At 34.4% G+C, this 72,089-nt stretch overlaps 1 protein-coding gene, 1 long non-coding RNA gene and 1 pseudogene across 2 annotated transcripts; all 3 read right to left on the bottom strand.

Annotated features, from left to right (window-relative positions):
• Positions 1-47,364: 47,364 nt before the first annotated feature.
• Positions 47,365-49,845, bottom strand: LOC134270671 (uncharacterized). The gene is made up of 4 exons (XR_009992863.1): positions 49,590-49,845; positions 48,975-49,111; positions 48,757-48,834; positions 47,365-48,151 (listed from the first exon to the last, which is right to left on the bottom strand). It is a non-coding gene; the product is annotated as an uncharacterized LOC134270671 (long non-coding RNA).
• Positions 49,846-51,404: 1,559 nt separating this feature from the next.
• On the bottom strand, positions 51,405-56,171 carry LOC134270659 (uncharacterized; annotated as a pseudogene).
• Positions 56,172-56,292: 121 nt separating this feature from the next.
• On the bottom strand, positions 56,293-69,587 carry LOC134270658 (uncharacterized). Its single transcript, XM_062752893.1, is given in 17 exon segments — positions 56,293-58,661; positions 59,928-60,005; positions 60,320-60,361; positions 62,386-62,448; positions 62,702-62,764; positions 62,929-62,984; positions 63,501-63,570; positions 63,838-63,894; positions 64,495-64,572; positions 64,674-64,970; positions 65,302-65,527; positions 65,658-65,977; positions 66,078-66,149; positions 66,242-66,580; positions 68,116-68,247; positions 68,555-68,622; positions 69,320-69,587. Coding segments are annotated over 17 exon segments (2,496 nt in total). The 5' UTR covers positions 69,525-69,587; the 3' UTR covers positions 56,293-58,331.
• Positions 69,588-72,089: the final 2,502 nt, after the last annotated feature.

Here is a 72,089-nt window from a genome sequence, read left to right as displayed (position 1 = left end):
GTTATAATAGTCAATGAAAAACTGGCATTTTATAATTCAACTTTTGTTAATTAATGATAAGCAACTTTTTCTTTAAAAATTAGTAACTGATGTCATTGATGTCTCTTAAAAAGATTCCAATATCGCTCTTTCAATAGACAATGAAGAAAACAGGGTACATATACAAACAAAAATGTACCCAGTACTTAATCAAATTTTAGATTGGTTCTACTCAAATTCAAAAAGAACATCTAGTTTTGAATCAAAATTTTGTGTAGTGATCGTTGACTTAAGTTGATTGAAATGTATATATTCCAAAACATTATTTAATATTTTCAATAAAAAGGAAAAATATAACAAGATAGAGAAGGCCCCTTGTACCACGTTGCAGGTTAATTGATTTTGAGTCCCCAGACATATGCGTAATAACTTTGACAATCATATGCATGGGAAAATCAATGTAAAACTAAAACTTATCATCAATATGTGACATGCAAAAAATCCAGCTACAGGTGTATTTCATAATTTGAACATGTATCTTCCACTGCTACCCCAGATTTTTAAATGACTGAACCCAAGTTTTTACTGTTTCTACCACCCTTGAACATTTGAGTCACCCTTCGTTAGGAACAATGGGGGATGAATTTCACAAACTGCAGACCACTGCAAAGGATTGGATCTTTCCCAGTTTGGGTTCTGTTTCAGTGTTTGATATTGACAGTTTCACTAGATACATGTACATTCATACTGTCTTCACGCTAGGAAGCCTAAATAAAATTTTGATGTAGGTGTTTGTTCTTTTTATATCAATGAATAATGTCACAAATTATTGAATCAAGAATGTATATATAATGCACTTGAAGTAATAGTACTGAAATTGACTGTATTTAGTACTACATCTTTACTAAAATTTTCGATACAAGTAAATTTTTGGATCAGGACATCTTTAAACAAAACATTTGGTTGCCCTCTCCTGACTCGGGGTAAAAATGTAGGGTCAGAAGATAGATGGGAAAATTTTTTAAAAAAGAAATTCATTCAACATATTTGTTCATAGATAAGTTTCTTAATGAATGAAAACAAAAGTGCAACCAAAATTTTCAAACATCAATACTAATACATTGTAATTGACAATGTAACAAATTTTTTTTTATCATTTCAGAGATTTTGCATAAAAAAAATGCCTCCCTGCAAAGTTAAATGTGTTGTGTCACCTTGCATAACTGATTTTAAAAAAAAAAACATAATACAAAATCAAATTAATCTTGATATATTGCATTTTGAAAATAAAGAGCTGGTCATCCACTAATGAAGTGGAAATAAATTACAATTAACAGAATAAGAGAAGAGAGATCTTTAATTTTGTGCCTTAAAACATTAGATAACACACAGGCTTGATAAAGAAAATAAAACTTTTGTGTATTTGAAACTCATTAATTTAAACTGGATGCAATGTCCAGTATTATTCCCAAGAGACAAATGAAATTACATTATCTTCTGTGCAATGTAAAAACTGCTTTTAACACTTGATGATGTTTCTTTTTTTAAAGTTTTCATGAGCAGTTTTAAGCTGTAGTATTTTTGAACAGATATTCTAGATTCTATATCTCAAACCTTATACATGAGCCCAAAATGAACAAGTCAAAATAAAAAATAAAACCTGTAAAATGCAAAAAAATTAACAAAAAGAGTTGAAAATTTCAGGTGCACACCTTCATCTGGTGAATAATAAGTTAAAATTTTCAGATTAATTTGCAATAGTTTCTGAGAAACGGTCTGGACAAAACCACAAAATAAAAATGAAAAAACACTTATAAAATTCAAAATAATAATCGAATCAAGATGAAAATATCAATTGCACAACTTCATATGGTAAATAATATGTGTACAAATTTTCAGACAAATCCTTCCAATAGTTTCTGAGTAATGGTCCAAAAGTAAAATTTTTCAAAGTCCATGGGATTCCATAACTCTAAACTTCGTTTGCGGGGGGTATAAAAATGGTGCAATTGTAACCAAATCAGAACTTTATCTAGATCATACTTGCCAACCTCAGACATAAAAAAATCTGGTCATGACCAGATTTGGAAAGCGAAAAATCTGGTCATAACGCGTAATGGCATTCATGACATATTTACCACCATTAAATTACATATATAAGTATTTGTGTATTAAGAAATCTTTTATTTAAAAAAGGCTAACTTACAATGACAAAAAATTAATATATGTTCAATTGTTGATTAAATTTACATGTTCAAAAAGTGCATTATTCAGTAGGGCCTGAATTAAGTGTGCATTTTTTTTTAAAAAGAAAGTCAAATTTGTGCTAAAGTTGAAAGTATTCCAGTTTTGGGTTTGAAGTTAATTTTTCCTCCTCTTAATTTAGTTAACAAGTGCAATATGTTTTAAATGTAAAGTTAGGCCTATAATATCTTCGCTCCCTTTTTTCATAGTATGAAAGTTATTTTCCAAGATTAATTGATATGTACATAATTAAATATTGTTTCTCTTTTTCTTGCCTATCTTGGTTCATTTTGTTCCTGTTGGCCCTGATACAATCTACTTCTTTTGGACGCCATTTTAAATTGACTTTAAACTTTGATTTGTCGAGACAACTCCAAGTTAATTGTTTACACCTGCACTTAATAATGTACTGGTATACGGCCAACTGAGCATAGCCATTGGCATTGTTTACATAGATCCAAGCTTTGGGTTGTAACTGTAAGTTAAAAGTTCATATGATTCAAGGTGTTACATGGAGTATTAAAAATCTGGACTTGAAAGTTGACCTTTTGCATTGATAAAAAGAGAAAAAAAATGATGAAATAAATATTCATTACCTGAACCAGTAGTCCCAAATGAAATATTTCCATGCATTATATGAAATCAGAAGTGATTTGTGGTGTCTTGCAATGATAGCAAAAGCCTTTTACACTATGTATTATATAATACACGAAGGAAATAGAAGAAATAGAATACCAAATAAGTATAAAATCATGACAGTTTCTCTGAATGCCAGGATACCTATTGTTTTTTTTTTAATCTAAAATAGATTTGTTGAACAATTTGCAAATGCATTGCTGATATTCATATTTGCCCACCTCCCATTACAATACACCTAAAAAGATGGGACAAATGCTGCCAAAACTCTAACACTTAACCTGAAACCTATACTATCACTTAACTAGACCCCCCCTCCCATTTAACCATTAATAATGGGAAGATACATAGAGCAAATGAATCAAATAAACTCAAAATCTAAACCCCACAAGCTAACTACAATGAAAAGGACAAAGATACACCACTCCCCCTTAGGCCCCCCCCCATTCCCTATACACCTATGTGAATGTGAATATGAACATTTAACCTAAAACCTATACTATCATCTATTAGAACCCCAAAACCTCTTAACCAATATAAAGGGAGAGAAATGGGACACACAGTTACCTAGAGCATGACGACCCCCCCCCCCCAATCTAAATCTTAAAATATCCAATTTAACCAAATACTTTAACCTTTATGGACCCCACTCCTGTTTAACCACTAATAATGGGGAAATACAAGGAAATACTTCAAATAAACAAGACTCTAAAACCCCAAAAGACCCCCAAACCCAGTCAATGAAATGACTTTAACACAAATAGGGGATAAACATTTCTAGGAAGCTGACTTTGAGATCGTTAAAGCACACACCGACTTGAAAGCACAGCCTCCTAGAAAATACAGGGCCTAAACTGTACCTAACAACTGCAATCCCTGGGGACAGAAACAATGGCAGAAAGGACAGAGATTTTCTAAACCCTAAGACCCCACCCCTGCAAAATACACCTAAAAAGAAGGGACATGAGAGATAAGGAGAAATGCTGCCAAAAACTCTTACACTTAACCTGAAACCTATACTATCACTTAACTAGACCCCCTCCCATTTAACCATAGATAATGGGCAGATACAACCACATAATGGAATAAACTCAAAATCTAAACCCCATAAGAAAGGACAAAGATACTACACTCCCCTTAGGCCCACCTCCCATTACAATACACCTAAAAATAAGGGACATGAGAGATAAGGAGAAATGCTGCCAAAAACTTTAACACTTAACCTGAAACCTATACTATCACTTAACTAGACCCCCTCCCATTTAACCATAGATAATGGGCAAATACAACCACATAATGGAATAAACTCAAAATCTAAACCCCATAAGAAAGGACAAAGATACTACACTCCCCTTAGGCCCACCTCCCATTACAATACACCTAAAAAGAAGGGACAAATGCTGCCAAAACTCTAACAATTAACCTGAAACCTATACTATCACTTAACTAGACCCCCTCCCATTTAACCATAGATAATGGGAAGATACATAAAACAAATGAATCAAATAAATTCAAAATCTAAACCCCATAAGAAAGGACAAAGATACTACACTCCCCTTAGGCCCACCTCCCATTTCAATAGACCTAAAAAGATGGGACAAATACTGCAAAAACTTTAACACTTAACCTGAAACCTATACTATCACTTAACTAGACCCCCTCCCATTTAACCATAGATAATGGGCAGATACAACCACATAATGGAATAAACTCAAAATCTAAACCCCATAAGAAAGGACAAAGATACTACACTCCCCTTACGCCCACCTCCCATTACAATACACCTAAGAAGATGGGACAAATGCTGCAAAAACTTTAACACTTAACCTGAAACCTATACTATCACTTAACTAGACCCCCTCCCATTTAACCATAGATAATGGGAAGATACATAGAACAAATGAATCAAATAAACTCAAAATCTAAACCCCATAAGAAAGGACAAAGATACTACACTCCCCTTAGGCCCACCTCCCATTACAATACACCTAAAAAGAAGGGACAAATGCTGCCAAAAACTCTAACACTTAACCTGAAACCTATACTATCACTTAACTAGACCCCCTCCCATTTAACCATAGATAATGGGCAGATACAACAACCAAATAATGAAATAAACTCAAAATCTAAACCCCACAAGAAAGGACAAAGATACTACACTCCCCTTAGGCCCACCTCCCATTACAATACACCTAAAAAGATGGGACAAATGCTGCCAAAACTCTAACACTTAACCTGAAACCTATACTATCACTTAACTAGACCCCCTCCCATTTAACCCTAGATAATGGGAAGATGCATAGAGCAAATGAATCATATAAACTCCAAACCAAACCCCACAAGCTAACTACAATGGCAGAAAGGACAGAGATACACCTACCCCTCCCCCCCCCCATTCCCTATACACCTATGTTAATGTGAATATGAACATTTAACCTAAAACCTATACTATCATCTATTAGAACCCCACAACCTCTTAACCAATATAAAGGGAGAGAAAGGGGACATACAGTTACCTAAAGCATGACGACCCTCCCCAATCTAAATCTTAAAATATCCAATTTAACCAAAAACTTTAACCTTTATGGACCCCACTCCTGTTTAACCACTAATAATGGGGAAATACAAGGAAATACTTCAAATAAACAAGACTCTAAAACCCCGACTAAACCCCATAGAAGGACAAAGATACTCCCCTTAGGCCCACCTCCCATTACAATACACTTAAAAAGAAGGGACAAATGCTGCCAAAAACTCTAGCACTTAACCTGAAAACTATACTATCACTTACTAGATCCCATTAAAAGACCCCCAAACCCAGTCAATGAAATGACTTTAACACAAATAGGGGATAAACATTTCTAGGAAGCTGACTTTGAGATCGTTACTATCACTTAACTACTTTACACCAAATCAAATAAACTCAAAATCTAAACCCCCAAACCAGTCAATGAAACACAAATAGGGGATAAACATTTCTAGGAAGCTGACTTTGAGACACACCGACTTAAACAGCCTCCTAGAAAATACAGGGCCTAAACTGTACCTAACAACTGCAAATAATCCCTGGGGATAAAAAAATCTAAACCCCATAAGAAAGGACAAAGATACTACACTCCCCTTAGGCCCACCTCCCATTACAATACACCTAAAAAGAAGGGACATGAGAGATAAGGAGAAATGCTGCCAAAAACTCTAACACTTAACCTGAAACCTATACTATCACTTAACTAGACCCCCTCCCATTTAACCATAGATAATGGGCAGATACATAGAACAAATGAATCAAATAAACTCAAAATCTAAACCCCACAAGAAAGGACAAAGATACTACACTCCCCTTAGGCCCACCTCCCATTACAATACACCTAAAAAGAAGGGACAAATGCTGCCAAAAACTCTAACACTTAACCTGAAACCTATACTATCACTTAACTAGACCCCCTCCCATTTAACCATAGATAATGGGCAGATACATCAACCAAATAATGAAATAAACTCAAAATCTAAACCCCACAAGACAAAGATACTACACTCCCCTTACGCCCACCTCCCATTACAATACACCTAAAAATAAGGGACAAATGCTGCTAAACTCTAACAATTAACCTGAAACCTACACTATCACTTAACTAGACCCCCTCCCAGAAATGCTGCCAAAAACTCTAACACTTAACCTGAAACCTATACTATCACTTAACTAGACCCCCTCCCATTTAACCATAGATAATGGGCAGATACAACAACCAAATAATGAAATAAACTCAAAATCTAAACCCCACAAGAAAGGACAAAGATACTACACTCCCCTTAGGCCCACCTCCCATTACAATACACCTAAAAAGAAGGGACAAATGCTGCCAAAAACTCTAACACTTAACCTGAAACCTATACTATCACTTAACTAGACCCCCTCCCATTTAACCATAGATAATGGGAAGATACATAGAGCAAATGAATCAAATAAACTCAAAATCTAAACCCCACAAGAAAGGACAATGGCAGAAAGGACAGAGATACTACCTCCCCTTACCCACAAGGGACAAATGCTGCCAAAACTCCATTACAATACACCCCATTCCCAAACACCTATGTTAATGTGAATATGAACATTTAACCTAAAACCTATATTATCATCTATTAGAACCCCACAACCTCTTAACCAATATAAAGGGGGAGAAAGGGGACATACAGTTACCTAAAGCATGACAACCCTCCCAAATCTAAATCTTAAAATATCCAATTTAACCAAAAACTTTAACCTTTATGGACCCCACTCCTGTTTAACCACTAATAATGGGGAAATACAAGGAAAAACTTCAAATAATCTAGACTCTAAAACCCCAAAAGACCCCACAGGACCAGTCAATGAAATGACTTTAACACAAATAGGGGATAAACATTTCTAGGAAGCTGACTTTGAGATCGTTAAAGCACACACCGACTTGAAAGCACAGCCTCCTAGAAAATACAGGACAAAGATACTACACTCCCCTTAGGCCCACCTCCCATTACAATACACCTTAAAAGAAGGGACATGAGAGATAAGGAGAAATGCTGCCAAAAACTCTAACAATTAACCTGAAACCTATACTATCACTTAACTAGACCCCCTCCCATTTAACCCTAGATAATGGGAAGATACATAGAGCAAATGAATCAAATAAACTCAAAATCTAAACCCCACAAGAAAGGACAAAGATACTACACTCCCCTTAGGCCCACCTCCCATTACAATACACCTAAAAAGAAGGGACAAATGCTGCCAAAAACTCTAACACTTAACCTGAAACCTATACTATCACTTAACTAGACCCCCTCCCATTTAACCATAGATAATGGGAAGATACATAGAACAAATGAATCAAATAAACTCAAAATCTAAACCCCACAAGAAAGGACAAAGATACTACACTCCCCTTAGGCCCACCTCCCATTACAATACACCTAAAAAGAAGGGACAAATGCTGCCAAAACTCTAACACTTAACCTGAAACCTATACTATCACTTAACTAGACCCCTCCCATTTAACCATAGATAATGGGAAGATACATAGAACAAATGAATCAAATAAACTCAAAATCTAAACCCCATAAGAAAGGACAAAGATACTACACTCCCCTTACGCCCACCTCCCATTACAATACACCTAAAAATAAGGGACAAATGCTGCCAAAACTCTAACACTTAACCTGAAACCTATACTATCACTTAACTAGACCCCCTCCCATTTAACCATTAATAATGGGAAGATACATAGAGCAAATGAATCAAATAAACTCAAAATCTAAACCCCCATAAGAAAGGACAAAGATACTACACTCCCCTTAGGCCCACCTCCCATTACAATACACCTAAAAATAAGGGACAAATGCTGCCAAAACTCTAACACTTAACCTGAAACCTATACTATCACTTAACTAGACCCCCTCCCATTTAACCATAGATAATGGGCAAATACAACCACATAATGGAATAAACTCAAAATCTAAACCCCATAAGAAAGGACAAAGATACTACACTCCCCCCCTTAAGCCCCCTTCCCAGTACAATACACCTAAAAAGAAGGGAAAATGCTGCCAAACATCCTAAAACCTTAAACAACCCATTAACCAATATAAAAAAAACTCAAAAGGGGACAAAGTTACCTAAAGAAAGGACAAAGATACTACCTCCCCTTAATCTAAATACTTAAAAAGATCCACTTACTTTAAACCTTTATGGACCCCACTCCTGTTTAACCATAATAATGGGGAAATACAAGGAAAACACAAAAGGGGATACCAACTTTGAATCGTACAAAAATACCCATGAAAAACAAAATGGCCCCAGAAAGGACTAAGATACTACACTCCCCTTAGGCCCAGAGAGATTAGGAGAAATGCTGCAGAAAACTGTGACAATTAACCTGAAACCTATACTATCACTTAACTAGACCTCCTCCCATTTAACCATAGATAATGGGCAAATACAACCACATAATGGAATAAACTCAAAATCTAAACCCCATAAGAAAGGACAAAGATACTACACTCCCCTTAGGCCCACCTCCCATTACAATACACCTAAAAAGAAGGGACATGAGAGATAAGGAGAAATGCTGCCGAAAACTCTAACACTTAACCTGAAACCTATACTATCACTTAAGTAGACCCCCTCCCATTTAACCCTAGATAATGGGCAGATACAACAACCAAATAATGAAATAAACTCAAAATCTAAACCCCACAAGAAAGATACTACACTCCCCTTAGGCCCACCTCCCATTACAATACACCTAAAAAGAAGGGACAAATGCTGCCAACTAACACTTAACCAGAAACCTATACTATCACCTAACGAGACCCCCACCCATTTAACCATAGATAATGGGAAGAAACATAGAGGAAAGGAATCAAAGAAACTCAAAATCTAAACCCAAGAAGAAAGGACAAAGATACTACACTCCCCTTAGGCCCACCTCCCATTACAATACACCTAAAAAGAAGGGACAAATGCTGCCAAAAACTCTAACTTTTAACCTGAAACCTATACTTTCACTTAACTAGACCCCCTCCCATTTAACCATAGATAATGGGAAGATACATAGAGCAAATGAATCAAATAAACTCAAAATCTAAACCCCACAAGAAAGGACAAAGATACTACACTCCCCTTAGGCCCACCTCCCATTACAATACACCTAAAAAGAAGGGACAAATGCTGCCAAAATTCTAACACTTAACCTGAAACCTATACTATCACTTAACGTATACTATCACTTAAGTAGACCCCCTCCCATTTAACCCTAACACTTAACCTGAAACCTATACTATCACTTAACTAGACCCCCTCCCATTTAACCATAGATAATGGGCAGATACAACAACCAAATAATGAAATAAACTCAAAATCTAAACCCCACAAGAAAGGACAAAGATACTACACTCCCCTTAGGCCCACCTCCCATTACAATACACCTAAAAAGAAGGGACAAATGCTGCCAAAAACTCTAACACTTAACCTGAAACCTATACTATCACTTAACTAGACCCCCTCCCATTTAACCATTAATAATGGGAAGATACATAGAGCAAATGAATCAAATAAACTCCAAAACAAACCCCACAAGCTAACTTCAATGGCAGAAAGGACTGAGATACACCTACTCCTCCCCCTTAGACCCCCCATTCCCAATACACCTATGTTAATGTGAATATGAACATTTAACCTAAAACCTATACTATCATCTATCGGAACCCCACAACCTCTTAACCAATATAAAGGGGGAGAAAGGGGACATACAGTTACCTAAAGCATGACAACCCTCCCAAATCTAAATCTTAAAATATCCAATTTAACCAAAAACTTTAACCTTTATGGACCCCACTCCTGTTTAACCACTAATAATGGGGAAATACAAGGAAAAACTTCAAATAATCTAGACTCTAAAACCCCAAAAGACCCCCAGGACCAGTCAATGAAATGACTTTAACACAAATAGGGGATAAACATCTCTAGAAAGCTGACTTTGTGATCGTTTTGCACACACCGACTTAAAGAACAGCCTCCTAGAAAATGCAGGGCCTAAACTGTACCTAACAACTGCAATCCCTGGGGACAGAAACAATGGTAGAAAGGACAGAGATATTCTAAACCCTTAGACCCCTACCCCTGCAAAATACACCTAAAAAGAAGGGACATGAGAGATAAGGAGAAATGCTGCCAAAACTCTAACACTTAACCTGAAACCTATACTATCACTTAACTAGACCCCCTCCCATTTAACCATAGATAATGGGCAGATACAACCAAATAATCATGGAATAAACTCAAAATCTAAACCCCACAAGAAAGGACAAAGATACTACACTCCCCTTAGGCCCACCTCCCATTACAATACACCTAAAAAGAAGGGACAAATGCTGCCAAAAACTCTAACACTTAACCTGAAACCTATACTATCAGCTAACTAGACCCCCTCCCATTTAACCATAGATAATGGGAAGATACATAGAGCAAATAAATCAAATAAACTCAAAATCTAAACCCCACAAGAAAGGACAAAGATACTACACCCCCCTTAGGCCCACCTCCCATTACAATACACCTAAAAAGAAGGGACAAATGCTGCCAAAAACTCTAACACTTAACCTGAAACCTATACTATCACTTAACTAGACCCCCTCCCATTTAACCATAGATAATGGGCAGATACATAGAGCAAATGAATCATGAAATAAACTCAAAATCTAAACCCCACAAGAAAGGACAAAGATACTACACTCCCCTTAGGCCCACCTCCCATTACAATACACCTAAAAAGAAGGGACAAATGCTGCCAAAAACTCTAACACTTAACCTGAAACCTATACTATCACTTAACTAGACCCCCTCCCATTTAACCATAGATAATGGGAAGATACATAGAGCAAATGAATCAAATAAACTCAAAATCTAAACCCCACAAGAAAGGACAAAGATACTACACTCCCCTTAGGCCCACCTCCCATTACAATACACCTAAAAAGAAGGGACAAATGCTGCAAAAACTCTAACACTTAACCTGAAACCTATACTATCACTTAACTAGACCCCCTCCCATTTAACCATAGATAATGGGAAGATACATAGAGCAAATGAATCAAATAAACTCAAAATCTAAACCCCATAAGAAAGGACAAAGATACTACACTCCCCTTAGGCCCACCTCCCATTACAATACACCTATGTTAATGTGAATATGAACAAACCTAAAACCTATACTATCATCTATTAGAACCCCAAACCTCTTAACCAATATAAAGGGAAAAAGGGGACATAACAGTTACCTAAAGCATGAAACCTCCCAATCTAAATCTTAAAATATCCAATTTAACCAAAAACTTTAACCTTTATGGACCCCACTCCTGTTTAACCACTAATAATGGGGAAATACAAGGAAATACTTCAAATAAACAAGACTCTAAAACCCCAAAAGACCCCCACAACCAGTCAATGAAATGACTTTAACACAAATAGGGGATAAACATTTCTAGGAAGCTGACTTTGAGATCGTTAAAGCACACACCGACTTGAAAGCACAGCCTCCTAGAAAATACAGGGCCTAAACTGTACCTAACAACTGAAATCCCTGGGGACAGAAACAATGGCAGAAAGGACAGAAATTTTCTACACTCCCCTTAGGCCCACCTCCCATTACAATACACCTAAAAAGAAGGGACATGAGAGATAAGGAGAAATGCTGCCAAAAACTCTAACACTTAACCTGAAACCTATACTATCACTTAACTAGACCCCCTCCCATTTAACCATAGATAATGGGAAGATACAACCAAATAATGGAATAAACTCAAAATCTAAACCCCATAAGAAAGGACAAAGATACTACACTCCCCTTAGGCCCACCTCCCATTACAATACACCTAAAAAGAAGGGACAAATGCTGCCAAAAACTCTAACACTTAACCTGAAACCTATACTATCACTTAACTAGACCCCCTCCCATTTAACCATAGATAATGGGAAGATACATAGAACAAATGAATCAAATAAATTCAAAATCTAAACCCCATAAGAAAGGACAAAGATACTACACTCCCCTTAGGCCCACCTCCCATTTCAATAAACCTGAAAAGATGTGACAAATACTGCAAAAACTTTAACACTTAACCTGAAACCTATACTATCACTTAACTAGACCCCCTCCCATTTAACCATAGATAATGGGAAGATACATAAAACAAATGAATCAAATAAATTCAAAATCTAAACCCCATAAGAAAGGACAAAGATACTACACTCCCCTTAGGCCCACCTCCCATTACAATACACCTAAAAAGAAGGGACAAATGCTGCCAAAAACTCTAACACTTAACCTGAAACCTATACTATCACTTAACTAGACCCCCTCCCATTTAACCATAGATAATGGGAAGATACATAGAACAAATGAATCAAATAAATTCAAAATCTAAACCCCATAAGAAAGGACAAAGATACTACACTCCCCTTAGGCCCACCTCCCATTACAATACACCTATTGCTGCAAAAACTAACACTTAAAAACCTATACTATCACTTAAAGACCCCCTCCCTTTAACCAAGATAATGGGAAACAAGAACAAATGAATCAAACTACTAAACACCTAAAGAAAGGACAAAGATACACCCCCCTTAAACCTCCCATTACAATACACCTTAAAAAGAAGGGACAATTTAACCAAATAATTAACCTAAACCTGACTTAACTAGACCCCCTCCCATTTAACCACTAATAATGGGGAAATACAAATAAAAATCTAATTACACCTAAAAAGAAGGACAAATGCTGCAAAAACTCTAAAATGACCCTTAGGCCCACCTCCCATTACAATACACCTAAGAAGATGGGACAAATGCTGCAAAAACTCTAACACTTAACCTGAAACCTATACTATCACTTAACTAGACCCCCTCCCATTTAACCATTAATAATGGGAAGATACATAGAGCAAATGAATTGGACAAAGATACTACACTCCCCTTAGGCCCACCTAAAAAGATGGGACAAATGCTGCCAAAAACTCTAACACTTAACCTGAAACCTATACTATCACTTAACTAGACCCCCTCCCATTTAACCATAGATAATGGGAAGATACAAAACCCCAAATAATGAATCAAATAAATCAAAATCTAAACCCCATTAAGAAAGGACAACCATAGATAATGGGAAAATGAAAGGACAAAGATACTACACTCCCCTTAGGCCCACCTCCCATTACAATACACCTAAAAAGAAGGGACAAATGCTGCCAATTAACACTTAACCTAAACCTATACTATCACTTAACTAGACCCCCTCCCATTTAACCATAGATAATGGGCAGATACAACAACCAAATAATGAAATAAACACAAAATCCAAACCCCACAAGAAAGGACAAAGATACTACACCCCCCTTAGGCCCACCTCCCATTACAATACACCTAAAAAGAAGGGACAAATGCTGCCAAAAACTCTAACATTTAACCTGAAACCTATACTATCACTTAACTAGACCCCCTCCCATTTAACCATAGATAATGGGAAGATACATAGAACAAATGAATCAAATAAACTCAAAATCTAAACCCCACAAGAAAGGACTAAGATACTACACTCCCCCCCTAGGCCCACCTCCCATTACAATACACCTATGTTAATGTGAATATGAACATTTAACCTAAAAACCTATACTATCATCTAACTAACCCCACAACCTCTTAACCAATATAAAGGGAGAAAAGGGGACATACAAAATTACCTAAAGCATGACAAAGATACTCCCCCCTTAACCTCTAAATAATTAAAATATCAATTTAACCAAAAACTTTAACCTTTATGGACACTCCTATTTAACCACTAATAATGGGGAAATACAAGGAAAAACTACAAATAAACTAAGACCACTAAAAATACCCTAAAAAGAACAAATGCTGCCAAAAATGACTTTAACACAAATAACCTGAAACCTATACTATCACTTAACTTTGAGACCCCCTCCCACAACCATTAATAATGGGAAGAACAAATGCAAAAACTCTAACACTTAACCTGAAACCTAATAACTCAAAATCTAAACCCCAACCCCAAGAAAGGACAAAGATACTACACTCCCCTTAGGCCCACCTCCCATTACAATACACCTAAAAAGAAGGGACAAATGCTGCCAAAAACTCTAACACTTAACCTGAAACCTATACTATCACTTAACTAGACCCCCTCCCATTTAACCATAGATAATGGGAAGATACATAGAACAAATGAATCAAATAAACTCAAAATCTAAACCCCACAAGAAAGGACAAAGATACTACACTCCCCTTAGGCCCACCTCCATTACAATACACCTAAAAAGAAGGCACAAATTACCATAAATCTAACACTTAACCTGAAACCTATACTATCACTTAACTAGACCCCCTCCCATTTAACCATAGATAATGGGAAGATACATAGAACAAATGAATCAAATAAATTCAAAATCTAAACCCCATAAGAAAGGACAAAGATACTACACTCCCCTTAGGCCCACCTCCCATTACAATACACCTAAAAAGAAGGGAAAAATGCTGCCAAAAACTCTAACACTTAACCTGAAACCTATACTATCACTTAACTAGACCCCCTCCCATTTAACCATAGATAATGGGCAGATACAACAACCAAATAATGAAATAAACTCAAAATCTAAACCCCACAAGAAAGGACAAAGATACTACACTCCCCTTAGGCCCACCTCCCATTACAATACACCTAAAAAGATGGGACAAATGCTGCAAAAACTCTAACACTTAACCTGAAACCTATACTATCACTTAACTAGACCCCCTCCCATTTAACCATAATGGGAAGATACAACCTGAATCAAATAAACTCAAAATCACTAAACCCCATAAAGGACAAAGATACATAGGCCCATTTAACACCTAATAATGGGAAGATACAAAGAGCAAATGAATCAAATGAACTCCAAACCAAGCCCCACAAGCTAACTACAATGGCAGAAAGGAAAGAGTTACACCTACCACTCCCCATTAGACCTCCCATCCCCAATACGCCTACGTTGATGGGAATATGAACATTTAACCTAAAACCTACACTATCAGCTATTAGAACCCCAGACCATTTTAACCCATGTAAAGGGAGAGAAATAACAAAATTACCTAAAGCATGACAACCCCCCCTAGACCCAAATCTAAATCTTAAAATATCCAATTTAACCAAATACTTTAACCTTTATGGACCCCACTCCTGTTTAACCACTAATAATGGGGAAATACAAGGAAATACTTCAAATAAACAAGACTCTAAAACCCACAAGACCCCGGAACCAGTCAATGAAATGACTTTATTACAAATAGGGGATAAACATTTCTAGGAAGCTGACTTTGAGATCGTAAAGGCACACACCGACTTAAAAGCACAGCCTCCTAGAAAATACAGGGCCTAAACTGTACCTAACAACTGCAAACCCCACAAGAAAGGACAAAGATACTACACTCCCCTTAGGCCCACCTCCCATTACAATACACCTAAAAAGATGGGACAAATGCTGCCAAAGCTCTAACACTTAACCAGAAACCTATACTATCACTTAAACAGACCCCCTCCCATTTAACCAGAGATAATGGGCAGATACATAGAACAAATGAATCAAATAAATTCAAAATCTAAACCCCATAAGAAAGGACAAAGATACTACACTCCCCTTAGGCCCACCTCCCATTACAATACACCTAAAAATAAGGGACAAATGCTGCAAAAACTTTAACACTTAACCTGAAACCTATACTATCACTTAACTAGACCCCCTCCCATTTAACCATAGATAATGGGAAGATACATATAACAAATGAATCAAATAAACTCAAAATCTAAACCCCATAAGAAAGGACAAAGATACTACACTCCCCTTAGGCCCACCTCCCATTTCAATAAACCTTAAAAGTTGGGACAAATGCTACCATAAATCTAACACTTAACCTGAAACCTATACTATCACTTAACTAGACCCCCTCCCATTTAACCATAGATAATGGGAAGATACATAGAACAAATGAATCAAATAAATTCAAAATCTAAACCCCACAAGAAAGGACAAAGATACTACACTCCCCTTAGGCCCACCTCCCATTACAATACACCTAAAAAGATGGGACAAATACTGCCAACCCTCTAACACTTAACCAGAAACCTATACTATCACCTAACGAGACCCCCACCCATTTAACCATAGATAATGGGAAGAAACATAGAGGAAAGGAATCAAATAAACTCAAAATCTAAACCCCACAAGAAAGGACAAAGATACTACACCCCCCTTAGGCCCACCTCCCATTACAATACACCTAAAAAGAAGGGACAAATGCTGCCAAAAACTCTAACACTTAACCTGAAACCTATACTATCACTTAACTAGACCCCCTCCCATTTAACCATAGATAATGGGAAGATACATATAACAAATGAATCAAATAAACTCAAAATCTAAACCCCATAAGAAAGGACAAAGATACTACACTCCCCTTAGGCCCACCTCCCATTACAATACACCTAAAAAGAAGGGACAAATGCTGCCAAAAACTCTAACACTTAACCTGAAACCTATACTATCACTTAACTAGACCCCCTCCCATTTAACCATAGATAATGGGCAGATACATCAACCAAATAATGAAATAAACTCAAAATCTAAACCCCACAAGAAAGAACAAAGATACTACACCCCCCTTAGGCCCACCTCCCATTACAATACACCTAAAAAGATGGGACAAATGCTGCCAAAAACACTTTAACCTGAAACCTATACTTTCACTTAACTAGACCCCCTCCCATTTAACCATAGATAATGGGAAGATACATAGAGCAAATGAATCAAATGAACTCCAAACCAAACCCCACAAGCTAACTACAATGGCAGAAAGGACAGAGATACACCTACCCCTCCCCCTTAGACCCCCCATTCCCAATACACCTATGTTAATGTGAATATGAACATTTAACCTAAAACCTATATTATCATCTATTAGAACCCCACAACCTCTTAACCAATATAAAGGGGGAGAAAGGGGACATACAGTTACCTAAAGCATGACAACCCTCCCAAATCTAAATCTTAAAATATCCAATTTAACCAAAAACTTTAACCTTTATGGACCCCACTCCTGTTTAACCACTAATAATGGGGAAATACAAGGAAAAACTTCAAATAATCTAGACTCTAAAACGGCAAAAGACCCCCACAACCAGTCAATGAAATGACTTTAACACAAATAGGGGATAAACATTTCTAGGAAGCTGACTTTGAGATCGTAAAGGCACACACCGACTTAAAAGCACAGCCTCCTAGAAAATACAGGGCCTAAACTGTACCTAACAACTGCAATCCCTGGGGACAGAAACAATGGCAGAAAGGACACTAATTCCCCTTAACCCTTAGACCCACCCCCATTACAATACACCTAAGAAGATAAGGAGAAATGCTGCCAAAAACTCTAACACTTAACCTGAAACCTATACTATCACTTAACTAGACCCCCTCCCATTTAACCTTTAATAATGGGAAGATACATACAGCAAATGAATCGGACAAAGATACTACACTCCCCTTAGGCCCACCTCCCATTACAATACACCTAAAAATAAGGGACAAATGCTGCCAAAACTCTAACAATTAACCTGAAACCTATACTATCACTTAACTAGACCCCCTCCCATTTAACCATAGATAATGGGAAGATACATAGAACAAATGAATCAAATAAACTCAAAATCTAAACCCCATAAGAAAGGACAAAGATACTACACTCCCCTTAGGCCCACCTCCCATTACAATACACCTTAAAAGAAGGGACATGAGCTGCCAAAAACTCTAACAATTAACCTGAAACCTATACTATCACTTAAGTAGACCCCCTCCCATTTAACCCTAGATAATGGGAAGATACAAATAAACTCAAAATCTAAACCCCATAAGAAAGGACAAAGATACTACACTCCCCTTAGGCCCACCACTAACCTTTAACCAGAATAACCATAGATAAACAACTGAGCAAATGGGGACAAAGATACATTACAATACCCTAAAAAATGGGACAAATGCTGCCAAATGAAACCTATACTATCAAATAAACTAAACAAAATCTAAACCCCACAAGAAAGGACAAAGATACTACACTCCCCTTAGGCCCACCTCCCATTACAATACACCTAAAAAGAAGGGACATGAGAGATTAGGAGAAATGCTGCCAAAAACTCTAACACTTAACCTGAAACCTATACTATCACTTAACTAGACCCCCTCCCATTTAACCATAGATAATGGGAAGATACATAGAACAAATGAATCAAATAAATTCAAAATCTAAACCCCATAAGAAAGGACAAAGATACTACACTCCCCTTAGGCCCACCTCCCATTACAATACACCTAAAAAGAAGGGACAAATGCTGCCAAAAACTCTAACACTTAACCTGAAACCTATACTATCACTTAACTAGACCCCCTCCCATTTAACCATAGATAATGGGAAGATACATAGAACAAATGAATCAAATAAATTCAAAATCTAAACCCCATAAGAAAGGACAAAGATACTACACTCCCCTTAGGCCCACCACCCATTACAATACACTTAAAAAGAAGGGACAAATGCTGCCAAAAGGTCTAGCACTTAACCTGAAACCTATACTATCACTTAACTAGACCCCCTCCCATTTAACCATAGATAATGGGAAGATACATAGAACAAATGAATCAAATAAATTCAAAATCTAAACCCCATAAGAAAGGACAAAGATACTACACTCCCCTTAGGCCCACCTCCCATTACAATACACCTAAAAAGAAGGGACAAATGCTGCCAAAAACTCTAACACTTAACCTGAAACCTATACTATCACTTAACTAGACCCCCTCCCATTTAACCATAGATAATGGGAAGATACATAGAGCAAATGAATCAAATAAACTTCAAACCAAACCCCACAAGCTAACTACAATGGCAGAAAGGACAGAGATACACCTACCCCTCCCCCTTAGACCCCCCCATTCCCTATACACCTATGTTAATGTGAATATGAACATTTAACCTAAAACCTATACTATCATCTATTAGAACCCCACAACCTCTTAACCAATATAAAGGGAGAGAAAGGGGACACACAGTTACCTAAAGCAAACAACCCTCCCCCCCCCCCCATTAAATCAAATCTTAAAATATCCAATTTAACCAAAAACTTTAACCTTTATGGACCCCACTCCTGTTTAACCACTAATAATGGGGAAATACAAGGAAAAACTTCAAATAATCTAGACTCTAAAACCCCAAAAGACCCCCAGGACCAGTCAATGAAATGACTTTAACACAAATAGGGGATAAACATCTCTAGAAAGCTGACTTTGTGATCGTAAAGCACACACCGACTTAAAGCACAGCCTCCTATAATAATGGGCAGGGCCTAAACTGTACCTAATGAAATCAAATAAACTCAAAATCTAAACCCCATAAGAAAGGACAAAGATACTACACTCCCCTTAGGCCCACCTCCCATTACAATACACCTAAAAAGAAGGGACAAATGCTGCCAAAAACTCTAGCACTTAACCTGAAACCTATACTATCACTTAACTAGACCCCCTCCCATTTAACCATAGATAATGGGAAGATACATATAACAAATGAATCAAATAAACTCAAAATCTAAACCCCATAAGAAAGGACAAAGATACTACACTCCCCTTAGGCCCACCTCCCATTACAATACACCTAAAAAGAAGGGACAAATGCTGCCAAAAACTCTAACACTTAACCTGAAACCTATACTATCACTTAACTAGACCCCCTCCCATTTAACCATAGATAATGGGAAGATACATAGAACAAATGAATCAAATAAATTCAAAATCTAAACCCCATAAGAAAGGACAAAGATACTACACTCCCCTTAGGCCCACCTCCCATTACAATACACCTAAAAAGAAGGGACAAATGCTGCCAAAAACTTTAACACTTAACCTGAAACCTATACTATCACTTAACTAGACCCCCTCCCATTTAACCATAGATAATGGGCAGATACAACCAAATAATCATGGAATAAACTCAAAATCTAAACCCCATAAGAAAGGACAAAGATACTACACTCCCCTTAGGCCCACCTCCCATTTCAATAAACCTGAAAAGATGTGACAAATACTGCAAAAACTTTAACACTTAACCTGAAACCTATACTATCACTTAACTAGACCCCCTCCCATTTAACCATAGATAATGGGAAGATACATAGAGCAAATGAATCAAATAAACTCAAAATCTAAACCCCACAAGAAAAGAAAGGACAAAGGTACTACACTCCCCCCTTACGGCCCCCTCCCACTACAATACACCTAAAAAAATGAAATAAATGTGAAAATGAAATTTAACCTAAAACCTATACTATCATCTATTAAACCCCACAACCTCTTAACCAATATAATAATGGGAAGAACATAATCAAATAAACTCAAAATCTAAACCCCATAAGAAAGGACAAAGATACTACACTCCCCTTACGCCCACCTCCCATTACAATACACCTAAAAATAAGGGACAAATGCTGCCAAAACTCTAACAATTAACCTGAAACCTATACTATCACTTAACACTCCCATTTAACCATAATAATGGGGAAATACAAGAGAAATGACTCAAAATAAACATCAAAACTCTAAAACCCCCATTACAATACACTTAAAAAGAAACAAATGCTGCCAAAAGCTCTAGCACTTAACCTGAAACCTATACTATCACTTACTAGATCCCATTAAAAGACCCCCAAACCCAGTCAATGAAATGACTTTAACACAAATAGGGGATAAACATTTAAAGCTGACTTTGACACAAAAAGATCTGAAACACACACCGACTTAAAGAACAGCCTCCTAGAAAATACAGGGCCTAAACTGTACCTAACAACTGCAATCCCTGGGGACAGAAACAATGGCAGAAATCTAAACAGAAAGACAAAGATACTACACTCCCATTAGGACCACCTCCCATTACAATACACCTTAAAAGTTGGGACAAATGCTACCATAAATCTAACACTTAACCTGAAACCTATACTATCACTTAACTAGACCCCCTCCCATTTAACCATTAATAATGGGAAGATACATAGAGCAAATGAATCAAATAAACTCAAAATCTAAACCCCCATAAGAAAGGACAAAGATACTACACTCCCCTTAGGCCCACCTCCCATTACAATACACTTAAAAAGAAGGGACAAATGCTGCCAAAAACTCTAACACTTAACCTGAAACCTATACTATCACTTAACTAGACCCCCTCCCATTTAACCATAGATAATGGGCAGATACAAAAACCAAATAATGAAATAAGCTCAAAATCTAAACCCCATAAGAAAAGACAAAGATACTACACTCCCCTTAGGCCCACCTCCCATTACAATACACCTAAAAATAAGGGACAAATGCTGCCAAAACTCTAACAATTAACCTGAAACCTATACTATCACTTAACTAGACCCCCTCCCATTTAACCATAGATAATGGGAAGATACATAGAACAAATGAATCAAATAAATTCAAAATCTAAACCCCATAAGAAAGGACAAAGATACTACACTCCCCTTAGGCCCACCTCCCATTACAATTTCCAAAACAGATCTTGACCTATATATTCTATATATATTCTATTATAATACCAGTATCTGCAACCTGTGCATAGAAAATAAATGGAAACTGGAAATAATTGGAATTTTTTCAAGGGGCAAAACTCTGTCATAAATTGCTTGATCATTCCTTAAATAAATCTTGACCTGGGTATTCTGATAATAAATCTAAATACAAAATTACTTTTCTGTATGTGCGAAGAAAATGGACCGACAGACAGCAGCAAAGCAATATGCCCTCCCTCCTTCAAACAGAGGCATGACAAATTAAAATTTATGCTTTGACAAACTTTGGGATGAAAAACAACTCATGTCACTTTTAAATGAGATTGTTGACCATTGTTGACATATATACCTACCTTATAAACATGTACATGTGGGTTTCAGAGACTACACTTCATCCAGGCAGTTGCATCATGCACACCTATTAAAAAATTCAGTGAGATAATTTTACCTAAGCATTATAATATACCTTATATACGAGTCCAAATTTAATAGTCTAAAAATAAGATGCTAAAAAAGAAATAAATACAAATAAATAGTCTTTAACTATCAAAAGAGCTATAATTGGAAACGTAATATCAAACAAATCTAGAAACCATAGGTCTAACATATATAATTCCGATTTCTAAATTCTAAGTTGTGAAAACTAGTGATGTATTATTTTATTTTTCCAAGTATATGTTCTAAAATAAATAATTCCTGTTGTTGCTTTTTATTGATAAGAAAATGAAAAAAAATCATGCTTATAACAATATAATGTTGAATATAGAGCTCTGAAAAATTGAACATAAAGTAACTGAAACCCTCAATGTTATCCTATTATATTTTTATATTACTATCTCGTTTCAGTTTTTGACACTTCTTACTCTTTCGTCATAAACACCCACAAATAAACAGTAATGACAACTCATACTTACATTATATAGTGAAAGAATTAAAATAGTGCTTCACGAGTAAGTAGCCAAAAAAATTCAACACATAAAATTCTCCTGTTTAAACGGTTCTGTTTCATTTACTGCTGTCATTTAAATGTTTACAAAATTCAGTAAACGTTTCACCATTAACAGGGACCACCAGCCCTGTGAGTCCAAATGAAGAAGTTTGCCTTGGACCTGAAGCTTCAATGTAGGACTGATAGGGTTGTCTCTAAGAATAAAAAAAACAAGGGCACCGCTAAGCGGAGCATCCCCTCGCGGCAGGAACATCACTAGTAATGGCAATATCTCATGAGAGATAGATTCTCTAGAGGGACGTTAAACATGTTAAGATTGATAGTACAACGTATCTTCTTTAATGTTCGTGTCATGAGTATTTTGCTCATATGAAGGCTTGCCCGTGAAGAGCTGCACATTTTTTCTTATAATAGGCAATGACGGCCCAGTGAGGATCTTTTTGTACCAGCATCTATTAGGACATTGGCCCTTGGTTTACACGGTCTCATTCGAAGGAACAGTTTCTACGTCCCACAGTGGGATTCAAACCCGCAACATAGGATCAACTCCCTTACTTTTGACAAAATAATTAGTGGAGTGTTGTTGTTGATCCGATTTTTTTTTTACAAAATGCAAAGTGCAAAGCGTCTTGGTTGGGGGGGGGGGGGGGGGGGCATAACATTGATACCTAATTTTGGGTAGTAAAGTTTAATCAAATAATATTAAATTGTTTTTCAGCTCTATTTATTTCTTTAACAAAATTATAGGGGGAGGGGCTGTCTATTTTTAACAAAAATCAAATTGGAGAGCATTTAAGTTGGGAGGGGACGGGGGGCATAATATGCATACATAATTGGGCAGTTTCCCTTATTCCTAGTAGAAACATATCACATATGCTACATGTACAAGTTTCATTAATTTTAATTATTTACCTGCCTAATTAGTATATTTCACAGTTCCAGGCAATATGCATTTATTTTGAAATGAAAATAACAATGTACATCGAGAGTTTATTTGAACTTGTGGCATGGGGGGGGGGGGGGAGGGGTGTTAGCCTCCCACTTTTTTGCAAATATAGACAAACTATATGCATTGAATATTGGGGTTTACCTTTTTTGTTGGTTTAGCCCCCCCCCCCCCCCACACACACACACACTCCAGATTCTCGGACACCTGTTGGAATTTGGTAATGAAACCCGCGACGTTCATCAAATTCTTTTAAGCTGGTTCCCACAGACTCAACACGGCTTTTAAACTGGTTCCCTAGCGGAAATGATTATTGTCAACTCGTACATAATATGTCTGGGTTTCGAGACAGTGGAATTGCGATATCTGAAGAAATATTTCATCACTGAACTTGAAAATTAATAGGCTTCTTCCTTTTATACTGCCACACAAGTATGTAAACGTTGAGAGTTGTTGATGCAAAGGTTCTCTGTCAATCTTGCCCACAAGTGATTATTGTCAACTCGTACATAAAATGTCAGGGTTTCAAGGCAGTAAAAACGCGATATCTGAAGAAATAATTCATCAATGGACTTGAAAATTAATAGGCTTCGTCCTTTTATACTGCCACACAAGTATGTAAAGGCTGAGAAAGGTTAATGCAAAGGTTCTCTGTCAATCTTGCCCACAAGGTGATGAACACACTAACACACTAACACACACACATACATACGCACATTCGCGATGCTATATCCCCTCCGCAACTAGTTGCGCAAGGGGATAACAAGGGACAATAAAAAGAGTACAGTATACTGAAGGGGATCTGGAATTTTTCTCCTAACAGGAGTGAGGACTAATACCAAAGTAAACAGGGAATTACATTATTATATGCAGTAGATTTTTATCAAAAAATGTTCTATGTATTCTTATGTTAAAGTTTGATCCCCCATTGTGGCCCCACCCTACCCCTAGGGGTCATGATTTGAACAAAATTGAATCTACACTACCTGAGGAAGCTTCCAAATTAGTTTCAGCTTTCCCTACACTTGGGTTCTTGAGAAGATTTTTCAAATATGTCACCAAATTTTAACTATTTCTTTATTATCTTCCCTTGAAAGAGGGCAGGGCCCTGCATTTGAACAGACTTGAATCCCCTTCATTGCCTTTATCCAAGGATGCGTTTTGGCAAGCTTAGTTGAAATTTGCCAAGTGGTTCAAGAGAAGAAGTTGAAAATTTAAAAAATTTACAGACAGACAGACGGCCAGAGGGACTACAGATAAAATGTGATTAGATAAGCTCACTTGAGCTTTCAGCTCAGGTGAGTAAAAACCCCATTCCAGGCTGCCACCCAAATGACTTAAATGGTTAGTGAAAATTTTCAGAAGAAAAGATGTAGCCCACTTTTCTGTGGGAATAAACTATGCAAGAAAGGTGCACACCTACGAAGCAAATGAAAGGAGATTACTTACCCAGGACACAAGGACTGTTCTACAGCCATTCCTCCAGAGACCATCATTGGAGATGAGAGATTGGCCAGTAATTGTCTTACAAAGTGATGGCTAGTCATACCCCACTTCACCAGTGATGGAAACAGTGTCGCTGCATCTGGTGCATCTGAAAAACAAGGACATGCTATTGAAAACCTTAATGAATTGTGTCACTTCTTTGACTCTCAAAGAAAACAGACTCCTAAGGCCCCATTCAGCAGTCACGTTTCCGGGAAGAACCAAGGCCATGAGAGAATCCATGCAGAGAAGATTTGCCTTGAACATGAAACATCGATGCAAGACTGAGTACAAGAATTGCTACAAACACTACTCCGGAAACTCACCTTTAATGATGCATGCTCTGTCTACTGCTGTTGGTTCCATCATGAGCTACTACCAGGGACAACATTATTCTTTTTCCTGTCATGGACTGAAAAGCAATATGTGGAAATCTTCAGTGTTGCCTATTGACTTTAAATTAAAAATGACAGAAGACAAATGTTTGTTAAAAGACTTTAAAATCTGACTTTAGGACCAAATAATCTTCATATATGTCATATTTGTACACAAAAATCTGAATTTGTAAATAGGGCATATTTAAAATCAAATCAAAAATGTATTACAACTAACAAGTAGTAGAAATTTTGAAAGTAGAATACATGAAGTTGTGCAGTCACTAAAAAGGGATCATGTAAACCCAACACTGGAACTTTGTGAATCTGTAGGGGCATCTGTTGTAAAAAGATAGAGTGAATCATCATTTAAAACAACAAAGGAAATACTACAGATCTAAAAGATATCACCTGTGCGATATAAAATCCATGACACTTACAGTAACAATCATTAACAGATCCAAAATTAAAAAGGAAGTTGTAAGACTGTGAAGAGGGGGTGGAGGGGTGGGGGGCATTGATGATTTGTATGTCAAATGTATAAAAATTGTATTAAAATACATTTTATGAATTGTCCAACATGTAATATTATTGTTATGTTTTATTATGCACTGAATATTTTCAACTGTTTAAATGGAAAAATGTGGACATGTTAATAATGTATTATCGTATGTGTAAAATGTGACATTTTCTTATATGAGAAAGTCTGTACTCGTAAAAAAGTTATATTTTTCTAATTAAAAATCTTGTTTTTCTTACCTGTGTGATAAACACAACAAAGGTTACAGAGGTGATTGGTAGAAACAAGGGTATACAGGTGTAAAAACTCTCTGTTGATGACCAGTGTGCTACATTGATTATCTCCCATTTTTGATCTTTAAAAGGGAGACTACTCCTGAAATCAGATAAATTGTAGTGAAAATAGTTACCTGTTCCTCTTTTAGGACATGCACAAGGAGATATTTTCATCATATTATTACTATATAGCTTGAATTAAATTATCTTATTAATTAGACTCTCAGCAGATAATTCATGAAAGAGAAAATAAAGATTAATGAGTGAACAAAAATTTTAGATCAGAAAAAATATGCCTTATGTGGCTTTGAAGAAAATTGACAGTAAACATACCTACCCCTAAATGCGTGTGGGATTCACGTGTTGACAGCCTACAAACCATCCAGAAAGTTGCATCATGTGCATCTGAAAAAAGAGTTCCCTTTTATTCAGTGGGATAATTCTGCTCAAGATATAATATTCCTAGTACACGAGTCTTGGCAAATTTAATACTGTAGGCCTAAAAAAAGATGCAAAAAAAAAGATTTTTTTTCTATATATATATAGAACTATAATTAACAAAGTTAATTCTGATTGGCTATTTCCTTGCATAAGACCTTAAAATTATCTATGCCATGTGCATAGTTTTTACATTCAAAGAATCAATTTTAATTAAAATCCTGAATTCTTTTTCCCAAAATGGAAATTATCATACCATTACTAGAATATTCCGGGTTTTAAAATGCTTTAAGTTGGTATTTAAATTTGATTTCAGAAACATAGGTAATTAAAGATTACAAAGCTCACCTGACACCTCGAAGAATGTTTTCAGTTTAAGTAATGCAAATCTCGCATCATATTTTTCTTAAGAGTTAGTATTTATTCTGACAACAATATTCAAGCAAGATCTTCAAGTTCACTGGGATTGATCTCTTCCAAAAATTTTAACCTGGTTAAATACGTTTGGAATGCGTAAATCAGATCCAGCATTAGAAGCAAGTTTTAATTGTTCATCCTTAGACGTATCATCCATGCAAGTTTGGTCCCGGTAGGGCTTATAGCTACTTGGGAATAACCTTGTCACTAATCTAAAAAATGTAGGCCAGATCCAGCATCCAAAGTAAGTCAGGTAGTGTCCACTCTTAGATGCATCATCCATGCAAGTTTGGTCCAGATAGGGTTTATAGTAACTTGGCAATGGACCTGCTCCAAAAACTTTAACCTGGTTAGCTTTTCTTTAAATAGCTTTTTTGAACATTCACCATAACTTTTAAATCATGAGAGATAGAGACTTCATATTTAGTATGCGTACTTTCCTAATCAAGTTCTTTCAAATGACACCAAGATCAATGACCTTAATACCTTGACTGTGACCAACATGCTAAAAATATGTTTTTTAACTTTGTTGCCGCTGGGTGCATAGTGTTTCACAAACACATCTTGTTTTCAATTTGTATTTCTGCAAATACACATCTTATCTGGAGCTCTGTATACTTAAGATTCTTCCAAAAATAAAACAACCATGTTCTTCGGGGCAGGTTATGAGAACTGCTACAAACACTACTCTTGAGACTTACCTTTAATGAAACTTGCCATGTAAACCAATCCATATTCTGGTCTGTTCTCTTTTCCCGTTAGCTGCTACCTAGGACAGTGGGAAAAGTCAGTCAACTTTATTCCTTTTTCCTATACTGGGAAAGTCAAATCAACTTTATTCCTTTTTCCTACATGTACTGGGAAAGTCAAGTCAACTTTGTTTCTTTTTCTGTACTGGACTGAATAAAATAATGAGTAAATTTATTCAGTGTTGTCTGATGATTTAAAAATGACAGAAGAAGATACATGTAAGTACTTGTTCAAAAAATAAATTTGAGCTTGGGAGTCCAAATAATTTTGATAGAATTAAAATATTCTACTTGTACAGGGTACATAAACATAACAGAAATCAGAATCTGTGGAATATGGACCGTGTTTAAAATAAAATCCAAAATTTCTTTCAAACAGAATTTTTTGTAACTAAAAAACACAAACTTATGAACTAACTTACAGTGTAACAGGGGTTATGAAAAATCAGCATTGGAACCGTGTGAATTTAAACTGGCACCCATTGTCAATTTAAGAAGAATGGTCCATCACCTAAAACAATAAAATATAGAAAAATCTTTAAAATTAAAAGAAACATTTAAAATATACAGCTGATATAAATCTAAAAGAAAACTAGAGAATCTTAAACTAAAAGATATTGACCTCTATGAAAAAAAACTTGCATTAATTAGTGTTGTAAAATTGTTTGTAAAATGCAGATTTTTATGTGAAAAGGTAAATATACAGTTTTACATTTTAATTTTTTACTTTATAAAAATTACTTGAATATTTATGTTGTTTCTCTTACCTGTCTGGGGTGATAGGTATAGAAATATACCAGACAGCATCCCTTAGTCTGTATCAACCATAGATGATCTTTGATGTGGCAGACTACCTGTATAAATATACTCCTAAAATTATAATTGTTGTCAATATAAAAGTAAGGACACTGAATTAATTAATTAATCATGATTTTTTTCTGGCCAAACCTACAAATGTTAGAATAATCTAAATCATTTTATTTTTAATGTGTCCCGGGACAAGTCCTCACCAGGTCGATAGGACAATATCATTTTAACAATAGATCTAGAACATTCTGTCTAGGCAAAAGGCAAATCCAGATCGGCAAAACCTATGAAAATCCATTAGTTTAGGGGGATCCCCACAAAATGAGTTGCCATCATGATTGTTTAGTTGAGGGTGGGAAATTTTTTTCAGGATATTTTTTACGATGAAAAGTTCAGACTCCTGTTATTCAAGTAACACGGAAAAAAATCAAGGGACTCAGGTGAAAAATGTTCATATATATTTTAAACATTTTACATGATCTAACTGTTTATGATAAACTTTTATTAAATAGCTTTAAATTGGACAATTTAATCTTTTTTTCTATTTCAATAAAACGATGTAAAACATTCAATGTAAAAATTGTATTCATCTCTTATTTTTATTGTCCAACGACATTGTCATCGAGTCAACGAAATGATTAATTTGTTTTTCAACATTAGCTTAATCCATGTTAACTGTTTAAATTCCGACCATTCTAATGTTTGGTTATATCTATCAGGGTATATTTTACCTTTTCTTTTCAATTACTTTTATTTTACATTGTTAAAATAGATTCACCTGTAGCTATCCTCTTGTTCAACTCTTTTGTCGTGACTGTCGTTTGATCCTTATTTCCCGCGTTTCCGCATGAATGGATTTTGACATTTCGATCCCGATGCATTTTTATAGTAAATATTAAAAAAAATATATTGCCTTAGTTATGGCAATTTCAATTTGATTAGATGTTAAATTCAACGATTATAAACGTCTTTCTTGCAAATTTCTTTTGCAAAAATATATTTTGTTTGATTTTTTTTTAAATATATTTTTTTCTTTATTGATAATCTTAAAACAGTATCGTACTACTGTACTTGTAAAAAAAGATACCTGGAATATATTACAGACTGAGGAAAAGTATCACACGAGGATCGTAGAATGTTTCAAACGGGGGATCGAGGGGTTGGCCCACAGTATAACCTGATAGCTAAAATAAAATAGGGATCGCGATCGGAACTTAATTTTCAATTTGTTAACAAGAAAAAAAAATCCCGATGTTTGATCACGTGAAACGGTTTATGGCAATTGTTTTATATATGTATAATGTAGTACACATAGAACGGACTTTTGCGAGGAGCACTGACTTTTCAATTACATGTAGTTGACGGGCTTACTTTTTACTCAAGGACAATGTACAGGTGCTTGAGGACAGGACCCCCCCCCCATATAGACCCCGGGCATTTTCGATTTTTTTTTTTCAAAAAATATCTTTCAGCAACATAATTGTGATGCAATCGATACCATCAGACAGAAATATTACCAAAAAACCCAGTTTATAAAACATACGTAACCAACTGTAGTTTTATAATTATTAAACTGTATATAAAGACAATGAGTCATCCTTATGATGTACACATATTAGCCCTAATCATCAGTAAATAATTATAATTACTATACATGTGGCAAAACTAAAACAATTACACGCTGGCTTGAATTAATAACCATGTAGTCATGTTTGAGTTCACTATAACTTAGACACAAACGTTAACTATAAAGATACTTCCAATATCATCAGGATGTTTACAGTTGACATAGATACAAAATGGCTGACAATATTTCCGGTCACTTACTTCCGCTCAGACATTTAATGAAACAGTGTTACAATGAACAAAAATACAATAAAATAAGGAAACACACTGTTCTTTAAATGTATAGAATGTCATTAACAGCGATAAAACTTTTGACAAGATAACCTGATAACCTATTCAAACACTCTCGCTATCGTCACACCTGAATAAACGCACACACATGTGACTCAAAGATGAGTGCCTGCCAAGGTGAATTAATAGAACGAATATTAAAAGTACATTAAGCATAGCTAAAAATTACTGCAAAATATACTCACCACTGTCTGTTTTCCGCGCAGGAAAGTACAAATTGGTTATTGTAAACGTGCAGTAAGTTTCAGGCACATGCTGATGCAAAAATTAACAAATTCTACCCTGTCCTATAACTCTGCGTCTTGCACACTGGACAGCTCTGCCGGGAATGACCTCAAGCTATTGTTACCCGTCGGCCAAAACTTTGCAAAGAATTCTGGGTGCTGACGATGAGGTGTTTGAAGGGTAATTCTTGCAAACAAAACAAGGGGTACCCAAAAGGTTAAACTAGTGATTGTTTCAACATGTATGTTCTCAAATCACGTGCTATATAATCATATTAGTTTCAGAGTTAGCTTGATACAATAAAGAACATTGAATTGTGTTATTTTTTTTCTTTTGAATGGCAGGTTTGGTTTCTTATCGAACGTCAATTGTCACATAATGACATGCCCATTGTTTGAACTATAGAAAGATATAACATTATTCATAGAAGTGCATAACAGGGCAAGATTTGTATTGAATTAATTTGTTCTTGTTACTTTGTTCTTGATATTTATCGGGAAGAAATCCCTAAACAAACTCGGGGAATCGAATCAGTTTTTGCAATTGTTGACTGCATGATCAATTAAAATGAAATACATTGACCTTAACTTTTACTTTCTAATAACGAAAGTTACAGGGGCGTAGTATCCGGGGGGCAGGGGGGCCTGCCCCCCCCCCACTTTTTTTCCCAACCTAACTTACATAATAAGGAATGTTAATTGAAAGCCCCCCACTGTTAGAAATGTATCGAAAATGTAGCATACGAATTGGTACTTAAAGTTACTGTAGTTGACACTGAGGAAAAAGTTTACCTATACCCCCACCCCCACCCACGAAATAAGATTTTCGACTTTGGGCAACTTTTCCTTTTTTTGTTTGTTTTTTTTTTTTTTTTTTTTTTTTTTTGCTTGTCAACTTTTTCAGCTAAGTAAAAAAAATTTTTCTCTGCCTGTTCCCCCCACTTTCAAAAACGATGCTACGCCACTGAGTTAGGATCACAGCAGGAAGAACTATATATAGAAGTACTGTGAGCAATAAGCTCACTTAAAGGTGCATGGACACAGATTTGAAGTTAATATTTTCTGTATACTATTACGACTTAGATATTTTATTAGAATTTCGAAAAGTTCTAAAAAGCTATTTTTAGCTTAAGGTCACAGTCAAGGTCACAAGGTCATTGATCTTGGTGCCATTTAAAAGAGCTTAATTAGTGGGGTATGCATACTAAATATGAAGTCAAAAATTTTGTCGAAGGTTAAAGTTTACAACAGACAGACAAACAGATAAATAAACATATAGACAGACAGGGCAAAAACAATATACGCCCGGATCTATATATCTAACTGGCTGCAGATCTGTAGCTCTCCGAAAAAAAATATATTGATAGTCCGGAGAGCTACAGTGCCACCCATTGAAAAAACTGTATTTTTATTGCACACAAAAAGTGCGCTGTTTCTCGATTTATTTCTCTGTTATTTTTTTTAGGGATGTCAAATCGGTCAGTTTTTAATACTCGGTTACTCGGACGTTTTTCCGATCGAGTACCTGGTTACTCGGTAAAAGTTAAAATAAATATGGATAACTGTAAAACATTGCAACCTCTTGTAGAAATAAAACCACATGGTCTGATGGGAGGTTTACATGTACCTGTAAATGTGTTGTAAAAATTATGTCCACTTTGTGCCCGACGAAATTTAATCTAACAATTTTTTTAGATCAATTTATTTATCAGATTAATACGAGAAGTAAAATGTATAAAAAGTTCTCAGTGGTTTTGTTAAAAAAAAATCGGTTCCCTTATTGTAATGTAACTCTTTGGTTGCGTTTGACGTCCAAGTGATCAGTCGTCAGAGCTACAGTATCAACTTGATCAAGTTATCCTATAACAGAGCGGATTTACAATATTCGTACACATTTTGATCCTACATTTCAAAAAATTACGAGACGGTACATGTATGTCATAGTTTGGTGCAACGATGGACATCAGATTTTTAAAGCCTTTGCAACCATTTGCATTAATTGGCATGTAATCAATCGCATCCATATCAACAATTGCACGTGCAATATCGTCTGTCTCTTTCCCGAGAATTTACGGCTTCTTTGAGATTATCTATTATTTATTAAAAATAATATAGACCTTAAACGATGTTCAATGAAAATAAATAATTAAAAAGCGATTTAAACATAAGGGTAGAAGACTGCCGAAGGTGAGAAAAGCCAGGTATCAGGTGCTTGGTCAAGGTAATTACCGATAACGGTTATTTAGAGGTGCAGGAAACCCTAATCACTGTGTGTACAAGTGCAATGAACATTTGACGTTTTAAAACCGATGTTTTAATTTATAAATAAACAAGCATTCTGAGAGTATTGCATAAGCAATACATGTCCCCTACCGGATTCCCCTTTTTCTTCATGATGTCAAATTTTAATGTACAAAAGTCATGTCCAAGGTTAAACTGAAAGATTTTCAAGTTGTAAATGCCTTAAATCTAATAAAATAATAAACATTAAGACGACAATTCAACTCATTTATCCATCGTCTTTTCCTCGCTTCATATTTTTGTCGACAATCGGAAGACAATCGGCAGTTAGAACCCGATCTTAATTAAGCGATTATGAAAAATATTCAAAATGCCATAATTCTGTCAGAAATCAATGAAGCGAAACGAAATTCAAACTTGACCTGTAACTCATTAAGATACACTCACTTACCAAAATTCAGCTCAATATCTACAAGCGTTTAGAAAAAAAGTGCGGAAAACCAAGTGGGAATGAAAAATATTCAAAATGCCATTATTCTGTCAAAAATCAATGAAGCAAAACGAAATTCAAACTTGATCTGTAACTCATTAAGATACACCCACGTACCAAAATTCAGCTCAATATCTGCAAGCGTTTAGAAAAAAAGTGCGGAAAACCAAGTGGGACAGACTGACGGGGACAGACAGACGGACGGACAGACGGACGGACGGACGCAGAGGAAACCTATAGTCCCCTCCGGTTTCACCGGTAGGGGACTAATAAGCTTAGAAATATTTAAAATTATACATCCGAGTTAACGAATACCGATTTTGGTATTCGATAATCGGACGTTCGATCGAGTACCCGGTTAACCGGGTACTCGTTGACATCCCTAATTTTTTTTAACACTATAATCACAAAATATTACTAACCGTGTGTTCCTAACATATTCTTTCGCTGTTTCCACAACCAAACATTTGAAATAATTTTTAATAGTCCTCCTGGCCCTTATATTGTAATCATCAAAAATTTCGCTTACAGTATTTATACTGCCATTTTGGTATCAAAGATAATTCGGTCCAATATGCTTAGTTCAGAGGTCAACTTCATAGAGGAGTAAAGATTTTTTTAAATCTAGCTTTTTTGCAATGTTTAGGTAAGAATTTGGAAGAATTATCCAAGAACCGATCGCACTTTTTCGTGCGCAATAAATATAGTTTTTTCAAAAGGTGGCACTGTAGCTCTCCGGTCTATCAATATATTTTTTCGGAGAGTTACAGATCTGCAGCTAATATTTAACTAGAGGTACTGTGAGCAATGAGCTCACTAAATGATAACCTTCATCTCCCATATGATTAGAATAGTAAAGTCCATGTTTTGCTCTGAGAGACCTAAAATATAAATATAAAAAAAATAAAGTAGAAGGTGCACAATCATGGCAATATGTAAAATAAGATTTTAGCGATTCTCATCAAATTTCATTCATTGGTATAAGAGGTTTGCGGAAATGAGAAGGTTATCTCAAAGCGTAACGGACGGACGGATGGACGAACCACAGGGGCCGGTAACATACTGTATTTGATTGTGATCACTATACGTACATGTATTTTTGTATATATATAGTATACGTAAAATCAAATACAGTATGTTACCGGCCCCTGTGGGACGAACATCCCGATTACTATAATACCCTCCCACTTTTCAAGCGAGGGGGGGGGGTATAATGATCCATTAATTAATACGTGTTACAAACATTAAGGGTTTATTTCATAATTACTCAGTGATAGAGAAGAAATTCAAAATGAGTTATAAAAATTAAACCACCTAGTTTTTATAAAATTTATTCATGCAGTCAATAATTTTTATCACTTTTTGATAGAATTGTCAAAGAATCCATATTGCATTATGAATGTATATCTGTAAATCAATATAAAATATTGTATCAATATTTTTCTTCAATACACACCCCTTCTGTTACTTTTGTTTATTTTTTGCTTCATTTTTGAACATTTGTATCTTTTATATCTTTTCAGATAATTTGGATGGCCGTATATAAAGAATCCAAGTGCCTGTATGTCTTGACATCTCGTTTTATTTTATCGTGTGGATTACTTCCCTTAGACTGCAGGCTGATTTAAATGTGTTCAAATTTCAACTGTTTCTTAATGGAGTTTTATGAAGAGAGACTTAATTTTACAATCGACGACTGACTTTTACAATTTATACATATAAAAGCAAAACTCTTTAAGAAGTACATCTTCGCTAGCCAAGGGTTTCCGATCCGATACCTACCCTGTTGTAGAGTAGGTATCTAGCCACTCCGAACAAAGAGTTGCGTACAGAGTTTAGCAAATCGAGCACACACGTGTTATGTAAACAAGGCAAGAGCCCTGTTTACGATTCTATGGAATCCGGATAGGGCCACGCAGTTCACTATCGCATCCGATACCTACCCTGTTGTAGAGTAGGTATCGGATCCTAAACCCTTGGCTAGCGAAGATGTGGTGATGCGATGCTATATCGTGCCATTGTTATTGCTTTATCGCACTATCGTCACTCCGAACAAAGAGTTGCGTACAGAGTTTAGCAAATCGAGCACACACGTGTTATGTAAACAAGGCAAGAGCCCTGTTTACGATTCACCGGGTGCGTTGAATTGCAAAAGTCTGTTCACCACAACTGCACGGACTGACAATAAATTGTGTGTTTGTTTTGCTTGGCACAAAGCATTTGGGAAAAGGGGAATTTTTGTTAAAATGAAGGGCAAACAAGGGGGGATAATCAAGACAAGAGGCCCATGGACCACATCGCTCACCTGAGTAACTTGGGTGATGCAGTTCTTTACCAGATTCCCCCTCTTGCTAAACCTATCGTCCCCCCTCCCCCCTTCCCCCTTATGATTTTCATACTTTAGAATCTACACTACCCAGGATGCTTCCACATAAGTTTCAGATATCTTGGCACAGTGGTTCCTGAGAAGTTTTTTTAAAGATTTGTTATATATATTTCTATGTAAAACTTGGATTCCTTATTGTGGCCCCCCTACCCCCGGGGGTCATGATTTAATAATTTAATATCTACGCTATACCTAAGGATGCTTCTACATAAGTTGCAGATTTCCTGGCCCAGTGGTTCTCTTGAGAAGATTTTTAAATATTTGTTCTATATGTTTTCTATGTAAAACTTGTATTTCTTATTAAATTTTGGCCCCGCCCTACTCCTGGGGGTCATGGTTTTATCTACAATACCCGGTGGGGCTGAACTGAGCATTGTGTCTTATACATCGTCTCAAGTCATGGTTCGGAGTCCGCTCTCTCCAAGACGGCCAGAATGGGAGAGGACCGTGCATTTTGGCCGTGCATGGTTTGCGACGATGTGTAGCCCATGGACATCTTCTTGTGAAAATAATTCTTTTATTTCATAAATTACAATACGATCTCTGAAACTATGCAATATTTTATTATCCTGATAATAAATTAAGGTGTAAAAACAAGCAAAATGTTGTTTAAGCAACTTCATTATTATTTCTTTTATTCTTCAAGGCTTTTACACAGCAGTCAGGTACTGATATCACTGAGCTCACTAAATGGTATATACCCCAACCACAGGGACCGGTAACATACTGTCTTTGATTTTACGTAATCACTTTATGTATACAAAAATATTGATAACGTAAAATCAAAGACAGTATCTTACAGGCCCCTGTGACCCCAACCTCCAATACCATTATAATGGCAAAATCCATGTTTTGTTTCGAGACGAGATATAAGTATGTTTTGCTATGGAAAACCTGAAATATGTAACAAAAAATATTCTGTGGAAGTTTCGTTAAAATCCATTAAGTGGTATAAGGGATGGGTAACCCAAAGCATAACAGACGGACATCCCGATTACTATATATATCCTCCCACTTTTCAAGTCTGTGGTTGCCAATGAGTCAGGACGAGTGAGTCAAAATGAAATGTGCCATTGATATTTTAAAGGGACTCTCTGTCATGTTTTAAATTTTGAATTTACATGGTTGCAGTAAATACAAAATTATTTACAACATGACATCTTGTCATGTTGTAAATTTTGTATTTACTGCCACCCGGTAAATTCAAAATTTACAACATGACAATACAATAAAATTGTGTTCAAAACATGCAACAATCCTCTTTTGTTTCATTTTCGAGTTTTTTTCCCTATAAAATACGATCTAACTCCAATCTTGAATATTAATTTGAGAATTTGAACAGGGTTCCAACTTTCTATTTTTTTCTTTTCAATTCGAGATTTTTTTTTCCTTTTTCACATTTCCATTAAGATTATTAGTATTAATGACTAAAATGACATGATTTTTTCCCCACCCATATGAATCAAAAAGTTACACATTTGTCTGATGTTAAAGGATAAATAACAAAAACTTTTTATCCCCAAATTCTCTAACTTTAAAAGTGATATTTGTTTAGTTTCACAGCATAATGTTTGGTCAAGCCATAATTAGGTGAAATTTGAGAAAATGCATATTTTAAAAAGTTTTAAAAATGTGTTAAGTTTTCTTACTGCAAAGTTTCTGGGGATATTTTAATTTCTAAATTACATCTTCCATTGAAAGAAATGTTTAAAAAAAATACCATTGTAACTCTTCTGTGAAAGATAAGAAAAATTTTTGTGGTATGCATCCTTAAATTAGCAACTTTTTTCTATTCAAAAAATTAGATCCATATCAAATTAAAAGTATTTTTTTATAATTTGAAATTCATTTGAAGTTTGTTCCCATTCTATGGTCTTTTTAGACTTTTAATTACAACCAAATTTGTTTCATGTCAGTACAACTACATTGTACACCTTGATCCAATTCAGTTTTGATACAAAAAGGTCAATGATATTGAGATGCCACCACGGTGGAGGACTGCAAATAAATTAAGACTTCAATATACTGGGCACACAGTGCCTGGCCTGAAGGACTGCAGGCATGCTTATGAAGCTATGTTAGGACTAAGACATATCTTAAGACGGTCTTACGACATATCTTAGTCTTATGTGAAGCCATCGAAGCTATCCTATCTTAGGAGACCTCCTAATCTTAGTCCCAACTTTAAGACGACTGCGGACATGTCTTAAGTCATATCTTAGGTGGTTTTAAGAAGTACTGGTGTCGGGAAAACAACTAAGAATGATTTTTTTGTGTAAATAAATCAAATATTTGTTGTAAATTAATGATTTCTTTAATGAACTAAATCAATTTATGAGCATTGTACTGTGTGAATGTATGCATATGCCTGTGCACATGAAAATGGAGATCAATTGACATGTGTGCATTTAAAGATTAAATCATTAAACAAGAGGCCCATGGGCCACATCGCTCACCTGAGTAACTTGGGTGATGCAGATCTTTACCAGATTCCCCCTCTTGCTATACCTATCATGCCCAACTACCCCCTTCCCTTTTTTATTTTAAAACTTTAGAATCTACACTACCAAAGGATGCTTCTACATAAGTTTCAGCTTTCCTGGCCCAGTGGTTCTTGAGAAGAAGATTTTTAAAGATTTGTTCTATATATATTTCTATGTAAAACTTGGATTCCCTATTGTGGCCCGCCCTACCCCCAGGGGTCATGATTTTGATAATTTAATATCTACGCTATACCTAAGGATGCTTTCACATAAGTTTCAGCTTTCCTGGCCCAGTGGTTCTTGAGAAGAAGGTTTTTAAAGATTTGTTCTATATATTTCTATGTAAAACTTGGATTCTCTATTGTGGCCCCACCCTACCCCCGGGGGTCATGATTTGAAAAAAATTGAATCTACACTACCCAAGGATGCTTCCACATAAGTTTCAGCTTTCCTGGCCCAGTGGTTATTGAGAAGATTTTTTAGTGACCCCACCCTATTTTTGTCTTTTATTGATTATCTCCCCTTGTAAGGGAACTTGGCCTTTCATTTTAACAATTTAAACTCCCCTTCACTAAAGGATGCTTTGTACCAAGTTTGGTTAAAATTGGCCCATTGGTTCTTGAAAAGAAGTCGAAAATGTGAAAAGTTTACAGACGGACGGACGACATGATCAGAAAAGTGAGAAAAAAATGTGATCAGAAAAGCTCACTTGAGCCTTCGGCTCAGGTGAGCTAAAAAGATTTATTCAAGCCCTTTCAAATTAGATAAAAATAAACAATCAATTGTTTTTATTGGGGAAAAACGGAGGGATAGGGGGATACCTTTAAAAGATCTAAGCATATACATGTTTAGAATTTAATGCCCGTGTATTGCATCAATCTGTTGCATTTCTTGGTATTAGCCAGTGTAAATAATAAAGACAGCAGAGAAACAACACATTATTTTTAAATAAAGAAAGTTTATACATATTAGCGTGACTGCCTCTTCCTTTTCCAGAGAGAGAGAGAGAGAGAGAGAGAGAGAGAGAGAGAGAGCGAACTTGATCAACTGCAACAAGAAGACCAGAAAATATGTTATGCCTTATATCTTTTCTAAATTACTTATCCAATAATACAAATAAGTATGAAAAGAAAATGTACGTGTATATTGTCATGTAGCTCCGCTTTTCTGATTCTGCTAAATGTAAACAAGATTGTACAGAAGTATAGCTATGTTATATAACATTTTCTGTACAAAACTGGGGTAAAATGGATAAAACTGCTAAAGATATATGTATGTAATATAAATCGATGAAAATAATAGATTTAAATGAATTTTTTAAAAAATCATACTTAAAAAAATTAGTCTTGAATCAAAGCATGTTTTTAAAAAAGGTCTAGGGAAACACCCACTAAAGAAATACTGACTCAGAAATGTTTTAATAAGTAAGGAAAATAAGAATATTAATCGTTTCCAAACCTGAAAGTTTTTTTGTTTGTTGTTGTTTTTTTTTTTGGGGGGGGGTTACATTAATATATAATTATACAAACATGAATTCGCATATGGCTTTAGATCACTGATGATAGATTTGCTTGCATACTCGCTAGTCGCTACCCTAAGCGTAGAAGTATGCCAGCGGATCAAAATTTCATTTGATTGTTTTAAGTAAATTCTTTAAAGAACTAGAGGGGGCTTACCCCCCCCCCCCCCCTACATCTACATATGATGGTAACTTGAAATAGGGACTTCTTGTAGTGCTTCATTTATAAAAAAGAAAACGAAGAAAATGCCTAAGATGAAATTTACGACATCTTAACTTAGGATAATCCTAAGATGCTTTCCTTTTACACCCCAAGACGTATCTTAAGATGTGCCTAAGATATGTCCTAAGAAATATCCTAAGACACGTATTAAGACATACCTTAGGAAATTTTCATAAGCATGCCTGCTGATCTCTAATATATGTGTTGTGGATATCCCAGATTTAAACCTGCATGTGCTCATTTATGCAGACACAACTCTACAACAAATGATCCAACCACTGTGCCACATTGCTCTTATAACTGTATCTAAAGCATTTCAAAATTGACAAAAAATGCCCATAAAAAATTACAAAACTATCAAATCAATCCACATTTATTACATTTAACGAATACAACGGATAATTACAACATGGCATGTAAAGGTATGATGGAAATAAAATGAAATGAACACAAAACCCTGGCATACCAGAGCACCTGAAAACAAAGCTTACTGGTGGATGTACCCCAAGAGCAAGGCTGATTATCAACTGGTCAACCACAAGCAAGTTATGATGAAACAGTGTAGATCTATATAGGTCATATGCAGCATACAAAGCATAAGGCTACCAGCATCCGAATGTGTATAGGTAAAACATATGCAAGATTGAATGATTTCTAGAATATCAAGTACATTAAAGCATCCTGCACTGTACTATAGTCTATGTGACTAGAGCACACTTAGATCTTATGAGTATCAAATGCAAACAGCAGTATAAGCATCCAAATATGCATTGCAAAATGTTCTGCATGTTTTAGTTTGAAATTTTGCCATCTTTGATAAAGTTTAATTCATGACTCATAAAACGCAACATATAGTCTTCAAGTCTCTGCAAATATTTACTGAACCAATTCAAAAACAGTTCTAAGCTCTGAAAAGAACTTAATTCTCTAAAGAACTTAATTCTCTTCAGCAATCAAGTGCACACCTAAAACAAGTTGGTTAATAATTTTCCTTTTAGCCTACTTAATCATGTTAATGAAGTACTAGGGGTACACTTAAATAGATCAAACATTAGATTATTTCATGTATGACTGCAAAATTCATTATTGTTACTGTCTTATAGATACATGTAAGTAAACAACATGAAAACAATTAAACAAAGCAAAATGTTTAATACAATATTTAGAGATAAATTCAAAACAACATATTTCTTTGTTTCCCTTGCCACCAGTCCCCCACCCTGCATCCAGAGAATGTCTTGTGTTCAAAACTATAACCATAATCTTCTAACAAGAGATATCAAAATAATATGCCTCTGTGTTATACTGCTAAAAATTCTAATAGTTAGTCACATTTCCCCTGATCAATTATGAAAAATGTCATGTGCACAATACAATAATACCATGCATTCCAGATAAATCAGTGAAATCCCATGTTGGTAATGCTACAATAAATTTCTATGGTCCATATCTATTATAATTATACATTGTAATATAAAATGTCAGGTGTGTTGCTACAATCCCTAATATAACATATGTGATGCCACAATCCCAAATATATGTAGTTACATTTGGTGTGATCAATCCTACATTTAAGGTTATCCGATCCTCAGGTTCTGAAAATCAGGCATTGATTAATTGAAAATGCTCACAAAGATGTCTCTAAATTCTCAAATTAAAATGTATTTTCCCACAGTGTTTCTTTAAGATTCATCTTTAAATTTAATCATATTATATAGGGAAAATTAGTAAATCTCGAATAATTTTTCAGGAAATGCGATTTGAACTACCTATTGCATATTTTTTAATTGATAATTGATCAAGAAATACATTTTAGGAATAAAAATCATAGGTATCTGGGCTTTTAAAGAAAATTGCATGAATTTTACAATTATTTGGACTTTACTTTCTCCTACTTACTTCCATTGTTTCATAATGCATAGTGTGTGAAGTGTTTCCTTTCAAAGAAAACACTGTAAATCACTTCTAATTTCAAATCATGCATATAAACATTGGTAACTAAGGCTAAATTAAAAGAAATTTGATTTTTTTTAAATATGCAAGTTTTACTTCATTTTATGAGATACAAATATCAACTTTTTAAATACCGGTACCGTTTGTTAAAACTTTAAAGAGCATTGAATCATACGTAGAGGCATAAAATGAAAATTGTTGCATGAAAAAATTTCAATTTCAAGCCTTATTTTAATACTTTATGAATGAAATTATAAATTAAAGAGTTATTCTTCCTGGCTGAGGATCGTATATCCTTAAATTCCCATACATGTAATCCCAGACAAACCATAGAGCATGAAATAAGTACAATAAAGAGCAAATGAAAACAATAATTTCAAATTAAATTATTCCTACATAAAATCAAAAATTAATGTCAAATGCGCACAATGTAAATTAAAATTGAATTCTTGACCCGCTCCAACTAGATCACCATACATTCGTATAGTGATCTAGTTGGAGTGGATCAAGGATCTAATTTTAATTAGACTGAAAAGCACAATACATATTGCGCCACAAAAAATTTCAATAATTTGAGATCAACATTCGTAAAAAAAAAATGACACAATGCAATGATATTAATCTGAAAAATATTATACAGAGACAAATACACTCTCAGTGATAAACTCTCTGATAAAAAAAAATGTTATGGTTTGCTGTACAATTAAGGAATGTTTTTAAGTTTTGTGTGAGTTATTGGTATGTGAATCATACAGACTTGTCACGCAGGCATATTTCGCGCTTCATGAAAAATTAGCATACGTGCAAGTCTGTGTGATTCACACACCAATAATTCACACTAAACTGAAAAACATTCATTATATTTACATTTTACATGTTTAGAAGCAACTAAAATATGCTAAATATTTGAATTTTTCGCTGCCCTATATCGTTGCACTTTTACTAACGTCACTGCAGCCTCATTGTGACGTCACGTTAACGCACGTTTCTCCGTGTATATTTCTACACGTGAGTATACACGAAAATGGTTTTCAAATCAATTTCACAGTTGGCTTACTAGAAAAACACAGCGAATGTAAATATTACTACATGAAATTTACATTAACCCCCCTCCCCTCCCTATATAATAGAGAATACAAAGTATGCAATACCCGGTACTAAATTTGAATTCCAATAACCCTATACAATGTACATATGTATAACCCTCCTATAGATATATCATTTATTATCCCTATGCAAGTAAATATATAATACTGGTAATATATTTTAAGGATTGACTAGCTCAATTAATTTTTCATTAAGAAACCAATCCTAGACTGAAATTCATTGCACACTTCATGAAAGCCAAAATGTATGAACATGTTTGTCACTTTAAAATCTGAATTATTAAAAGCATTGACTATTTAAAGATTATGGACAAATGAAATACATTAGAATGTGAGAATGAAACTCACATCAAGAAAAACTTTAAGTCTATATAAGGTCCTTTATTATTTTAATACTTTAACCTAGCTTGCTTAATAATGAATTTGAAAAGTTTTCTTTTCTAAGCTCAAAAAGATTTTATAATTTTTTAATTTGGAATTCAAATCAAATTATTTAAAAATTTCTTCTAAATCACATGGAGAGAAATGAAATATCTATATAAAAACCAAATTTAAATCATGAAAAGTTTTGAGAGAGTATTAGTTAAGAACAAAGCAGCATATTATATTCTTCATATTGTATATGACAAACATCACTCAAAAGAGTACCTTGAAAAGTTTGGTTATTACTAAAGTTAAGATAAATTCATTGGAAAATTATAACACAGAACATTCCCTCAGTAAAAGTATGTTTGTTCCAAATCTGAGTTTACTCCTATTAACTCAGATATAATTCAGACACTATAATAAAGTATACAAAATTACATGTAATTTCTAATATCCCTAATAACTCCGGATACAATACATGTACATGTAAAACATGAAAATTCTCTCAACCCCGATAGCCCCCAGAGGTATAAATATTATTATATAAACTATAAGGCCAAAAAAAATAATAGTCTTGTTTCCTGCTACCAGCCAGAAAAAAATAGGGTAGGTAGGTAGGAAAATTATTTTATTTTTTTAATTTAATTTTATTTTTCAACGGTATTTTCTGGATATGAACTACTACAAAACCAAAATGAACATGTCATAGCTAGGTCAATATTATCTTTTAAAATGAAATTCCATGTCTTTTGATGCACAACAGTGGAATTTTATGAAAGTCCATATTTTAAACATATATTTCATGTAATACAACTTGAGTAAATATTTTTTTTTCACTTTTATAACATGAAATTCCTAAAATTTTGAATTTTTTTCCCAAAAGCTTAAAAAAAACTTTAGGGTTGGGTGCAAAAAATAGGGTAGGTCGGGTAGCAGGAAACAAGACTATTTTTTATTTTGGCCTAAAGTATAAAATACCACTGTAACATTCAATTCCTATTTACACCAATAATCCCAGGTATATCATATTTACTATTAAGTAAACATTACTTTCATATTCCCATAATCCCAATAATCCCTGATTAAATTATAATAGAAACCATAAATTATACAATACTATGCTTTCCACCCAATAACCCCCAATATATATATATATATATATTAGACAGGTCGAAATCGGGTATTATCCGTGAAATCGCGTATAATACTCGATATTGGGATATCGTTGAATCCGCGAAATCGGGAATTCCGTGCAACTTTCTATAAAACCTAAAGAATAAAGCAACGGCGCATTATGCCAGTAACTGTTACTTGTACATCAGTATCTTGTGATTTTATTTTTATTAAACCTAATTCATAAGGTTCTCAAATAAGTTTAAAATCACACGACAAACACTGCTGGGGTAACAAAGAGGACACAATGGCGTTATTATTTTTCAATATAATTTCTAAAAACAAACAACTACACTTCGTTTGTCTTTATTTCCCATTAAAGTATTCCATATACTTAATTTTCTAATTCGTGCACTATTCACAAAACGTGAAATTTTAAAGAAATTAAACGATCGACTAACTCCGTGTTATGTATTAATTTTTACTGAAAAATGTATGTCGTCCCTTTATCGTGAAATATAAATTATTCCTAACAGTTAGAGAGTACAGTATAAGCGAGTCATAATTGTATATCTCTGCAATAATAGAATACCAACGTTATTATAAAGAAGGAAATAAAATAAGATGAAATAAATACCCTCGGGAAAACAGTTTGAAAATAGCTAATTGAAGGTAAGTGTCTTTTTTTATGTTAATTTAGCATGAAATTTTTATTCAAAGACACCGTAATTTTTTTGGTTGCATTTTAATCGATACAAAATATACTATTTTACCTTTATTTTATGCATTTGTGTGCAAATTGAGAGCGAGAAGTCATATGAACAGAATTTTCTTGTTTTTTTTTTGGGGGGGGGGGTATAAATAAAAGTCAAATGTGTACATCTTTTCATGAAGTTAAAATACATTGAATTACATAGTCAAGTTTTCACATTTCTGATAGTTTTTACGTTTAATGGAGTGTTCAATTGCCTTGGAAACTCTTGTCTCACTTTTTGGGAATATAATTCCTCATCGGACATTAAAATTTTATAAAAATCGTAGCCACTTCCTTTCTTTATTATACTATTTGATAGACAGGGTAAATTTTACCTCTTTACCTTCTAAATTTTTTATATCGCTATCTTGTACCTCATTATAATATGCTAATACAACGCACTATCTGATTGGTTCTAGACAATATGTCACAGTTTTCTTTTAGTTATTTTATCTACGATACGTATTACTCATGGCAATAACTTTTCCTAATACTCATCTATAATGAAAAAATGTGGTTGAAAAATAAACATGAATTCTGGTTACTTGTAGTCTTATATTGTTTTAGAAAATAACAGGTTGCTTTTTGTTTACCTACAATGTATATGATTTTTATTTGATGAATAAATCTTCCCTACGATTAAAAATACATGAACGAGTTTAACCGACCATGACATTCAAAGAGAGGTCTCTTGGACACATGTAGAACACAGTCTAGGTTGTTTTGTCAGAGGTGGTCAAGAAGCCTTTAGCCCCCCCCCCCCCCCCTTTGAAGTCGCCAAGAAATGGTAAAATATTGATGACTTAGCGAAATTAAACGATCAACAGTTTTGTTCTCTCATAAGCTATATTCCTGAAACTATCACTGTCTCTGCTAAAATGCTGAAGACATATTCTGCAAATATGTTTGAATGATAAATAAAAAAGAAAAGATTTTCAAAAAAAAGAGAAAGGGTGTTCTTTTAGCCGAAATTTTAGACATTTTTGTCATTACATTATTTATACATTCTTAAATAAAATTGATTTTATGCCAAGATGAATGTGAAAGTAATTAATGATGTATAATTAGATACGATAGACAATCCCTTGTTTAAACATGGCATCATATCTGGTGTGTAAAATGTGTTTCCGTATAATTTGATTTTTTTACAAATTGTTCATGTTTGTCGTGTTGATGTGGAATTATTATAAATTCCCGAATTCTGATACTTTACAATTCTGTTGTGTTGGGAATAAACATTAGGAAGATGCATCTACTTTCAACATAGGGAAAAATATAAAGCAAATCGAACACCTTTTTGTGTGCAAATCATGAAATGTACTGAGCTTCACGGGTATTTGTTGTCCCGAGCGCATTAATCTTGAAGCCCAAATTCTTACTTGGCTTGTGATACCTTTAGAAAACGTGTATCTAGATGAAAGTTAACTCGGCAACATGCGCCATCCCATTGTTTAAGTTTTATTAGGTGATTACACCTCCTATACCCGATTTCGCGGATTCAACGATACCCTAATATCGAGTATTATACGCGATTTCACGGATAATACCCGATTTCGAGTATTCTCTCAGACCTGTTAGAAACTGTAAAGTATACTACACTGATCTTCACATAGCCCCAGTAACCCCGATGTATAATAGAAACTATTAAGTATACAATATTATGATATTCCCGTATAGCCCCTATAACCCCCTGATTTATAATAGAAACTGTAACGTTTACAATATTGATATAATATGTTGAAAACCAATGTCTGCAATAATACAAATACTACCATGAATTCTCTCAATCCAAGATATAAAATACAATAAATAATACATCAAATTCCAACAATATTCAAAACTTTAAAAAGTTTTGTCAAAGAGTATTCTGGTGGTTACAATGCTCTGCTCTTGGTTAAATGGTAATTCTTGGAAGAACACAGAAAGGTAAAATATCTCCTGAGTTTATCTCACAGGAAAAGCGCAAATATCTCCCGAGTCTATCTCACAGGAAAAGCAAAAATATCTCTTGAGTCTATCTCACATGAAAAGCGCAAATATTTCCTGAGTCTATCTCACAGGAAAAGCGCAAATATCTCCTGAGTCTATCTCACAGGAAAAGCGCAAATATCTCCTGAGTCTATCTCACACAAAAAGCGCAAATATCTCCTGAGTCTATCTCACACGAAAAGCAAAAATATCTCCTAAGTCTATCTCACCACAAAATGGGAAAACTTGGAAGAACACATAAAGCGAAAATATCTCCAAACTGACTGTTCCAGGCTCCATTAGAATTCTTGGAAAGACAGCTATAGGGAAAATGTCTCTGGACTCCATCCCAACAGCTCCAGTTTGAGAAATACAAGGCAGGGCTCCAGTTGTCCAACACTACAGAAATACAATGGATACTATATTATTTACCATGTTATATTTAAGAACCAAGTATTTATGGTACTTATGATGATATGATAGAAACATTCACATTTTGCACAATTAATGAATATTTTTAGATCAGAGAAATTCAATTAATATTTTTTTTTTTACAATATTATTCATTTTAAATACAAGTATTTAGGTCTCATACAAGGATTAAATTAATATCCCTATATATTACTTAACTGTATAAAGCTTCAATTAAATTAATTAATTAATAGACTCTCAGCAGATAATTAGAAATTTTAGCGAGATGTAAATTAAGCAATCTGTCCTTAAAAATTGGTGTTTTATTTTTAGCGAGAAGTAATTTTAGAGATTTTAAAAATGCTCAATAAAGAAGCTTTTACGACTAAAACGCAATTAAATTTTAGTGATATTTAATTCTAGCAATCTCAGCACCCTTGCTAATAATGTAAACATTAAATACTCGCAAAAAATACTGTTTATACATGAAAGGGAAAATAAAGATTAATTCTTAAACAAAAAATTGATATCAGAAAAAATATGCCTTAATTAAGCAGCTTTAAAGAAAGAAAATTGACAAAGTATAAACATACCTTAACTCCAAAATACACATAGGATTCACATGTTGACAAACATCCTACATACCATCCAAGAAGTTGCATCATGCGCACCTAAAAAAAAGAGTCCCCTTTAATTATGTTAACTGTTTTATTAGGAATTAATTAGCAATAAACAAGAGAAGATAATCTTAATAATAAAACAGTTAAGACTGGAAAAAAATGGAGTCAAAAGAGACTTCTGAATAATGTACCTTAGAGCTTTGATAACAAGTAATCACTGATTAATGGGTGGTGATTTAGATAAGGCCAGGTTCTTTAATTAGCAGTGGGGAGTGATGAGTTCCATCAGTCACCAAAGAATGGATTTCTCTTAGAAGACCAGGCAGCTCTAAAATAAATAAACAACACAAAAGTTAACAAAATTTAAACATGTGCACCACATACAATAGGCTAATAGAAAGAGTCTACAAGTATATACCTTAAATAATTATTATGGCAAAAAAAGGAACAAAATGGATGCCGATACAAAAAAGGAAGTAATTCCTCACAACATTAAAGGCCTGAAGAATATAGGGACCACCAGCCCAGTCCAATTTCTAGTGCCAATAAGAAGACTAAGTAAAGATCTGAAGAGTTTGGGGACATTGTACGGCCACAGAAAAATGGACTTTTGCAGTTATAGATGTCAAAAGCTGCATGAAGTAGTGAGATGAAGATTCTATGACCTGGGCCAAGTAAGGTTCAGCCAGTAGACACCTACATGGAATCTGTGACAGATTACCCAAATTCAAAATTATACAAAGTACAGGTACTTCACCAAGAAATTTTTTAGACTGCATTAAACAATGCATTTAAAGAACACTCACATAAGTTTCCAGACTGTGATGGTTCACTGGACTGGAATCAGCATGGAGAGGAAAAACTAAGCCTGGCATGGATCCTTTCCATCTGATGTCAGAAATGTTACCAGTCACCAAGAAAAACTTCATGAAGAACTTCACAGCCAAATGTGACAACAGCCGTCAGTCACCTGGGTAACAGTCTTAACACTGAGGGTGTGCGTGGTATGCTTCTTGGTGCAAATATTGAATCAGCGTCAGCTACCAACATGCAAAGACCTGCAAAAAAGTGGGGAAAATTATTATCGATGTAAATAAATCAGTATGAAGTAAAACAAGGCAGAACATTCAAGAACTTAATGAACAAGAGGCCCAGGGGCCACATCGCTCACCTGAGCAATTGGCTAGGAAAAAACACAGATCAGATCAGAACTGAAAGTAAACTGCGGGGGGGGGGGGGGGGGGGCGTGAATTTTACAACCCCCCCCCCCCCAGGGGGTCATTATTTGAACAAACTTGAATCTACACTACCTGAGGATGATTCCCTATATATATAACGAAGCCTGGCTTTGAAGTACTTGAAAGGAAGATTTTAAAAGGTTTCCCTATATGTTCCTATGTAAAACTTTGATCAGCCATTTTGGTCCCACCCTACCCCCGGGGGTCATGATTTGAACAAACTTGAATCTACACTACCTGAGGATGATCCCAAATGAGTTTCATCTTTCCTGGCCCAGTGGTTATTGAGAAGAAGATTTTTAAAGATTTTTCCTTTATATTCCTATGTAAAACTTTGATCGGCCATTTTGGCCCCACCCTACCCCAGGGGGTCATGATTTGAACAAACTTGAATCTACACTACCTGAGGATGATCCCACATGAGTTTCATCTTTCCTGGCCTAGTGGTTCTTGAGAAGAAGATTTTTAAAGATTTTTTCTATATATTCCTATGTATAGCTTTGATCGGCCATTTTGGCCCCACCCTACCCCTGGGGGTCATGATTTGAACAAAGTTGAATCTACACTACCTGCGGATGATTCCAAATGAGTTTCATCTTTCCTGGCCCAGTGGTTATTGAGAAGAAGATTTTTAAAGATTTTTCCTTTATATTCCTATGTAAAACTTTGAGTGGCCATTTTGGCCCCACCCTACCCCTGGGGGTCATGATTTGAACAAAGTTGAATCTACACTACCTAGGATGCTTACACATAAGTTTCAGCTTTATTGGCCCAGTGGTTCTTGAGAAGAAGATTTTTTTAAAAATGCCATTAATTTTTCTCTAATTCATAATTATCTCCCCTTGGAAAAGGGCCTGGCCCTTCATTTGAACAAACTTGAATCCCCTTCACCCAAGGATACTTTGTACCAAGTTGGTTGAAATTGGCCCAGTGGTTCTTGAGAAGAAGATGAAAATGTGAAAAGTTTACGACGACAACAACGACAGACAACGGACAAATTTTGATCAGAAAAGCTCACTTGAGCCCTCGGCTCAGGTGAGCTAAAAATGTGGACTTCCTGATACCCCCATCAGAGCAATAGAAGATATGCTCTGTACAATAATGCCAACTTCAGCGCCTTTGGGAAAACCCCATTCCAAGCTGCAAGCCTGCGACCCAAGTGACTTACACCGTAAGTAAGAATGTAACTCAGAAGAAAAATGTGGTGGCAGTTTTCTGTGATAATAAACTATGCAAGAAAGGGACATACAAAGCACAAGAAAGGAAGTCACCTGCATGGGACACAAGGAATCACTGCAACCATTCCTCTGGAGACCACCATTGGAGACGAGATGGGCCACTTATTGTGTTGGCGAGTTACAAAGTGATGTCCGACCTGACTAGTCATATTCCCATTTCACCAGTGATGGAGACAGTGCCGCTGCATCTGGTGCATCTGAAAAACAATGACATGTTATTGAAAACCTTAAGGACTTGCGTCACTTCTTTGACTCTCAAACAAAACAGACTGCTAAGGCTCCATTCAGCAGTCACATGTTTCCAGGAAGAACCAAGAACATAAGAGAATCCATGCAGAGAAGATTTACCTTGGACCTGTCTTAAGCTTCCATGCAGGACAGAGTATGAGACTTGCTACATATACTACTCAGGAGACTTACCTATAATGAAGCATGCTATGTCTACAGCTGTTGGTTCTATCATAAGTGGCTACCAGGGACAGTGTGAAAGTCCCGTAAACTTTATTCCTTTTCCTGCTGTTGACTGAAAAGCAATGTAAATAGGCACCGCATATTTAAAATCAAATACAAAATGTAGTACAAGTAAGTATAGAAATTTTGAAAGTAGAATACATAAAGTTATATTGCACTTACTGAATAGTCATGGAAACTCAATATCAGAACTTTGTGAATCTACACCTGTTGTAAAAGGAAGTAGAGTGGTCCATCCCCTAAAACAACAACAAAATAGGCAAAATTATTTGAAAATTAAACAAAACTGTTAATTTAAAAATATAAATCTTAAGGTCTCACACAAGGAAATAATTTCACTATATATTACTATATAGCTTAAATTAAATTATTTAATTTATTAGACTCTCAGCAGAAAATTCATGAAAGAGAAAATAAAGATTAATTCTTAAACAAAAATTTGAGATTAGAAAAAATATGCCTTATGCGGCTTTTAAGAAAGAAAATCTACAGTAAACTTACCTACCCCGAAATGCACGTGGGATTCACATGTTGACAAACAGCCTACACACCATCCAGGAAGCTGCATCATGCGCACCTGAAAAAAGAGTTCCTTTTAATTCAGTGGGATAATTCTGCTAAGGAAATGATAATCCTAGTACATGAGTCCAATTTTAATACTGTAGGCCTAAAACAAATTGCCAAAAATGAAAAAAAAAAATTGTCTCTAAATATATGGAACTTCAATTGACTAGGTTCATTTTGATTGGCTATTTCCTTGTGTAACACCTTTAAGACAACTAAAAGTTAAATGAAATTAAATGAAATTTGCACAAAATGTCTCTGAGTTATAAACAAGATGTGCGCGTTTTCTTGTTGCCGATTTAAAAGAAAAGCCTTCGCATCATATAAGCAATAAAAATAGGTGCTGGACTATTAACTCTATACTGGGTAAGTATAATTCATTAATTTTATTATTGACCTTTTTTAATTTCTAGTTTCTACCAGCAAGTGCATGATTTAATTTTTCTTTGTAAATTTGTAGAAGAGACATAACAAAGCTTTACATGGATTTGAATTGAAATCTTAATTTAAGCATCAAATTGACCTCCTTGATTCAAATATTTGTTGTACATGTTAATCGTTATATAAAATGTTTTTTTATAAAAATTAAATTCTTTTGCAGCTACCGACATTTCCATCTTCATGATTAACATCTGAGTTGGATTCCAATTACCAAATTCAAAAGACCGCCTTTGGTGAAGACAAAATTTGTGTACGTAAATAATATTACATTTCAACAATATTATTCTTTTGGTGATCAATCTAATTATTTTCACTAATGAAATGGGGAAAGTACTTGAATATTTCATATTTTCATGATCTAAAGATAATATGTTGATCGATAAATAAATACCACTTTCTTTATGTTTCTTTTCAGGGTGCTTATATACACATATAAAGAGCTTATATCAGAGGATAGACTACTTCATTGGGAGCCCTTTCAGTGTTTGTGATTCTGAATAATAGATCTGCCACTCAGCTGATTCTGTAGTGAACAAATGTTGTAATTATATGCTTTTGCAGAATCATAAACAAGCAGTGATATCAATGAGTTCCGGATTATTCTTTAAGAAGAATGGATTTCTGTGATTCTGTTTTTATAAAATTCAGTGAATTGTTTGGATAATGTTTTATATTAAGATCGTCATCTTATTAAGGAAGATCATTTGTTGGGATTATATTTATATGACATCATGGTTCATGTGAAATATGTGTATAATATTTTTTCTTAATTTTTGGTAACTGAAATTATTTATCAAATATTAAAGAGAACTTTATTGAAAATATCAAAGTGTTTCGTAAAATTGTAAAAGAAGTAGAATTTTCCTATGAGTTGTTCAATTTAACAGATCATACAAGGATCATGATTTTGATACGAGTTGTGAGCTACAACAGATCATACCAGGATCATGGTTTTAATACGAGTTGTGAGCTACAACAGATCATACCAGGATCATGGTTTTAATACGAGTTGTTTGCTACAACAGATAATTCCAGGATCATGGTTTTAATACGAGTTGTTTGCTACAACAGATCATTCCAGGATCATGGTTTTAATACAAGTTGTTAGCTACAACAGATCATACCAAGATCATGGTTTTCTTGCTAGTTGTTTAGATTAAAAGATCATCTCAGAACCATGATCCATTAGCTCATTTGCATGTGAAATTTTCCTATACCGAAATCATATCAAAACCATGATTTAAACATGAGTTGTTAGCATGATCCGATAGACGTTTTTTTCTGTTTGGGTAGCTAAGAAACAGGAAGTTCACTGATTTTTAAGGAATTAACTAGAACTGTCCAAGCGGAACAAAATACCCCCCGCTGGGTTTTTCAGAAGTAAGTTTTTCCATAATAAAGATATGTATCAAACATGAATTATGAAATTTTTCTTCCAGTGACCTTGAACTTCCCCAAATGACCTTGGGTCAAGGTCATGACACACCCTTGGGTCATGGGCAATCTTTGAGTGAAATGAGAACCTACCAAGTTTATCCATAAGAAAGATATGGATCGGACACGAATTATGAAATTTTTCTTCCAGTGACCTTGAACTTCCCCAAATGACCTTGGGTCAAGGTCATGACACACCCTTCCGTCATGGGCAGTCTTTGTGTGAAATGAGAAACTACCAAGTTTATCCATAAGATATGGACCGGACACAAATTATGAAATTTTTCTACCAGTAACCTTGAACTTCTCCAAATGACCTTGGGTCAAGGTCATGACAAACCCTTGGGTCATGGGCAATCTTTATGTGAAATGAAAACCTACCAAGTTTATCCATAAGGAAGATATGGACCGGACACGAATATGAAATTTTTCTTCCAATGACCTTGAACTTCCCCAAATTACCTTGGGTCAATTGTCATGACACACCCTTGGGTTATGGGCAATCTTTGTGTGAAATGAGAACCTACCAAGTTTATCCATAAAAGATATGTATCAAACATGAATTTTGAATTTTTTCTTCCAGTGACCTTGAACTTCCTCAAATGACCTTGGGTCAAGGTCATGACACACCCTTGGGTCATTGGCAATCTTTGTGTGAAATGAGAACCTACCAAGTTTATCCATAAGAAAGATATGGACCGGACACGAATTATTAAATTTTTCTTCCAGTGACCTTGAACTTCCCCAAATGACCTTGGGTCAAGGTCATGACACACCCTTGGGTCATGGGCAATCTTTGTGTGAAATGAGAACCTACCAAGTTTATCCGTAAGAAAGATATGGACCGGACACGAATTATTAAATTTTTCTTCCAGTGACCTTGAACTTCCCCAAATGACCTTGGGTCAAGGTCATGACACACCCTTAGGTCATGAGCAATCTTAGTGTGGAGTAGTAGATTCTAATGTCCCTCTGTAAGAAAGATACGGACCGGACACGATTGCACAGACAGACGGACAGACAGACAGACGGACAAGGTGATTCCTATATACCCCCCAAACTTTGTTTGCGGGGGGTATAATTAGCAAAAAAGTGAAAATCTTAATTTTAAAACAAAGTCAGAGACTGGAAAAAATTGTGTCAAAAGAGACTTCAATAATGTACCTTGGAGCTTTGATAACAGTGATCACTGATTAATGGCTGGTGATTAAGATAAGGGGTTCTTAAGCAGTGGGGGGTGATGAGGCTTTTCCATCAGTCATCAAAGAATGGAGTTTCTCTTAGAAGACCAGGCAGCTCTAAAATAAATAAACAACACAAAAGTTTACAATACTTAAAAATGTGCACAACATACAATAGCATATTCTTAGAAAAAGTCTACAAGTATACAGTTCAATAATTACCAGGCCAAAAAAGGACCAAGATGGTTGCATCAACATCAATACAAAAAAGGAAGTATTCCTCACAACAAAGACCAGAAGAAGATAGGGACCACCAGCCGAGTCAAATCTCTGGTTCCCATAAGAAGACTAAGTAAAGAAGAGTTTCAGGACATTGTATGGCCACAGAAAAATGGGGTGTTTGCAGTTATGGATGCCAAGAGCCGAAGCAGCGAGATGAAGTTTTTACGACCCGGGACAAGTGAGGTCCAGCCAGTGGACACCTACATGGAATCTGTGTCAGATGACCCAAATTCAAAATTATACAAAGTACTTCACCAAGAAAAGACTGCTAAATTGTGGAACAATGCATTTAAAGAACACTCACAGAAGTTAATTCCAGACTGTGATGGTCAACTGGACTGGAATCAGCATGGGGAGGAAAAACGAGGCCTGGCATGGATCCTTTCCATTTGATGTAAGAAGTGCCACTATACCAGTCACCGAGAAAAGCTTTATGAAGAGGTGAGAAGATCTGGCAGGGGATGAAGAGCTGCACAGCTGAATGTGGCCATGGCTGTCGGTCACCTGCATGGGTACCAGTCTTACAACAGAGGGTATGTGTGGTATGCTTCTTGGTGCAAATATTGAACCAGCGTCAGCCACCAACATGCAAACAGACCTGCAACAAAGTAGGGAAAATTATAACCGATAACACCTTCCATTTTAACTTGATCAATTCCATATAATCAAAACTTCTGTACAGTTGTTAAGTACAAAAAATACTGAAATCTATGCATATTTTTCACCTTTTATTTCAGATAATATTATTAACAACTGCTTGTTAAGAATACCAGAAGTCTTTCACAGAAAGAAAATTAACAACTGGTCACTAAGAATACTAGAAGTATTTCACAAAATATTTTTAACAACTGCCTGTTAAGAATGCCAAAACCATTACAAGATATTTTAACAACTGCTTGTTAAGAATTTTAGAAGTATTTCACAAAATAATTTTAACAACTGCTTGTTAAGAATTCCAAAAGTATTTCACAAAATATTTTTAACAAGTGCTTGTTAAGATTACCATTTATATTTCACAAAATATTTTGAGCAACTGCTTGTTAAGAATACCATAAATATTTCACAAAATATTTTAACAAGTGCTTGGTAACAATACCAGAAGCATTTCACAAAATATTTTAACAAGTGCTTGTTAAGAATACCCAAAGTATTTCACAAAATATTTTAACAAGTGCTTGTTAAGAATACCCAAAGTATTTCACAAAATATTTTAACAAGTGCTTGTTAAGAATTCCAGAAGTATTTCACAATTTTTTTTAACAACTGCTTGTTAAGAATACCAGAAGTATTTCACAAAATATTTTAACAAGTACTTGTTAAGAATACCAGAAGCATTTCACTAAATATTTTAACAAGTACTTGTTAAGAATACCAGAAGCATTTCACAAAATGTTTTTAACAAGTGCTTGTTAAGAATTCCCGAAGTATTTAACAAACTATTTTTAACAAGTGCTTGTTAAGAATACCAGAAGTATTTCACAAAATGTTTTTAACAAGTGCTTGTTAAGAATTCCCAAAGTATTTAACAAACTATTTACAAGTGCTTAATGTTAAGAATACTAGAAGTATTTCACAATATATTTACAACTGCTTGTTGAGAATACTAGAAGTATTTACAATATATTTACAACTGCTTGTTACGAATACTAGATGTATTTCTCCAAATATTTACAAGTGCTTGTTAAGAATACTATAGAAGTATTTCAAAAAAAAAAATCTTTACAACTTCTTTTTAATAATACTAGAAGAATTTATAAAATATTTACAAATGTTTTTCAAGAATACTAGAAGTATTTCACAAAATATTTTAACAACTGCTTTTTAAGAATGCTACAATTCAGTTCTTGAAATGCATAAAAAGTTGTTAGAAGATCAGAATAATTATTGCCAATCAACAAAATTGATTAAAAACAGCACTTCAAGTTTTAAGAAAATATTTTCACAATTTGTTGTTAGATCAAAACCAAGGTTTGTCAACTCAGAGAAGATTCTTTAATCAACAAGAGGCCCATGGGCTTTAAAGGTCACCTGAAGTATCATCTTACGACTTAACAAAAATTGAATTTGCTTTGTTTCAAACCAAAGTCTATAAAATTCACAATTTTGAAAGAGGCATCATTGGTAATCATTACTACACATGTACATGTAAACACTTAGCATGCTTACTTAATTCCCAGAGGAAGATTAGAGTAACAACTAACAAAGAGAAAATGCATTTCCACTTTATAATAACTAGTTGTGCACCCCAACTAACAGGAAGCACTGACCCTGGTGCCACAAAATTCTAAAATTTTTTGAAATTTTAACATAAATTTTACTTCATCATAAAAGGTTTATCGATCTCAAAGAGCAGATTTCAAAGCATTAATTTATTTTTGGAATCCGTTACACCCTCACCCCTTACAGCTGGAGCCAAAAGGTCATTATCTATTAGCCGGACACAAAAAAACTAACAAACAAACAGATGTACATGACCAAAATACCTTAATATGTATTTTTACAGATTGACATTTAATAAGATCAAACTTAACATCTGAACAATTGTTTGAAAAGGAAAATATATGTCCAGATTTCAATTCACAGATTTTTCAAAATTGCTTGACAACTGTACTTTTCACAAATAAAACTCCTTTTATGAACGATGATTTAACAACTTATAAAACTTTCCACATATTTTTCACAATTGAACAATTCTCATTTTAAATGTTCTTTTTCTTTTGGTAATAACGCAAAACTTCTTCATTGATGTATTTACATTTTTCATTGTCAATAACCAATTGTAAGTCTTTAATAGGACAAGTACAGGACAAAATAAGAAATCGTTTTTCTTTTTTGCCAAATTTTTGTACATCTTTTTTGTTCAGTGTTAATGAATTGGCATTAAGGTTTGACAAGCAAAACTGTTCGTCAAGTTTTCCAATGAAAGTCTTGCAATATGTGAAATTGTCAAGTTCTAAAACGCCCAAGTACACCCTCTTATTGTTGTACTCTACAACCTCTGCGGTGACACATTTCTCTTCTGCGATACCCTGTAAAATATAAATATATTTATATATATATATATATATATATATATATATATATATATATATATATATATATATATTTGAGTGGTAAAACTGATTTACAGGCTTTTTAAAATTTTGTAAGCAATAAATTGTAAACAATTTATTGAAATTTTTCCATTGACTAAGGATACTAATTTATTACATCAATGCAAAATTTTGGACAGAGTTATGCTGGGCAGAGTGAATTGCATCGATATATTTTAGCCCAGATACTTATAATTAAAGATGATAGAAGCAAAGTTGGCATAATTTATCTTTTCTGATGTGGTAAGGACGGCTCCCATAGATGAGACCCAAAGGTGATTAAAAAAAGATCATTTTTACAATCTTTAAAAGATTGTTTGGCTGCACTCTCCCCAAGTGACTAAAATAGCCGATTAAATTTTTAAAAAAGATTTTTGTGATTTATCTTTTTAGCTCACCTGAACCGAAGGCTCAAGTGAGATTTTCTGATTATATTTTGTCACTAATTTTCTGTTTGTAAACTTTTCACATTTTTGACTTCTTTTCAATAACCACTGGACCCATTTAAACCAAACTTGGTACCAATCATTTATGGGTGAAGGGGTGTTTAAATTGTAAAAATGAATTTCTCAAGGGCCACTGGGCCATAAAAACTTAAACTCATGAGGAATCATCCTTGGATAGTGAAGAATCTAAATTGAAAAATAAAATCATGAGGGCGGGGTCACTAAGTTTTACATTGGAATATAAAGAAAGGATCTTTTAAAATCTTCTTCTCAAGAACTATTTGGCAAAGAAACCTGAAAACTTATGTGGAAGCATCCGGCTAGCCTTTGGTAGCGAGATGTTAAATTATTTAAATTAAGATCCCTTGGGGTAAGGTGTGGTCACAATAGGTACAGTGTATTACAAAGGGGGAATGCATCTGGTAAAGAAGAATAATGGCCAAATTTACTCAGGTTAGTGACTTGGCCCATGGCCTCTTTTCTTTTTATTTCTCTTATCCTGTCAAAAAATATTTTGAAATTCTCAAGAGAAATCTTTTCTTCTTAAAATGGACCAACAAATAATTTTACCTTGAGTCGGAAGCAGACAAGTATTCATTCTTTGAAAAATGGCTTTACCTCTTCTATATGTAAGTAGCAACTAATTGCTATCAGATCTAGATTTACACGTATCTCTTTTTCCAGACTTATTTGTTGCAAAAATTCATTATAATTTTGGCATTTAATGTCATTGTCATTTGCTTTAAAATTTACTTACAAATGCAGGATGCGCAGGCAGAGGTTTGAATCCTACACTCTGAGTTGCGGGGGTTGCAAATGGCATGCTTGTGTCAATCTGCAATATATATAAATATATATAACAAAATGACGAATCGGTACCATTTTTGGGAATATTTAAAGTAAAATAAAAAAAAAATATTACAAAACATTTACTGCAAGTGCCTTTGCCATGTTTGGCTTTTCAGGCAGTTTAATGTTAAAGAAGAGCAACGGCCAAATTTACAAAATATAAATGTCTGAAGAGCCAACATTTAACAAAATTTGAAAATTTTATGTTATTGTCATGCAAAATGTTTCAATTTTGTCACTTATACTCAAATCAATTTAGGAAAAGGGTAAACTCTTCTGATTTGATGTATAACTACTTACCCGTGTAGCTGATTCATTTTCATACTCCTTGCAAGATGATGCCTAAAAATAATGCAACACATCTTATAAGGTTTAATAGATGACACAAAATGATGGAAAATCTACTCATTGTTTCAAGAGATTATTTACATCATTACATGTAAATAGTTTTTTCTCAAATTCTGTTTTGAAGTTTTGATTTCTCCACTAATTTTAATTCATAATATATATTTTACATGTATTTCCAATTGTTGAATTTAAACTATAGAAATCTTTATCACAATAATTACAACTAGAACTGTCCAATAGGGACAAATACCCCCGCTGGGTTTTTCAGAGTAGGTGCCAATTCAGAAATATTTCATGGATCTAGTAAGAGGTGTTCACTATTGTCTAATAAAGTGCCCCGCCACAGCATGATACGCCCATCAAATATTGTTCGATAATCATAAATTGGTTAGGGTGCAAGAAAATCAAGTAACCTAGCTTGATTAACAGATTGACACAGATTTCAATGATCTAATTTCCATTTCTTATCATGTTTAAAATATTGTACATACATCTCTAAGAGACTTACAGTGTAGGGATTAATTAAAACAAATAATACATCATATAATTCTAAACTGGCTGTGTTAGAGCTTAACAAATATCCATCTGCAGCTTTAAATTGTTTATTGAATATTTTATGAAATAATGGAAATGCTACAATCTAATAAAAAAAATCAAAAATTAATTATTATTTAGACTATAAAATTCTAAGTGAGACATGACTGCAATTTGTTGCAAATATATAAAAATTGAAATGTAATTTTTTTTTCAATGAAAACATGTATAATTAATTTTATTATATTATACAATACTAATTCAGTTTCAATCATACACTAAAACATCAATTTGTTTTCATTACATTATACCAATTGAAAGATCTTGATCTGAACTACAGCCATCAAGATCTCTTAATTAACACAAGCAACTATAAGGCCATTTCTTTTTGCCCAACTCCCAAGAGATTAATTAAGATATTATACTGCATGATGTTCTTGCCAGTTAACTCAGACAATGAACTCATTAATTTCTCTCTAATTTGACATGCACATTTCTGCTATCAAAAATTTTCCTTGACCAGTGCTGATAATTATGCCCATGGGACAAACTGAATTCCTCTCAAATCATTAACATTTGTTACAGAATTTGCTGTAAAGTATATGATAAAAAATAAGTTTTTACTTAATTTAGCATTTTTTAAATTTTAAAGACTTAGTTTTTTTTTTTTTTTTAAAATCACTTAAATTAAAGGTCACAGTGACCTTGAAATAGGTTGGGACACACCGTCTACCCAAGATGCATAAATTGTCCAAGTTTGATGATTGTAAGTCTAATAGTTTTCTAGTTATGAGCCAAACAAAATCACAAAATAAAAAAGAAAAAACGCCTGTAAAATGCAGAAAAATCATCCAATCATGATGAAAATCCCAGGTGCACACCTTCATATGGTGAATAATAAGTGTATAAATTTTCAGACAAATCAATCCAACAGTTTCTGAGAAACAGTCCGGACAAAATCTTGTCTACAGACAGACGGACATGGTGATTCCAATATACCCCCCTAAACTTCGTTTGCGGGGGTATAAAAATCACAAGCATGTAGACACAGACTTAATCCTATTCAAAATTATATATTTACATTCAGTGTAATTTTCTTTATAAAATCCATTAGAAATCCACAAAGTTCAAATCTCTATGACACACGCGAAACCTTATCACAGCGCATTAGAGTACTTTATAACAACAAAATGTACATTGTTTTGACTCAATTTAATAAAAAATTAAATCTGTTCAAATAATGCAAAAATACAACAATTTGCTATTAAAATTAATTTGTCGTTTTCTCTCTCAATGTTCATTTGCCTTATTTAATTCTGCATCTGTCTGAAACAGCTCTTGTGTCTATAAAGCACACCAGTTTTAAAGGATGCTAAATTCACAAATTATATAACCACAGGTTTGTTATAGGTGTTTTATGGTGTGTTATAGGCCCAAAAACATCCAAAAATATGAATTCAATGATTAAATAAAATTTTGCTTACTTTTAACAGCAATGAGTCTTCTTTTAGGTCGTGTATTCTTAGACTTAGACTGGATCTTTGACTCTATAAGGCAAAAACAACTATGAAAATATATTGCAGCAAGCATACATAGATTATAAGCATACTTAAATCTAATATACAAATTTCGAAGTTTGTTTACATCTACATGTACGACCTTTCACTTATTTAATCATCAAGTTTTGTTATCATGACAAAAGTTGCATAATTATAAACACAACAGAAAATATTTATATACAATAATAATATTATAAACGTAATAATACAACAGCAGTATTACAGTTATATTTTCTCTTACTTTTAGTAATTCCACTTCTACTTCTAGAGCTCTTTTTTCTTCTTTGCTGTTCTGTATATCATCCTGCAATAGATTATAAAGGTATCATAATTTTACTTGTCTAGTGAAGTCATTATGCCATTACTCTTACAATATTTCTTATATTGATTATTCTACTGTTATCCGTCAGTAAGAAAATGATCTTAAAGTACTTGTATAGCAATGATATATTATATATTTCTATTTACCTTTAATGATGACAATTCTCTCTCTAACTCTTTTTTCTCTCTTGTGGTACTTAGAACTTCTCTCTGGAAATAAAAATGAAGCCTTAATTGTTAAAAAGAACTTTGGTATTAACAAAAGCATACACGAAATAAGTATATAATAATAATAATCCACAAAAAAGATTGTAATTGATGTGCATTTAAAATTCTTTTCCTATATAAATCTTTATTTTAAAAACTAGCTATTCCAATGAATTACTAAGTCTCATTTGCATACATTGGTGCTTGACAATGACTGGATTTTATAATCTTAGTGCACGTAATGGAAATTTTTCATCACTGAATCTAGCATGAGCTACATGTATGTCAAAAAAATTAATAAAAAAATGAAAGGTATAATAAAACAATCATTTACTGCATTTTTGAGCTTAATGCATTTAAGTGATCCTCATAAGGAAGCATCTAAAAAATCTTCATCTTTTGGAACAAATACATTTTCACAAATTTGTACATTTTTATCAATTATATAATATATATGCACCTTACAGAGATATAACTTGCTAAAATTTTCGAAGAGTAAAATTGTTAAAAACTCACATCATGCAAATTAGATAAATCACCCTCTATGGTACTCCGCAGTTTCCTTTTCTCTTCAATATCATGCTAAAAAGTGCAGAATATTTTATTACAATACATGAATATGACATATGGTAAAGAGGTTCAACATTGATTACTTCCTGAAATCATCTTCAAATTGTACTTTAAAAATTGTAAGTCTGAATTAAGTCTATAATGCACACTTTATACCTGTATTACTGTCTATTTATATCCTTAGTATTAAAGATTTGAAGTTTAAATTTCTTTAGTATAAATATAATATAGAATTTTCAAACCCAATTGTATTCTGTAAGATTTCATAAATTTTCTTACTTGTAAATTTCTACATTCCTCCTTTAGATCAGTCATTTCACACCCATTCAGTTCAACCTATGAAAAAATAAGAGTAATATTTGATGTTTTGTTAAATACACACACGCCCTCCCTTGAACACCCCCTCTCTCACACACACATTTTTAAACTTCAAGTTTAAACCAAAAATATTAATTTACAAAAGTCAGGAAGACACATTTTTTTTTCTCTTTGTAATGATCACATTGACTTTAAAGAACAATCATCTTGAATATAAGAACTTTTTTTTCTTTTAACTCAATTTTCCTTACATTGCTGTTGTTGCATGTCTCTGTTATTTCTGTTGAAGGTACTGTAAATTCCTCATATTTCACTAGTTCTTATCATCGCGAATGAGCCTTTCATTGGCACATCACGAGAATAATAAATAGCTAGTGATCGAATGATTAAGAAATTTAGTAACATAGATTTCAGCACCATAAAAATAAAGGTAAGTAATTGATGCTTCTTGCGATATTTAGCAATATATGATTAATTCCACATGTATATTCAGGAATCTACAGTACCTATTAAGCAAACAAAGCTTGATGAAAAAGAGAAGCTGTATCATAGTAATGAAAGATAAGCAATAAGGACTTTTTATCCAGTGTAACATCTTTTTCAATTGGACTTAATTACCTTCTTGGGAATTGATGCATTCGATGCATTACTTGATGTATCACTTTTTCTCTTTCTGTCTTTCCTTTCTTTGGGAGCCTAAATGAAGATTAAACATTTCGTTTATTTGTTTTTTACAAAGCACAATAGATGAAAAATTTATTTATCCTCATTTATTTGAAAAATCTTTAAATACATACCTGTACTCGCAATCTTTGTAAGGCAAGTGTTGCCGACTCTGGAGGAGAAGGGCATTCTTTGAACAACTTTTTCATTTTGGCAATGCTGATACCTTCGTCGATGACTTTATGAAGGATCTCCAGAGTCTGGTCAACACTTAACCAGCTGACTTCCCGGAAAGAAAAGATGGTGACTGCTGGATACAGACGGGCAATTTCTTCCACCAGGCTCCAGCAACTGGTGTCCATGGTGGAGAGGCGTATTAGGTGTTGTAGCCGCTTTTTTCGCTTTTCTTCTTCCTTTCGATCACCAATACACTAAGGAAATATATATGGAATCACTTAAAAGAATAACCACTTGTATTTTCTTTTTAATGATATTTTATCTACGTATTTATTTTTGAATAATAAATTTGGTGTAATACTAAATATATAAATATACAGCATCTATGATTTTGAGTTGGATATATTTTTTTCCCAACAAGTTGTGTGGATTATATCATCGACCCTTGGCGATGGGATAAAAACACACAGCAAAGTGGATAAAAGTCATATTCAACTACAAACCATCTTTGTATCCCCTGACCAATGTTTTACACATATATATATATTAGTTGTATGATGAAAAGCAAACAAAAAAATGTCTTACCACGGCATTATACAGCTGATAAATATCATCTTGATATTTTATCGAAAACTTTCCACCATATTTATGAAATAATATGTTCCTCATGATTTTCAGTTCCTCTATTTGTGATGTCTTTAGACTATTTGTTGTTTCCTCATTCCTTGCTAACCCAAGGTAGGACATGGCACCAGTCGATAGTTTTTTTGTATATGATGACTTCTAAAAGATAAACATATAAAAGTTGTTTCTGTGTGCCAGATATTCTACTCTTGATTTACATGGTTTTCTTGATCACACCTTTGTCAACTGATTTATGTATGCATTTTTTTTTTTTGTTCTTTGATGAGATCATTATTATGTATGGCTGAGATTATTACCTGGCTTTTAGGTCTTCTCTCTCTGGGTGAAGCTCATTCAACTGTTTCATCACATGATGGGTGTGATTACCATCAATGAGCTCCACCTCCATATTGGCTTGATATTCCTCTTCAAAAATTACAGCCGTTGCTGGAGGAAAGCTGAGTTGAAGTCCATGTCCTAATTTTGCGTTGAAACTCGTAAACAAGTCGGCCAGATGTGTGGGGTTCAACGCTCTTATAGCCCTATCTTCTCCTGCTGACTTGATGTACCTCAGTGGCACGCTGAACTCCCCCACAAAGTTGTCTTTGGCCTCTGCTGCATACAGGTTTTGCGAAACCTAAAACATAAAATTTAAAATTTTTATCAGCTGTAAATGCTCTTTAACCTATTGAATAGTCTCTTTGAAGAACCCGTGTTTTCAATCATAAAGTACAAACCTCACTTTCCTCCATAGTTTCATTTAATGATTCACTGGTTGTACATGGATTTGCTTCATTATCCTCAAATGTCTATAAATATAAAATTATACATATATCACTGAGTATTACATTTGATGGATGAAATAAATGAAATAATTATACCTCTACTGTTATTTCTATACAAAATTAATACCATAAAGCTGCCTATTTCTCCAATCTGAGGAAAAGCAAAGAAATACATGACTTATGGTTCCCTTCACCGCTTCAGGAAATTGTTTTCTCCCTCGAGGAACCATAAATTTCCTTTTTCCCTCTGAACGCATTCCATAACTGTATAATAGTTTAACAAAGCCCTTTAAAGTCCTTACTTGTAAGATACCAATTCCTCCAGTTAGAAAACCTACCTCATTTTGGCTTCCTCTTTCAAATGTGTCATCCAGGCCTTCTTCATTGACTTTGTTTTCTTCTTCATTGATGCTTTTTTCACTGCACTCCTCAGTGACCTTTTTCCAATCTTCAAGCTAAAAAAAAAAATGGAAATTCATATCTTCAGTACTGCAATTTTCTGTATTTGGGGACAGGCTAGGGAAAAAATGTTTCAATGGGACATTTTTACATGGATAGTGATAAAGTACGTGAAACTGATAAATTTGTTACAGTTACTTTTAGATCACAAATCAGTGTTCAAATAATTACATTTTTTATAAAGTTTTAAGATAAAGTACGTGAAACTGATAAAGGATGTATTCGCTTTGACAAAAGAATTGACCTATAGGAGAGAACAATTTCCCGGAAAAAGTGACTTTGAATAATTAATCCTTATTTGTTATTTTCTACCGTATTTATGTCTAAATTTTTCAAATTTGTATTTTATACCTAAAATTTATTATTAACAACTTTACAATAAACCTCCAAAGTTGGCCTAAACACCATTTCGTCCAATAAAGCGTTGATTTTTGCATGAATTTTGGTGTAGAAGTCCTTCAGGGCAGGCCTGCCCCTAAATAAAATTGTGATATTTTGATAGGTTTGGATGTAAAGATTAATTTAAGAAAGGTTTTTTTTAGGGGCACCCCTGCCCTAGGGTCGAAATTCACAAAAAACCTACAAAAAATAAGGAAACCTGATTTTGATAATGTGCTTCAAATTTATACCTAGAAATACTATAGTCAGACTAGCTCAGTTGATATAAGCGCTGACTTTTATACCGTACAGACTAACATTTTAAAGTCAGGGGTTCGAATCCACTTGGTACCACACTTTTTAAAGTTTTTAATTTTCGCCTTTTCAAAGACTATTTTAATATTTTTTATAGCCTTGTGTATTTTCCTTCAATTATATATCCTTTATGCATGCCCATTCTTGATATAAGAAACACTAAAGAGATATCAAATCGTAAAAATCCAATGTACAGTTGTCAGTCAGGCGGAACAAACCTCAGAAGACGCACACTTTCTCCGAGGACAAGAATAACTCACTCTGTGTTACTCAATACAGGTACTCTTGGCAGCATTGAGCTTGGCAGCATTGAGCTGCGATGAATGTCAATTATACATATTCCTTAGAATTTAATAACATTGATTTTGGCTACATACATATCAGTAACTGTACTCCTCGGATTTGATTTAGGCCTATATAATTTGCACACATTGATGCAATGTTTCACTACATTCACGGATAAAATTACATGTACCTAAACATAAAGAATAGAATTTAAGAGGCAGTAAACATTACCATTATGCTTCTTGAGAAGTTAAGAAAAATATCAATTATTACATTTTGAGATAACAAACTCAGGAAATCAATGAAAGGGTTCCTCCTACCTCTACTCGCTGAAAAAAGATTTAGTAAAAACAAATTATTATATGTATTCAGCCTAATGCCATTAATCAGAACGGAAATCGACAAGGCTTTTGTAGAGAAAAAAACCAAGCCCGGTCCTATAGGTCAAATCCCTATCTATAATGAAGTGATCCTTTGTTACAGTTACTTTTAGATCACAAATCAGTGTTCAAATAATAACATTTTTTACTTACAGCGACAGTTCTGTTCTTACCTTTTTGTTTACATATCTACAGAAGTCAGAAGTGGATTTTGGTTTTCCAATCTCCTTACTTAAGTCGGTTGCACTGTCACAGAAATCACTGACAGCCAGTGTAACCTTGTTATTGTTGTAACTCCCGACTACCTGAAAATTTAATTTAGGTTTAAAAAATTATTGATTATCGATATTCTAGTATGATTACATAATTAACCCTCTCCCATATTTATTTAATAATATTACTTGCCTGGTTAGCAGAATATATCTACATGTATCACTTATTTCAATTATATTTGTAATATAGTGTCGACAATAACTCGTCATAATTTTCTTAACTACAGTTGATTACTTTCAGATAGGAATAAGTGATTCTACACACTGTACTTGTGCAGGATATGATCACAAGGATGTTAAATTTAAATGAAATGGACCGCAGAAACCATTGTTTACTTACTTCAACACACAGATAGTCTTCTTCTCTCAGATTCACAATGTGTCCCAGCATGTTGTCAATCTTAAATTCTACAGTATACAATTAAAATGCGTTACTATAAAGTACAATACCTTCAGCTCTTGTGAGCTAAAACATAAATAAAGACTCATTTATTTGACAAGCAATTCTCTGCAGTCTAAATTCTGCTTGACCATTGATTGATAAATAAAAAAGTTTGAATTTCTCTTATATCATAACATTTGTTTTACAGATTGCTGTAAAGTATATACCGGTAATAAAAATAATGCAGCACTCTTTTGATGTGCGACACACAATCTACTTATAATTCTAGACGAAAAAGTATAAATGTTGGGAGCCGGACACGAAAATTCTGATAGACGGACGTTTACCTAGATAGAAGGACGGACATAATACAGGACATATTATGTTATTTTAAAGCCTTCATGTCTGTCTTAAGAAATATAATATAAAAATAAAAATATAAAATAAAAAATTAATAAAATGATTAAAATCCTCTATAGATAATTACTACAAATATTTCCATGCATTTTTCTCTTACCAGAAGAAAGAATTGTGGCATCTTAGTAAACTGGTTGCTGCTTAATTAATCTTCAGTTTGACAATGATGACATTACTGTTTGATATTTTTAATTTTCCCCTGCAGGGTGTAAAATCGTAACAGTCACTTCGTGATCAAGTGCATGCAGCGAATTTCGCTTGAGAGAGAGAGAGAGAGAGAGAGAGAGAGAGAGAGATATATGTTACCTTTGATTTTTAAATCCAGGTCAACACCATCGAGTATCACATAAATTTTATCTTGTTTTCTTCTTAAACTCCACCATACAAATCCTATTTGAGTCTTTACAGCTTCGTATCTCTTTAGGGCATCAGAATCTGTGACAAAAAAATCTTTATTTTTATTTACGAAGTAATTTGATTGATATTTAGTGAATGTGTCAGTTACTTTCATTTAATTTTGAGACAGGAGAGGGTAAACGAATACTATTTTAGAAGTAATGTTATTGAATATTCAACGAGAAAGTACGACGGAGGAAGAGAGAATATGTGATTTCTGTGAATGCATACTGAATTGTTTATCTGTTAAATTATGAAATCCTAAGTTTTTTATAAGAAAACTTCACACGTATTATTTTTAAAAATAAAATGATACAAAAATGCGCCCCACCCCTTAGTTATTCTGGCTATCATTTACTCTGAGTAACTTGAACATGTTGAGTGAATTCACGTGCATATGTTGGGGACGGGGCACTGTCTAAAGCAAAAAGCAATAGCATATTGACTGCCTGTCACCTAACTAAAGGGCACTACACATAGACTGAATAATGTCCAATCAGAATTGATAAAACATCCTCTGAAAAGAAAGCTCCTCCCCCTCCCACTTTCTACTGCAATCAGCTGAGTTCATGCATCGTACGCGGTGTGATGTGTATCACGCGTCTTTATCATCAATGATTTAATGAATGGCGCTCAGTGGAGTCTTAGCCATCAATTACAACCGATGCAAAAGAGATTGTCGTAAAAGAAACCAAAACATTATCATCTCAGTGATGCGAAATAGCTCAAGACGCCCTGACGGAGGTAAACAGAGGCCTGTTCAGCAGAGTGAACGTTCAAGGAATTTTGGCGAGCGCTTGCGAATGCAAAATGTAGAAAAATATCTTTTTTTTTCATTTGCAGCTGAAGAGCATAATTATTCAAAACAAGTTTTACTAGTTTAAAATTTTTCAATTTTTATTCACCATGCTATACCACGCCATTATTATCCGGAAATTCATGACAATTTCCTTTCATATCTTACACACTCCTTGGCTGGGGAGTATCTATTGTAAACTATTTTTATATAACCATAAGAATTATTTAACTGAACTAATCGGATGTAAATAAAGACAGTATGAAGAAAATTCGGCAGAATATTCAAGAACTTAATAAACAAGAGGCCCACGGGCCTTATAGGTCACCTGAGCATTATGCAACAACTTTCCAGTTACAGTGTATTGAATTTGATTCAATAACATGTTTTAAGCCAGATGCTATATGGCATTCACAATTTTGAAAGAGCACCATTGATCATCATAACAATAAACTTAGCAGTCGCTTAGCTTGGTTACTGAATACCCATATGCAGGGTAGGGAACAAAATGCACTCCAACTAATCAGTAATATTCATCAATAATCAGTAGTGCCACTAACACTCTGACCCTAGGTTGCACAAATTTTTAAAAGGCACCCTTAAAATTGCCTATCAAAAAGTATAAATGTTTTATAAATACAAAGGACCAGATTTCAAACAATTAATTCATTTCCAGTATATAAGTAGAGCCCCCCACCCTATATAGGTAGTTCATCTGCTTCATACCAAGAGACAGAGAAGAAAATTTTCAAAGAGCCCCACCCTTACACCAGAACCCCTGACCCTGGGGCCATATAATTCACAATTTTTGTAGAGGCACTCTTGCTCATCATAACTTTGCACTTAATTGGTTTATTTAGGAGCAGAGAAGAAGATTTTCAAAGAATTCATGTAATTTCACTATATAATCAATAGAGCCCCCCCCAACACCAGAACCCTTGATGATAGGGCCATGAAATTCACAATTTTGGTTGAGGCGCACTTGCTCATCATTACTATGCACTAAGTTAGTTTATTTAATACCTAGGAGCGGAGAAGAAGATTTCCAAGGAATTCACATATTTTCACTATATAATCAATAGAGCCCCCCCCCCCCACCAGAACCCTTGACCCTGGGGCCATAAAATTCACAATCTTAGTTGAGGAACACTTGCTTATCATCACTATGTACTTAGTTAGTTTATTTGATACCTAGGAGCAGAGAAGAAGATTTTCAAAGAATTCATGTATTTTCACTTTATAAACAATAAAGTCCCCCCCCCCCCCCACCAGAACCATTGAAGCTGGGGCCATAAAATTCACAATTTTTGTAGAGGCACTCTTGCTCATCATAACTATGCACTTAGTTAGTTTATTTAATACCTAGGAGCAGAGAAGAAGATTTTCAAAGAATTCATGTAATTTCACAATATAATAAATAGAGCCCCCCCCCCCCCCACCAGAACCCTTGACCCTGGGGCCATAAAATTCACAATTTTGGTAGAGGCACTCTTGCTCATCATAACTATGCACTTAGTTAGTTTATTTAATACCTAGGAGCAGAGAAGAAGATTTTCAAAGAATTCATGTAATTTCACTATATAATCAATAGAGCCCTCCCCCCCCCCCAACACCAGAACCCTTGACCCTGGGGCCATAAAATTCACAATTTTGGTAGAGGCACTCTTGCTCGTCATAACTATTTACTTACTTGGTTTATTTAATACCCAGGGGCAGAGAAGAAGATTTTCAAAGAATTCATGTAATTTCACTATATAATCAATGACCCCCCCCCCCCCCCAACACTAGAACCCTTGACCCTGGGGCCATAAAATTCACAATTTTGGTAGAGGCACTCTTGCTCATCATAACTATTTACTTACTTGGTTTATTTAATACCCAGGG

Source organism: Saccostrea cucullata, unplaced genomic scaffold (assembly GCF_032062105.1).
Source record: "Saccostrea cucullata isolate Sc308-1 unplaced genomic scaffold, CSIRO_AGI_Scuc_v1 ctg468, whole genome shotgun sequence".
In the NCBI taxonomy this organism is placed as follows: Eukaryota; Metazoa; Mollusca; class Bivalvia; order Ostreida; family Ostreidae; genus Saccostrea; species Saccostrea cuccullata.
This window is presented reverse-complemented; position numbering and strand designations above follow the sequence as displayed.